The sequence below is a fragment of the Primulina tabacum genome, chromosome 18 (assembly GCF_025594145.1).
Source record: "Primulina tabacum isolate GXHZ01 chromosome 18, ASM2559414v2, whole genome shotgun sequence".
Lineage (NCBI taxonomy): Eukaryota > Viridiplantae > Streptophyta > Magnoliopsida > Lamiales > Gesneriaceae > Primulina > Primulina tabacum.
In genome coordinates, this window is record NC_134567.1 from 4742196 (window position 1) to 4814284 (window position 72089).

Consider the following 72089-nt stretch of genomic DNA (forward strand, 5'->3'; position numbering starts at 1 on the left):
AGAAATAGGGAGCTTTGTTTTCATTATCATTGGTCTAGCAATCATTTGCAGACGTTTAATCAATGATTCAGCCAATCCATTCTGTGTATGTACATAAGCAACAGGATGCTCAACAATGATTCCCATAGACATACAATAATCATTGAAAGTCTGGGAAGTAAATTCACCAGCATTATCAAGTCTAATTTTCTTGATTGTATAATTGAAAAATTGATTCCTCAATTTTATTTTTTGAGCAAGTAATCTTGCAAATGCAACATTTCGAGTCGAAAATAAACATACATGTGACCATCTGCTGGAGGCATCAATCAATACCATAAAGTATCTGAGTGGTCCACATGGTGGATGGATTGGTTCACAAATATCACCCTGAATACGTTCAAGAAACATTGGTGATTCAGTTTGGATTTTGGTTGGTGATGGTCTTATAATAAGTTTTCCAAGAGAACATGCTTTACATTGAAACTTATTATTCTGAAAGATCTTCTGGTCTTTCAACGGATGACCATGTGTATTTTCTATAATTCTTCGCATCATTGTTGAATCAGGATGTCCTAATCGATCAGACCAATTGATCAGTATTGAAGAATTATCAACTATCTTGTTTGATTCAATTGGACTTATATATGTATAATGCAATCCAGTAGGTAGCATTGTTAGTTTTTCAACTACATATTTCTTTCCTGATTTGTATGTGCTAAGACACATATATTTCTCATTCCCTTCATTCATTGTTTGAGTATCATACCCATGGGAATATATATCATTAAAACTCAACAAATTTCTTTTTGATTGTGGTGAATACAAAGCATCATTGATCAAAAATTTTGTACCATTAGGTAACAAAAATTGTGTTTTACCACATACTTTAATCAAGTCTACAGGACCTGATATTGTATTCACTGTTGTTTTTGTTGGTTTTAGTTCCAAGAAATATCTTTTATCTCGGAGGATAGTGTGCGTTGTACCACTATCGGGTATGCAAACTTCAGCTTTGTTCATAGCATTTTCCATGTTTGAACTTCAAAAAAATATGCAATGAAATAAAATTACTGACAATATATTTATAAAAATAAAATACAATACAATACAAATGTAAAAAATATAGCACGCGATAAAACATTATCATACGGGAACATAAAATATTTTACATATTTATTCCACAAGCAAATTGATCATTGTCTGAGAAATCAATCAGAAAATCTCCAGCATCAAAATGAGTTGAATCACTCAAAGGTTCACTCTGTTCAGTGAAGTTGATCTCCTTTTCTTTCCCCTTTATTGATTCTTTATAAAGTTTACAAAGGTGCTCAGGGGCTCGACAAATACGGGACCAATGTCTTGGAGTACCACATCTGAAACAAGAACTTTCAAATTTTTTTGAGTGATTCTCATTAACACTCATATTTTCATGATGTCTTTTCTGTGGATGGTTTGGGAGACTCTTTTGAGATGAGTTATGAAAGTAACTATCTCGATTATTTTCAAAACCACGGCCACGTCCACGACCACGACCTCGATTTCGTCCTCGACCAAAATCTTGTCTATAACTTTGATTTTGGTTTCCAAATTTAAATTCATTTTTTCTTACGACATTTACTTCAGGAAATGCCGTTGAACCAGTGGGTCGTGTCTGATGAGATTTCTCATTAACAGCTCATTATTCTTTTCCGCCACCAGGAGACAGGCGATAAGTTCAGAATATCTCGAAAATCCACGCACTCTATATTGTTGTTGTAGAGTTATATTCGATGCGTGAAAAGTGGAAAATGTTTTTTCAAGCATTTCCATTTCAGTAATCTCATGCCCACAAAATTTCAATTGCGAGATTATTCTATACATCGCCGAGTTATAATCACTGACTCTTTTAAAATCTTGGAATCTCAACGTATTCCATTCATCCCTGGCGGTCGGAAGTATAACTTCCCTTATATGTTCGAATCTTTCTTTTAATCCCTTCCACAAAGCCATGGTATATTTTTCAATTAGATATTCATATTTCAATCCATCGTCGAGATGTCGACGCAAAAATATCATGGCTTTTGCCTTTTCTTGTGATGTCGATATGCCATTTTCTTTTATGGTCTTACTTAGACCCAATGACTCAAGATGCATTTCTACATCGAGAGTCCATGGCATATAATTTTTCCCCGTAATATCAAGAGCAATGAATTCGAGCTTTGTCAAGTTTGACATGGTGGTACTAAAAAAAAATTACGATGCATTTTATTAGTTAATGAATATTGCAATACAAAGTAATGGATAAACAACAAGTACAAGAATTTGTAAAAATAAAGAAAACACACGAGGAGGATATTCTCCAATAAATACAAGACTCGTGAGTATGATAACCAAAATAATTAAAAATATCTTTGAGAAAGTCATCTTCTTTTTTCTTCGAAAAAAATTGATGAAGAATAATTTTTAGAGAAGAAGAGAAAGTTGGAGTGATTGAATGTGTTTATGAGATCATATTTATAGGGCAAAAACTAGCCGTTTTGTTACCGTTTATGACCGTTGGTGTACAAAAAATAAATGTATGTATTTGTACAATTTTATGGTAATAATATGATGTATATAATATTAGTCATGTTTAAATAATTATGTATATCATATCACATTATTATAATGCGATGTCACAAGTTATTTTGTTTAAAAACCTTATAGGCTTTTATACTTGTCGTATCCCTTACCGGGAGTGTGGGATGTCGTCTTAACATCCTCCCAGGATTTATAACAAGTTTTTGAAAAATTTATTTTTATTACTGCTGAATAACATTATATTATATATTAAATATATACGCAATAAATAAATAACAGTAAAATAAATATTATTACTTTTGTTACCTTTTTCTTCTGTTTGGAGCTTGGAAAAGTATGGAGGACTTTTAGAGCTTCGTGCTGATAACGTGTTGTGAAAAAGTAAAAATTTATGGTAAAAAGTAAAAATCTCAAACTCTCAAAATTATCAAACTACACACTTTATAATATTTTTCTCTCAACTCAATTGTGATTTTCTTCACAAATGAGAGATCTATTTATAGAAAATCTTTACAAATAATCCAAAAATAAATTCATCATTACCTACATCATCACACACTAATTTTCAATATTTACAACTCTTATTTTCAACATTCAAATATTCAACATTCAAATATTCAATACACACATTTTAAATATTATTTTTCAACACTTCTGAGGCTTGTTGTTTTAAAATTATTTGATTATAAGACAACGCCGATGTCATATGTCCCAGTCTCTAGGTGTGACATTTAAGTGGTATCAGAATCGTCATGGTTTAGAATCCGGTTGAAAGAATTTTTGGTGCTTTAGCGCCTAGTTTATGTGAAAATGCTTACATCAAGTTCCTCAATGCTAGAAATTCGAGCTATAGGAATCTCATCACCAAACATTCGAGCAACAGGCATATCAATGCCACCAGAAAGCACCTCAGCACAGGAAATTCGAGGCATTGGTACCTTGGTTCCACTTACCGAGCGCCTCAGCGCCTATGTTGCGCTCCAATTTTTGAAAATCTTGTAAAACTCATAACTTTTTGTAAGAAACTCGGAATTCGATTTCGTAAAATGTTTCGGAAACCTTAAAACGTAGGCTATCCATCAATCAAGTCTTCAATTTTTTTAGTTTTGTAATTTCTCTAAAACCTTGTTCGGCCTTTGTTTTGCATCCAAATACTTGAAATTGCTTGATTTAGTCAATTTAACTTATCTTAATCATTTTGAGCTATCTAAACCATTTTTTTGTTCACCGAATCTGACGAATATTTACAATCTAATTTTTTTATCTTTTGATTTGTATGCATTCATATCTAAATCAAAATCAATAAAACTTTAAATTTATTTATTGATTGATTTCATGTTCGAGCCACCTTTATTTCATATATCCCTAACTATTTTTGGAAATAACTAGAAAGGTTCATGTGTGTAGGAAATGACATAAAGATATCATCATAACAACCCCAACCCTCAATATTCTAATCGTAATAAAAATCGCATTGACAATATCAACAACAAAGTGTATACACCAACACATCCACCAACATTAACTTGAATCAAGCGAATCTAATGGTTATAGCCATCATTGTGGAAACAATGCTCCAAGGATTGATGCCCCAAACATCAACCATCTACCACCTCCACCCCTACCTCAAAATGCAATCAAATATCAATACAAATCTCTAAGGAAGAACTGAGTTCCAACATTCAACGACACCCTGGAACTAGAATTCGCCCACAACTGGCTCAAACAGATTGAGATCCAACTTTAATTACTCAAATTCCCTGAAGGACTTATGGTGAATTTTAACATCATTCTTGGAAGATAAACCAAGAAAATGGTTTTTCTTCGTGGGAGACGATTTCACAGCCATGACAGCAACTGAGCCAATCACTTGGCCACAATTTCGTAAAGATTTTCTGGAGTAGTACTATCCTGCAGAGGTTAGACTACAAAAGCTAAGTTAGTTTGAAAACATAACTCGAACTCCAGATATGATTGTAATGGATTACACTTCCAAGTTCAGCGACCTCGGAACGTATGCCCCGACCATCATGGTGGATGAGACCATGAAGATGCATCATTTCAAGAGAGGTTTTTGAGCAGCAGAATTCAATCAGCTCTGACAGTTTACAAACTCACGAGCTTTGCAGATTTGATGGGAGCAACCATTAGATCTGAGATATACATTAAATGCCGAGAAGAAGAAGACAAGAACAAGCATCCTCATCTTGGCCAGTACTCACAAAAAGCCATCAATTCAAAAGGTCCAAATTTGTAGGAAATCAGTCCACTAGTAACCCAACCAAGGGACCTATAGAAACTAAATGTCAAACTTGTGGGTTCGCTCACACCGTAGAATGTCGAAGGAACATAGGAGCTTGTTTTCGTTGTGGAAGGACAAACCACCACCTTGCTCAGTGCCAATACCTAGCCTTGAGAAATAATCCAAATGATGGCACAACTCTTTACCAACCAAAGGAGTACAAATTTATTGCTCGAATATACACTTTAATGCAAGATGAAGCTGACAACCCAAACAAAATGCTGGCAATTACCAATCTAAATCAAAACCATGACCCTTTATGTTTTATTTGGTTTTGGAGCTACACATCCGTTTATAACTTTGAATTTTATATAAATTGGGAGTTAAGTCTAACAACTTATAAGAACCTTCCTTATAAAATGACACCAGCATAACTCGATTAAGAGTTCTTTGTCTTCTTCCTACGCAATGGATGCAAGGGAAAAAACCTTCGAATGACACTTCAGATCTCAAGGGAGAAATATTTTGACGTCAAATTTCATTAGGAATCTGATAACATGTTAAGATTAATGAACTCAATTCATGTAAGGAATACAAAATCAAATTTGTTCAATGGATAATTCTGATTCATGTTTATTTTTTAAAAATAAAAATATTTTTGTATATATGTGTTATTATTGTTTTGTTGAAAAATTATTTTAAAGACTGAGAGGAATTCTCTTGATTACTGAGTGACGATCATAACATTCATCCACTCACCCTCTCTCAGATAAGAATGAAAATCAGTTAGAAGATGAAGAAAAAACCCAGTTCCGATGATGGAAAAGAAAGGGAACATTGTTGCCAATGTTTAAGTTTCATTTTTGTTATCAGTTTATTTCAAGTTGGATGCTTCTATACCATAGTTAATTGTTAGAGTAGGTGTCCGTCGAGCCAAGTGTTGGCCGAGTGTTCACAATGAAACTCTATGTATAAACAATCTTTATTTTAATAATATTTGAAAATATTGTTTTGGCACATCTTTATCTGTATACACATGCTAGTTGCATAGATAAAGTCATTGAATATACAAATAGTAGAAAGAATATGATATGCTCATACGATGAGTATCATAAAACTCATATTTGCAATACTGTATATTCTAAACAGTTCCTAGTCGATTCAAACGCCGCTAAGAAGGATATAGGCCGCTCGAGTTTGAGACTAGTATCTGCGATGTGAGTACCATGTTTCAATGGTAGGGGACATTGTGATGTCCGAGCATTGAGATAGGTGCTCCTGGTAGAGTGCACTGAACAACCCTCCATAAAGGACTTTCCAAGTGGTTCTCACTTATCGAGTGGAAACGTCCTAGTTTATGGTTGTACACCATTAGTCCTTATGACCCGAGACAATATTGTGACTCTATATGCTAGCATTGCACTTTGACTTGTTTACCGACTCATATGGGGTCATCAGGTGGCAAGGTTGGGTGTTTTGTCGAAACATATAGGAGTCGACGCATTGTAGTCGGGGATTCACCGCTTACCTTCGGGTATGGATATCATATGTGTATGCAGTTTGAAATCTCTGATCAGAGTATGGTGGTAATTAAGAAAAGGGTTTCTTAGATTACACCATCGATGCAACTACGACATGACACATAGTATCGATTCTTTGACAGCTCTCATGTTGGGATCCGGGCCCTAACTCAATTTTTTTTGGGATTAATTGGATATTTGCTAGAAAATGTGGGTTAAAATTTTGCTTTTAACATTAAATCAAATGTATATAAATCAAGCACAATAACTTTCTCTCTTTTATTTCAACAAATATAAATACATGTCTTGTTTCATTTCAAAGGTATACAAACTGGTGTTCAATACTAACTACACACCACACGTAGTACATGTCTAGTAAGAAACCACTAGTAGCTTTTTTCTATGCCCGTAATCTCCACGCTATCTTGATCTCTCATCTCTGTCGCGACCCAGATCCTGTCCCACCTGTCGTTATGCACACATACAGACACAACAACAGCCGGAAACTACGGTGAGAACAAATCCCAGTATAAAATATGTATACATGCATATACACAATATAAATCATGAACATACTATCATGAATGTAATCAACAACAATACATCTTCTAGACTATAAAACATAATCAGAATAAGTCAAGCACTGTAATTCAACTCATATCTTTGACGCAATTCATATCTAATTCTAGGGATCCCGGTGTGAATAAGATGTAACAGGTCTCCCACCTACTCTCCCAATCGGGGTGGCGTTACATCTTATTCCTTAACTTCGGTCCTGTCTGTATCGAATTCTACAATCGGAGTGAATCTTCCCCTATGCTTCGATATCACCGAACGTTTAGAAAATTGGCGTATCTTCCAATGACTCTCCTATCTCAGTACATATATATAAATCAATATAAAGTACAAACATAACAAGTATGTGATTTTGGGAAACTCAAATCGAATCTCATTTGAGTTGTATCTTCCCGAATTCACATGAATTATACCTTTCGTTGTCGTACAATCTTTGTCGTAGTCGAAGTCTCGATCTCGAAATTACCAATACAAATCTGAAATGGAAAAATTAATGTGCATTCTATTAATCTTCCACTCAATGCAACCCATATATGAATCAATAATCAATCTCGATACAATTCGACGGCATAACGGCGGATTCTCGATACCGGTCATATTAACACAACATAATCAATATCAACAACTCACAATTCTCATCATCACACATGCTAAGCTCTGAAATCTGTATATGCTCAATCAATTATATGCTGAAATTTCACACGAATCACATACGGTCTCATTTCTTCGTTCCGGTTTCAATTACCCTATGTCCAACATATCAAGAACACATACTAACCATCATATCATAATTCTTTCGACACATGGAATCTAAATCATGTTGAAACGTAACCAAACTTATATCCTCTTGTAGCCTTGGGTGAGAGGAGCACAAATCTAGTCTCGGATTGCAATTTGGTTACACGGATTTGTCACAACCAAGTGTTGAAGAGGAAGAGGAAAAGCTTGAAGCTTGAAGGAGGTTCTTTCGTTGCTGATCTGCTGAATGAGGAAGGAATGAATCATGCACTAAGTATATATATATCATGCCATGTGTCAAGATAAGAATCAAAGGTGGATTTCTCGCACAGAGCACCGCGGGTGCGCTCCTTCTTGACCGCGGGTGCGGTCAGCTCACGGCATCCCCTTCCAATTTTTCAAAATCGACGACCGCGGGTGCGGTCCTGTTTTCACCGCGGGTGCGTTCACCCTACTGTAAGTCTTCCACATTTCATGAGCCACAACCGCGGGTGCGGTAGAAGACTAAGTGCGGGTGCGGTCTCTCTTTATCAATATATTCAAGTTTTGCAACGTCGTTTCTCCCCGTCTGTTCTTGCATTCCTTATTCATACTATATATCAATTCAAACGTATCAACAAGAATCTCGGGCATTACATCTCGATATAACAATAGTTGTCGAATCGGTCGGGATAAATGAGATGAAGGGACCGTACTGTACGCTGACCATAATTGAATGGTTCTTGCAAGCACTATCATTTGATACCTAGGGAATCATGTAAGTGATGCTGCTAGGCGTTTAACATGATTGGTTGGGTACTATCAGACTTGAGTTCTGACGTTCTTATTATCAAAGAGTTGATAAGTAAAAATGGAGCAACTGGGGTATGCTCATACAAGGACATGTTTAGTCCCGAATCACATTGAGATGTGAACCAACGGCTAGTTGTATTATTGAACCATTGAGGGTCAAACAAGTGCTAACTTTCTAGATCCCGTTGATAAGTAAAATAGTTCAATGTGTTGAACGGCTTATAAAAGAATTATAAGCGCAAATAAAAATAGAAGTATGACTTTTATAAGGAGAATGTAACTTTTAATTTGAGGAAGTGTTCCTAAATTAAAAGTTGACCAAACAAATAATGTATTTGAAAATTGTGATTTTCATAAACATTAATATGGACTAAATTAAATTAATTCAAGTTTTGAATTAATTAAATACTAATGGGCCTAGTAGAGTTCAAATAATTAAATTAATTCAAATTTTGAATTAATTAAACAATATTGGGTCTTGTAGAGCCCAATAGAATATAATTATTTAACTAGTGGGCTTGAGTAAAATCAAGTAAGGTTTAATTAGTCTCAAATATGTTTGAGACACTTAAATAAAAGTCCATGTGCCTTGTAATTTTTACAAGCCCAAGTAAAATGCATGCTTGGAAGGTGAAGGGTTGGAGACAACTTTTGAGTTAATAGCATGGCATGCTCATGCACCTTTTGACTTTAACTTTTTACACAACCAAGAAAAAATGTTTTCCCTTCACTCCTTGCATGATGGCCGAAATTTTTGAGTGACATTCTCCTTCAATTTTCTTTCTTTAATTGTTGAGGAAACACTCTCTTCTCAAATGAAAAATGCTCTAATTTTTCTAGTGCAAAATTAGAGTGGATTTAGCTTGTTGGTTGTGGACCTAATTTGAAGGAAGGAGTCCAAGAGCAAGGAAAGCTTGTAGAGGGTCAACCATTCAAGAGCCAAGTTGTTTACAACTTGGTTGGAGCCAATAATCAATCTTTGAGATTGATAGGTAATTTTCTAAACACACTATGAATGTCATTTTGTGTTTTATTGTATTTTCTACACATCTTAGTGTTTAGGGTGCTCGATTTCTTATTGTAAAATAATTTTTGAAACTTCCGTTGCGCATTCGGGCACTTTAATCGACCCCTTTCAAGTGGTATCATGAGCTATGGTCACTATTTTGTGTAGCATATACATGATATTATATTGAGGTCAATTTCTAACCGCATGAGACAATCAAAACAAGTAAAATCAAGGACGGTTTGGGGCCGTTTTTGGGCAGCAAGGGCAGCCCAAGTGGCTACCCGAACGGCCCCCTTCGAAAATTAAAAAAAAGTTGTAAGTTGGCCGGAATTCGGCGACGGAGCTCAGGCGACGGCGATGACGACTAGGATTTTCAAAAGTGCCTTGGAATATCAAAGTGTCATGGGCCTTGAAGTTGTTGGGCCATTAGATGGCTAATACAATTTGTGAATTTAAATGGGCCAAAATGTTTTTGGTGAAAAATGATTTTTTGGACCCTTAAGTTTAGATTTACAAAAGTTGTACATATTTTCTCATGAAATAAATAATTGAAGTTGGACTTAATTATTTATAGTAAATGGTGATTTACAAGAAATTCGGTTATAAATAAATTAATTAGAAAGTTGACAAAGAAGTTTGTATACTTTGTTAATTTAGTTTATAATCGTGGCGGTTAGTGATTGGATCAAGATATATAATATTGGATCAATTGATTATTGTGATAATTAATTGATGGTGTATGATATGTGATATTATGCATGAAGGATGATCAAAAGCCCAAGCCCAATTTGTTAGGTGTATGCTAGGATATTTTGTGTTGAATGATTGTAATAATTATCAATTTATAAAGTGGGCTTGGTTTATGGCCCGTTCCCACCCCATGAGATGTATCCCTATTTGCCATGGATATTTAATTGAAAATATTAGTATAGTGGAAGATCAAGATTGGAAAATGGTGGCCTTGATGATTATGAAGATCGAAGACATGTAAATATTGGAGGCTTATGTAAAAGTTGCATTTGCATCCCATGCATTTTCCTAGGATTGGACCTAAGCATGTGCTTAGCTCACACGGGCCATTAGTTTTGGGGCGATTGATCATCCTTATTTTGTTTACTGTTTATAATATATGCATGATATGTTATATATAATGATTATGTGCGTTATTATTATGTAATAACAAAGTTTCATGAATCCGGCAAACATACGATCAAACATTGCGAGCTTTTAAATAAAATTAATGATGAGACCTTTCAAAATTAAAAACCCTCATTTTGAATAAGATTCAAAATTAATATCAAGTCCGAAAAGAGGAATTATAAAGGTGTTTATAATTTTCATGTCTTTCGTCGATAATGGGTGCATGATGAACGCTACCCGTGTTTGGGGCTCGGCTCATATTATTGGGGGGGCCCTGGACACCGAAAAGCTATGACATCCATTGATATGGTGATGTGAACTACGTGGAACTCCCATGATTTCGTCTCATATTATTGAGGGAACTCATCGCGACCGTCCATTAAGGTTCAACATCAATTGGTAAGGCTTGACACGTAAAGATGAACGACGTCATATTATTGGGTCCTGATCAAACGTGAGACAAAAGTTTACGTAGATGGTTGCATGATGATGCAATTGAAAACTTCCTCTTAGGAATTGTGATTGACTGATATTATTCGGGATCATGATTTGCTAATTGGACCTTACGTACCTACTGAGGAAAGGAGTTTCTCTTTTCACTAGAGGGTAGTGAAAAATGTCAAAACAGTGGGAGCGAAAATTTATGAAGTAAAAGTCCATACTTTATATCTTACTAAATATTTTAAAATAGTCATTAACATTTATCTGTTTTACTTTTCAGTAAAATTTGACAATGTCTTCGATTCGCAATCCGCTATCTGTAATACTCGACAAATACGTATTAACCGGAACTAATTACCTCAATTGGCTAAGAAATCTGAAAATCGTCTTGAATTCGGAAAGGATAGCGTATACACTTACTGAATCGCCCCCTGTTGAGGCTCCGACTGACTGCACTCCTGAGAAATTGCAGACTTATAAGGAATGGTGTGACCATAACTTGAAAGCCAAGTGTTATATGCAGGCTTCTATGAATGATGAGAAGTCGGTTCTTTATGTGGGTTCTTCATCTGGTACGAAGTTTGGTCCACATGGGAAGGGAAAGAAGCGTTTTTTCCAATGTCCCAAGAAGAACGTGACCTTGAAGAGGCAATCTCCGAGTCCCGCTGTGGCAGCCATATCAGTGAAGGCTGACAAGACTGTTGACATATGTCATCACTGCAAGAAGCCTGGACATTGGAGGCGTAACTGCAGAGAATATCTTGCCAGAAGGGTTCTAGAAATGGTATGTTCTATATTGAAGTAAACATTTCAATTAACTCTACTTCTTGGATATTGGATACTGGCTGTGGCTCACATCTCTGTAATGATTTACAGATGATGGGAAGAATTAGGAGACTTAGGGAATGTGAGACCTTCTTAAGGATGGGCAATGGAGCAGAAGTTGCCTGCCAAGGCCGTGGGAGATGTTTACTTATTGTTGAACAATAATTTTAAGTTGATTTTAAGAGATGTTTTGTTTGTACTTGATTTGGTGAAAAACATTGTTTTCATTTCTATGCTTGATAAAGATGGATATTCTTGTTTATTTAGTAAATGTGTTTGCAACATTTACAAGAATGAATGTGTGATTGGTACTGAAGAAATTGAAAACGATCTCTTTAACTTAAAATTGAAAGATATTCCACTAAACAATGTCCAATCAATAACAACAACAAACAAGCAAAAGCAAGATACTCTTAATCCGGCACAATTATGTCATGCTCGATTACGACATATTTCCCTAAGAAGGATGAACAAGCCAGTGGGAGTGGGCATGTTTGATATGTCTGATATTAATTCTCTCACAACTTGTGAATCCTGTCTAAAAGGAAAGATGACCAAAATTCCCTTTAAGGGCCATGTGGAGGGAGCCAAAGGGTTATTGGATTCGATCCATGCCGATGTGTGCGGTCCACTTAGCATCACCACTAAGCATGGAAATGCCTACTTCATCACCTTTACCGATGACTTTTCGAGGTATGGGTATGTGTATTTGATGAAATACAAGTCTGAAGTCTTTGAAAGGTTCAAAGAATTCAGAAGTAAAGTAGAGAAACAGTTGGGACGAAGCATCAAGTCACTTCGATCGGATCGAGGTGGTGAGTACTTGAGTGCCGAGTTCCAAGAGTGTCTTAGGGAGAACGGGATTCTCTCGTAGTGGACTCCGCCTGCTACACCACAGTTGAATGGTGTTTCGGAGCGTCGTAATCGGACTTTGATGGACATGGTTCGTTCTATGATGGGGTTCACGGAGTTGCCGCCATCCTTTTGGAGATATGCGCTTGAGACAACGGCACTGTTGTTGAACAATGTCCATTCAAAGGCAGTTGATAAGACACCATATGAGATATGAATGGGTAAGCCTCCCAAATATTCTTATCTTAAAATATGGGGATGCCCTGCTTATGTGAAGCAGACAGTGGGAGATAAATTGGATAGTCGATCCATTTTATGTTACTTTGTGAGATATCCAAGGAATTTAGTTGGATACTATTTCTATCATCCCCAAGAAACAAAAGTGTTTGTTTTTAGGAATTCAACCTTTTTGGAAAAAGAATTTCTATTAGATAGAAAAAGAGAGATGATAGAACTCAAAGAGGTTCGAGAGATACCCACAATTGTAGAACCCACACCAGAAGAGCCAAGAGATGAGATACAAGCTCGTAGAAGATCCGAGAGAGTCTCGAGACCACCTATGAGGTATGGTTTGCTTCTTGAAGAGGGCCATGATGAGCCTAACCATGGATGTGATCCAAGGACCTTCAAGGAAGCGTAATGTGATGCCGATTCATCCAAATGGCTTGAAGCTATGGAATCTGAGATGAATTCCATGCATTCGAACCAAGTGTGGAATCTTGTGGATCCACCTAAGAGAACTGTTCCCATTGGGTGTAAATGGATTTACAAGAGGAAACTTGGGGCGGATGGGAAGGTATTGACCTTCAAGGCGCGATTGTTGGCAAAATGATATACTCAAAGACAAGGAGTTGACTTTGAGAAAATCTTTTCTCCAGTTGCAATGCTCAAATCTATAAAAATATTATTAGCTATAGCTTCATGGTATGACTATGAGATATGGCAGATGGATGTCAAGACAACCTTTCTTAATGGGGATATTAAGGAATAGATTTACATGTCTCAACCTGAAGGGTTTACATCCATCGGAAGCGAGCATATGGTATGTAAACTTCAGAGATCTATTTATGGTCTAAAGCAGGCATCTAGGAGTTGGAACCTTAGATTCGATAGTACAATCAAAGAGTTTTGTTTTACTAAGAATCATGAGGAACCCTGTGTATATAAACCATCGTGAAGCGGTTCTCGATGGATGAGTCCAAGAGAGGACATCAACCAATGTGTCATGGCGTGTCCCTATCCAAGTCTATGTCTCCCAAGACTGATGCAGAGATAGCGGCGATGACACGCATTCTGTATGCATCTGCGATTGGTAGCATCATGTATGGGATGATATCTACACGTCCTGACGTGGCTTTTGCACTAAGTGTAGTGAGTAGATATCAATCGAACACTGGTCTTCCACACTGGAAAGCTGTGAAAGACATCCTCAAGTATTTGAGAAGGACCAATAAGTTGTTCTTGGTCTATGGGGGTGGAGAACTGAAATTGGAAGGCTATATCGACTCTAGCTTCCAAAGCGATATCGATGACTCGAAGTCAACCTCTGGGTTCATATTAATGCTCAATGGTGTTGCTGTCTCTTGGAAGAGTTCCAAGAAAGACAGTACTGCGGATTCCACCATTGAGGCGGAATATATTGCTGCATCAGCTGCAGCAAAGGAGGCTGTTTGGATAAGGAATTTTGTCCAAGAGTTGGGCGTCATTCCTAATAGAGTTGCTCTAGTCCCGGTATTTTGTGACAACATCGGAGCCATTGCTCAGGCGAATGAGCCAAGGTCTCATCAGAAATCCAAACACGTATTGAGAAAGTACCACATCCTCCGAGAGATTGTGGAAAGAGGAGAAGTGTCGATTGACAAAGTCGGCTCCGCAGATAATGTTGCTGATCTACTAACTAAGCCTTTACCTGGACCATCATTCGAGAAGTATCGTGAATCGATGGGTTTGAAGCATATGGGTAGTTAGCTCTAGTGCAAGTGGGAGATTGTTAGAGTAGGTGCCCGTCGAGCGAAGTGTTGGCCGAGTGTTCACAATGAAACTCTATGTATAAACAATCTTTATTTTAATAATATTTGAAAATATTGTTTTGGCACATCTTTATCTGTATACACATGCTAGTTGCTTAGATAAAGTCATTGAATATACAAATAGTAGAAAGAATATGATATGCTCATACGATGAGTATCATAAAACTCATATTTGCAATACTGTATATTCTAAACAGTTCCTAGTCGATTCAAACGCCGCTAAGAAGGATATAGGCCGCTCGAGTTTGAGACTAGTATCTGCGATGTGAGTACCATGTTTCAATGGTAGGGGACATTGTGATGTCCGAGCATTGAGATAGGTGCTCCTGGTAGAGTGCACTGAACAACCCTCCATAAAGGACTTTCCAAGTGGTTCTCACTTATCGAGTGGAAACGTCCTAGTTTATGGTTGTACACCATTAGTCCTTATGACCCAGGACAACATTAAGACTCTATATGCTAGCATTGCACTTTGACTTGTTTACCGACTCATATGGGGTCATCAGGTGGCAAGGTTGAGTATTTTTTCGAAACATATAGGAGTCGACGCATTGTAGTCGGGGATTCACCGCTTACCTTCGGGTATGGATATCCTATGTGTATGTAGTTTGAAATCTCTGATCATAATATGGTGGTAATTAAGAAAAGGGTTTCTTAGATTACACCATCGATGCAACTACGACATGACACATAGTATCGATTCTTTGATAGCTCTCGATATACCAATAGCTTGTCGAATCGGTCGGGATATATGAGATCAAAGGACCGTACTGTACGCTAACCATAATTGAATGGTTCTTGCAGGCAGTATCATTTGATACCTCGGGAATCATGTAAGCGATGTTGCTAGGCGTTTAACATGATTGGTTGGGTACTATCATACTTGAGTTCTGACATTCTTATTATCAAGGAGTTGATAAGTAAGAATGGAGCAACTGCTGTATGCTCATACAAGGACATGTTTAGTCCCAAATCACATTGAGATGTGAACCCACGACTAGTTGTATCATTGAACCATTGAGAGTCACACAAGTACTAACTTTCTAGATCCCGTTGAGAGGTAAAATATTTCAATGTGTTGAACGGTTTATAAAAGAGTTTATAAACGCAAATAAAAATAGAAGTATGACTTCTATAAGGAGAATGTAATTTTTAATTTGATGAAGTGTTCCCAAATTAAAAGTTGGCCAAACAAATAATGTATTTGAAAATTGTGATTTTCATAAATATTATTACGGACTAAATTAAACTAACTCAAGTGTTGAATTAATTAAACACTAGTGGACCTATTAGAGTCCAAATAATTAAATTAATTCAAGTTTTGAATTAATTAAACAATATTGGGTCTTGTAGAGCCCTATAGGATATAATTATTTAACTAGTGGGCTTGAGTAAAATCAAGTAAGGTTTAATTAGTCTCAAATATGTTTGAGATATTTAAATAAAAGTCCATGAGCCTTGTAATTGTTACAAGCCCAAGTAAAATTCATGCTTGGAAGGTGAAGGGTTGGAGACAACTTTTGAGTTAATGGCAGGGCATGCTCATGCACCATTTGACTTTAACTTTTTACACAACCAGAAAAAATGTTTTCCCTTCTCTCCTTGCATGATGGCCGAAATTTTTGAGTGACATTCTCCTTCAATTTTCTTTCTTAAATTGTTGAGGAAACACTCTCTTCTCAAATGAAAAATGCTCTAATTTTTACTGTACAAAATTAGAGTGGATTTAGCTTGTTAGTGGTGGACCTAATTTGAAGGAAGGAGTCCAAGAGCAAGGAAAGCTTGTAGGGTGTAGGGAGTCAACCATTCGAGAGCCAAGTTGTTTACAACTTGGTTGGAGCAAATAATCAATCTTTGAGATTGATATGTAATTTTCTAAACACACTACGAATATCATTTTGTGTTTTATTGTATTTGCTACAAATCTTAGTGTTTAGGGTGCTCGATCTCTTGTTGTAAAATAATTTTTGAAACTTTCGTTGCGCATTCGGGTACCTTAATCGACCCCTTTCATTAATGATTTACACTCCATCGCTGTGAAAATTTCTGTGATTATTTCGGAGTTATAAAACAATATTTCTATTTATAGATAAATATACTGATTTGAAAATTCTGTACTTCTAAAACTTGTTGTTTTACAATTATGTAATTGTGAGACAACGCCTATGTCATATGTCTTGATCTCAAGGCGTGACTTTATTCGATTCATGTGTATAAAAAATTACAAAGCTCGAGCTCGTATTAATTTGAATGACTCGTTAATATTCCAATTTTTAAATGAAACTAATTTCAAATTAGTTTTTAAAGTTTATAAATTCTAGCACATAAATGATCTCTAAGCGAGTTTGGATATAAAAATTATAACTTAAAAAACAATTAAATAAGTAACATAAGTGATTTTGAAGTTTGAATAAATTTTGAAATTTCTTTTGTATTTCTTTTAAATAGAAATAAAAGCAAAATCTCAAAAGACAAAAATTTTAGCTTCTAAAAACTGTTTTTTTTTTAAAAAAAAAAAAAAACCAGTTTTTGTAACTAAACACCATATTTTTTAACAAAAGAATTTTTTTTTAAAACAATGTCTTTTTATCAATTGGCTTCTCTAATCAAACCGCATGTGTTTGTAAGTAAATTGTCCCTACATATATTTTATTATGCTAACGAATATTTAAAATTACTAGAATTTTAGAAACATGCGGACGAAAACTTGAATAAAATTTTCTTGTAGGCAATTCTAAAATTTTTCTTACAAAAAAAAAATTATATGTAAAAACTATATTGTTATATAAAAAAAATAATAGTTGCCAGAATATACCAACCTTTGCCATATTAAATGTAAGCCCCTTGCCAAATAAATAGATATTTTTTCACCCTAGCTAGATTTATATAATATAGTTTCATAAAAAATACCAATCGACGATGTCTGAGTCAGTGGTAAGTGAATACCTTTGACTAATAATCACGTATACGATTCATTGTCAACATCGAGTTTGCCGAATTAAGTTTTTTAAAAAATAAAAATACTTGATAGTCACAGTTGTCACCAACTTACACAAAAATGAAATGATATATATATATATATATATATATTTTTTTTTTTTAATTTTTTTTTAAATAGTTTTTTTAGCATCGTAAAGGGCACTCATGCAGTTTTTTTCTGTTGGTTCGAAGTGGGAAATCACATTAAATTGAAAGGGCAATCAATTCACGCACGCTCTCCCAGCTCACGCGTGACCCCTCTTGTTTTGTTATTTCAAAACCCAACGTATTCAAAATCATTCAAAGCCTACAAGTTTGAGATTTTTTTAAAAAAAAAAATTATTTATTTCTTAAAAGAAGCTCTTTTAATGTGATATCTATTTATTTTGGAATTTTATATTTATCAAAATTTGATGTTTGTAAAATTATTTTTTTTATAGATAATAGTGCTATGCTAATGATATTCTATGTTTTTTGACTAGAAAATGACTAAAAGTTCAAAAAAAAAAAAAATGACTACTAATTAGAATAAGCACAATAAACCAACTTTACATGGCTTTGCCCAATTTGATACTAGCTTAGCTTTTTTGTAAAATAATAAACTACTAGTATATATATTTAATTTTTGAAATTAATTGTTTGTCCCATAAATTAATGAAATAATCATTTCAATTCACGCTTCACAAACAACTTTCGAAACATGCAATCATTTAATTTTCCTCAATTTTTAAGGAAATATAATTTTATGTTTTAAGAAATCCTAAAGATATCACACCAAATAAACTAATGAGAAGTCCATTATTAAAAATGTTACTCGTCCTCGTCCCACCTTAATACCTAAAGGGAAAACTCTTTTATATAAAGTAGAGCAAGGGTTTCTTCCACACTTTCTATTAAACCTCTGCCGACCCCTTTCCATCCATTTTCAGAGAGGAATTTATCTCCTTTATCATATTTCTTGGTGCTGCGGTAGTACTGTTAGCATATACCAAGATGTCTGTAAGTTTTTACTTAATGCTGTTGTTTTACATCTTTATTATTATCATTATATTCTTGCAAAGTTGACAAATGGGGAGTTTTGTTTTTGTTTTTGGAAGATGGTGGAGGTGAGAGTTCCTAACTTGGACTGTGAAGGGTGTGCTTCAAAGCTTAGAAAATCCCTATTCAAGCTTAAAGGTAAGTGAGACACATTAGGGAGTGTTTGCAAACACTTGAAAAAATTGATTCTCCAATTTGCCTTCACAAAATCACCAAAGAAAATTGGAGAATCACTTTTTTTTTTTTTTTACTTTTTTCAAACTCTCCCGAATCATCTTCTTGAAATGATCCATTGATTTTAAAAGATAAAAGTGTCATTTATAAGTTCTTGTCTGCATTTTTTTTCTCTATTTTTCCCGCGTTTAGATATTTTTATAATGAATGTAGCTATTTTGGGTTGGTGTAAATAGTTGGTGTTTTGAGATTTGAATTTCAAAATAAGAATGATGTTACTCCTGCTTTTTAACCGAGGCTGTCCACTCTATTTAAGATGTGTTTTTATTAAGCATATTAAAAAAGCATAAAATAAAGATGAAATAGTTTTTAAAAATAATTAGAAAGACGGAAAGTATTAAACTTAATTAATTAAATAAAATCATTAAATCAAAAAAATTATTTTACGTCAAATAATTACTATTCAGGAAAATATATTTTTAATTCATTTAACTACCTGCAAAGTATAGGGGGATCTTGCATAAAATATTTCTATGTTATATCCTAAATGGCATAGTCGATAAAGATAATTTAAAATTCTTGCTAGCTATTTATAAGGAATATTCTGAATTTGGAAGGGGGAGTGAGGTGTTTTCACATATAACATTTAAAATTTAATTCTAAATAAAGTTGGTTTTTTTATTTTTTTTTGGGGTTTAAAAGGCACTGAAATTGTGATCCAATGGGTTTCTTTTCAACCCTTTCCGATAATGGGCTTTCGTTCACGGCCCATTACGGGAATGAGATTCTTTTTCCCCATTTTGCACTTCCATGTAAATAAATAAAATATATATATTTGTGCCCTGAAAGATCGACCAATCAATCCACAATTTATCAGGTGTGGATGCGGTAGATGTAGAAATGGAATTGCAAAAGATCACCGTTAGTGGCTATGGATTAGAGGAGAAGAAGGTCCTCAAGGCCATCAAACGTGCCGGAAAAGCGGCGGAGCCGTGGCCATATCCGGGATACTCATATTTTTCCTCATTTTACAAATACCCATCTCACATTGTTAACCATTACTATGAAACATCACGAAATGTTGTCTCACCAAACGTGCACACGTTCTTCCACACGCCGGCGGTGTACTCGGTAGCTGTGGCTTCGGATGAGGCGGTTGCGTCGATTTTCAGTGATGATAATCCACATGCTTGTTCTATCATGTGAAAATATGCTTTTAGATTTTTATTTTAAAAAAAATTAATTTCTTGAGGTTATTGGGGTTTAGAATGTGTGTTTATGTTTCTTGATGAAATCAATTGTGATGTACTTCACCTGGTGTATTGTCTTTGCTGTTTGAATTCTTTGGATGTGCAAATTTTTTCTATTTTTTTAGTTACTTTGCTATAATTATGACCAATATGGTTCTGCACATGGAAATTTGAAGGAGACAGTATTGTTGCAAAGTGGTAAAATTAGGGGAATAGGCTCTATTTTAAGCATAAATCCGGCAGAATGGGCTAATTTAGATGTTGCCGAACCCTGACCAAGTTATATTTTTAAGTTAATGATGGATTATTTATTTTGTGTGGTTCCTGGTTCCTACTCGATTTGTCACCTTTAAATGGTTGAGGCGTGTCAGGGACGTAACCAGATATTTTTAATTAAGTTTACAAAAAAATTCTTTTGAAATATATATATATATATACACAAATAAACATATTATTCCAACTAGATAGATTCTGAGGAAGACTTGGATGGTAGAGTCTGGATGAGAAGTTTTTTGTTGAGATTTAATAAAATAAATATATAAATCATTTGATTAAATCCATATATCACAGCACGCCAAGAATTCATGTCTAATTATCAGAAAATATAAATAACAGTAAACGCGTACCACAATCTATTGATTGATTCAGCGTAGTAGTTATGGATCTTTCAAGACAATAGATAATCGATCACCTTATTTTTATCTTAGATGGGAGAATGAGAGACATATAGAATTTGAGTGACGTATATATTCTATGTTATTCTTTGTGTTTCGGGGACCATAATCTTATATAACATTAGCAGTATTCGACTCATCATAGAGAACTTACTTGGGCTATGTTTTTACACATAAAGTAGACCATATCAATTTATTTAATACTTTAGAAACCCATAAAAAATTAGATCACCTTATTGGTTCTTTTATTAGATAGCTTGTCAATGTACAAATAATTAAATTATGTGAGCCCAAAAATAGTTCTAACAATCTCTCACTTGGCCCACATAAGTTATCCGGATATTGTACATGCAAAAACTGGATTGAGCTTTTGCTATTAAATCAAAATATTCCTTAACAATCTGGTCAATCAATTATACAAATATTGAACCAAAGCAGTCATCGCTACATTTAAAATCACCAGACCTATCAATTATCACAATATCAGCATTATCAATAACATAGATCAAATATGGATGTGTAGCATGAAAATACGTAAATGTGATCCAAGAATAAAATATGCATTTCCAACTAGTCCCCCTAATGAATCAGAGAGTTCAATAATAAACTTTCAACCACATACTAAACCGAAAGAAATTCATCATTTTATTTCAGAGTAATTAATTAAAAAACCTTAGCCTGTACAGAAACTTAAATCATGTCAAATTAGTCAATGTTCAAACCGAATACAAACTCTCACTGTACATGCATATCATCTATATGGACAACTTCAATGTGTGTCACATGCCTATAAACATCTTGGATGACCACATGACAAATGCATCCACAATTATAAAGTTTGCAATAACATGCTCAAATGACACAGCCACTCTAAATTATTTTATCTTCCAACTAAAAACTCCATGTCAATATATTTTGATTTTATCAAGCTTCAGTTGTTCTTTGATTATAATATAACAGCTTTATTATCACAATTGGTCCTGAGTGGTTTCTTATATCAATGATCATTGCCGATATAAAATTCCGCAACTTTATTTGGAGTCCAAATATCAAACTATTTCCAAATGTTAGATCTTATATGTGAGCATAAAATCCTTAATTCACTTAATGTACCGCATAACCTGATTAATGATCCAATTTCAGGTTTCTTAAATATATGCCCAACATTTCAATGATGTACACAATATCCAAACGGTGTTATCTATAAATCCGAATGAGATTATCATTTGATAAAATTTATACTATCACATATGTGGACATAAACATAATATATTCATCTTAATATTGATTTTCTATTTTACCCATTCCATTAAAGTCAACGTACGAAATTAATTTGCATTTAATTTCATGATTACATGCATACATACTATCGATGTCATTTAAAATATTGATGTTCAATTTATCAAGCTTAACAATCAAGGGACCAATACCAATCTGTTGGAATATTTCATGTTCGCGATCCTGATTTTGATGTTAACAAAACTTGTTATTTTGTTTCTAATAGTTTACTTTAGTGCACAGGAAGCTGGAACTGATCAGGTTTCGAACTGATCAGTTAAACAAGCCAAAACTGAAGCTATTGAGATGCAAAATGAAAATATCAACTGATCGACCAAATTGAATCAGCTCAACGGATAACTTAAAAGACGGTTCAACTGATTGTCCAGCTGATAAGCGATTTAGCAGAAAATCTTCAGAAGCCCGGCCAGCTCATGAAGAGTTCAACTGATAAATAACTCAGCTGATTAGTTCAACTGAAAGAGTAAAATCAGTTCAACTGACGAGTCAACTGATCTCATCAGCCCAACTGAAGATCAGTTCAGATGACCAGTTAGGAACACCAGTTAGAAATCAATCAGTTGCAGATCAAGACAAGCTTATCTAAGTAGATTCCAGCTACGCACAAAGATACGAAAGCATATGTACGATTAAATGTACAATAATGGACGTTGCAACAAAGATTAAAGCCGATAGATTCCTGAATGCATGTCAGAAAATTCAAGACACATATATCAAGAAACGCATTCAAGCTGCAACGATCACATGTGATGAGTCTTGGTGTACGGTCATCGTGATGATATTTATATACAAACCAAGACCATCAGCAAAAGTGTGAGTGAATGAGAAAAACAACAAGTGTGTGAAGATACACAAAAGGGCACACTATATTGCATATCAGCTTACAAAAAAACAATCAGCCCAGAGAGAACACATTTTAGTGTTATCATCTTATATTAGAAGCAATTTTCCCGCAGTGTGTGAGAACACTTTCGGGTAGTTTTCATTTATCAGTTCACACACATACACACCACCACTCAGATACAGTCTTGCACAAAGACATTAATAAAATATTTTTATTAAATTATTACTTTTAATTATTTAAATTATGGTTTATGTTTAATGGTATTTTTGAAAAAGGAAGTGTTTTGAGATGTTTTTAACGCCGAGTCGTATTTTTAAACGGTATTCGATTTTCGACAAAAATATGAATTTTTCGAGAACTCGGCTAATAATTTCACAAATTTTATTTAAAAAAATATTTTAAATATTACCTAATGAGCTTAATGGACCTATTATACCATGTTAATGGGCCTAAGCTTACCCCACTTGTTTTTTATCAAAATAAAAGCACAAACCCTACCCCAAAACCCCATAAACACATGCCACCCCTCCCCTAATCAACTAGAACTCATCCTAGTAGCATCAACACACGTACACACGAGAATTGTAGAAGGGAGGGTAACGGTTTCGGGGATAAATCAGCCAAATGTTTTCTACGTCGCCATTCTTCGCATCTCAACTTGTTTTTCACGTGTAAAATACGCAAAGGCACGCCTTAATCTCCTCTTTCTCATCTATCACACCATATTACATGATTGAAGTATGGTTGCATGGAAAAATATGTTAGTCTTGTATATATTTCTGATTTTGTGCCATAGCATGTCAATAACTCAAGTTTTGTGATCCAAAACTTATGATATCATTGCACAAAGGGGCTGCCATGGTAGGGGCTTCATAAAGGACGTTTTCCACTAGTTTTAGAGTCTTTAAGGGCATGATAAGAGGCTAGACACAACCTAGTGACATGAGGAACAAAAATAAGAGTCCTAGTGGGTTGGGACTCCTTGGCTAGGGCTTTACCTGAGAGACACAACTATATCTGCTCTTAGGGCATGGCTAGGAGTCTTACGATTGCTGTATGATGGTCCTAGGGTTGCTGCACAAGGAGCGGTTCAAGGGCTTTAGGGATCGCGTGAGAGGAGGGCCGCGCATGCTTGAGTGATTGGGTTTGAGGGGCTGGGCTTCTATGTCCTTTAAGCTCGGTCCAGTAGGGTCCATAGGGGTTCAGTCATGGTCCGAGGAAAGGCCCTTAGGTGCTGGTCGAGTTGCTTGAAGGATAGGATCGAAACTTGCATGAAATGGACTAGGGGTTTTCGAAAATAGGAACACCAGAAATTTCAGTAGGAAGCTAGGCTGGTTCGAAGGTTGTAATTGGCTTAGTTTAGGTTGAAAAGGGTTTATTTATGTGTTAATAACCTTTGGTTATAGTTTGGTTAGTTTTGGATAAATTTCAAGTCAATATAAGTCAATACCGGAATGTACGTCTAAGTTTAAAAACGAATCGATAAATTATAGAAAAACTAAATTTTAAGCCTAAAGAAATTTTAAGGGAGTGTTTTAAGGTAATATGTTAAGTTTGGAATGATTTGGGACGTTGTTTCGATGTCTACGGTTCATTATGGAAAATTATAAGTCTAGGGGTAAAACGGTCATTTTACACCTAAAAAATGTTAGACGTCATGACAGTGCTCTGAATACTGTAAATAATGTTAAAGTGTTTATTTCAAATTTTTATGGAATTTTATGATGTAACAATGCTAAAAAAATATGTTGCATTCTTGGTTTAAAAGAAAAATGATGTAGTTGTGCATGAATTTTTATAAGTGATGGAAATATGAAAAGTTGAAGAAGGTGAATTGATCGTGACTAATACGATGATATGATGATATGCAAGGCCAATGCTTAGTTGACGGGTGAGAGTGTCGCAGATGTCCCTACCGCCCGGTACCGTGGTAATATGTAGATAATCCATCGACATTCGGCTAATACGAAAGTCACAGTTGAGGATTTGAATTCAATAAAAAGATAAACGTATACGCATATGATGAAAGGAAATATGATATGATATGTTGACAGGAAAATGTTAAAGTTTATGTTAATGAAAGTTATTTTAAGTAAAAGTATTTTCACTGTTGCTTGTGAATGTATATGTATTAGTTGTTATCATGGTTAAGGTTTGCAGCATCAATAGACTCACTAGGTGTGATCGATGCAGGTGAACATGTGATTGATGTTAATGGAGGCCTTGATTGTTGATCTTGCTGGACTGAAAGTGCACACAATCCGAAGATCAGCGCTAGTTTTCGACAAATAAATTAAGTTTATGATTATGATTACTTAAAGATTTTTATGACTTATGATAATTTTGAGAGGATGTTGGAGTTAAGTTTATTTTCGAAATAATTAGGCTTGATTGACGTTTTACGATTTCATGTTTTCAACGCTTAGTTTTTGGATTTCAAATTATTAGTGGTGAGTTTATTTTAAAGAGGTGCAATGATATTTATATATATATGTACATGGCCGAATGCATGACACAGAGAAAAAAAATTTCTGGTACATTTTAAACAAGTAGTTGACGTTTCAATTAATCAATTAAGGCATAAAATCAAAATACATTATTCGTGTTTATGATATTTCTCTATCATATGAAGTTTATTTAACTGTGACAAAATAAATTTGTAAAATCTTCCATTGCAACTCCAACTTAATAATGGCTCAAGATCAAATGTTTACCCTAATTAATTAAGAGCTTACCAAGCCTTCCTTTCACCCTCAAATACTTGCAACACCCCATTTGAGTCGCCGGCCACCAGGGTACACCGCTCCTCCCCCATCTGCCGCCAGCAAATGCCGCTAACGAAACTCCGGTCGGTCGGAGCCACCAAATCGAACCCGCGGACCCAAATCGGGTTGCCCCACCTTTTATCATACACAAAAATATGATTATTCTCTGATCCACAGCTTAACAATCCTCCGTTTCTCCAAACAGATAAACCCACGAATCTTTTGTAGTTTACGTGGCCTCTGTAAGTTCGGATCAGCCTTAGGTTTTTTGTGTTCCACATCATCAAACATCCATCGATGGACGAGGAAACGATTGTTTGCGAATCAAAAAATCTGGTATATGTCACGGGTTTCTGGTGCCCGTCTAGGACAAAGACCGGGTCGACCGTTTTCCGGATATCGTAGCCATATATTTTCCGATCGGTGCATCCGGCGGTGACGAGAGGTTCACCGAATGGGTTGAACTCGACTGAGCAAACCGGGTTACGGGCGGCCCGATTTGGCTGCACAGACGCGAGGCAGCTTCCCGTGTCACACCGCGGGTCCCACATTTGCATGGTTCCGTCGTCCGAAACGGATGCTCCGATAATCGGTTCGGATATCGAATAGTCAATGCCCCAAACCCGCCTCCCCCCGTGCTCGTCGCGCTCGAAAATGGGCACCCGTCTCTCAAGATCGTACTCCATCACCACCCCATCGTAGTCTCCGGACCCGAGAACCCGAGACCCCGATCCGGGCTTCCATTTGAGGCTGCTGAGCTTCGCCGGTGTGCACATATAGTACTCGCATGCTGCGGCGTGGTCGAGGAACCTGACTCCACCCTCGCGAGACTCGGGCGATAAAATTGAATTGTGGACGTTGTAAATTCTGATTTTTCTGGCGATGCCGCCTGTGGCCAAGAGGGTGTCGCTTTGGTCGAACTCCACCACCCCAATGGCGTCGGAGACGGTGGAGGAGAAGGAGGATATGACGGTGGAGAGGCTGAAATCCCATTCGCACCTTGCTTCCTCTTCTCGATCATCATCTTGTAGTGATTGTTGGCTTCTTTCTTCGTTTTCTTCTCCTTGTCTGGTGTTTGAAACTGAGCAGCTTGGAGGATTTTGGGTGGGGAAATGGGATGAAAAGTTTTTCATTTCCCATTCACATGAAATTGGTTCTTAGTTTTAATCTGAGTTGTCGTGGAGGGGGGCTGAGAGGGTTGCCTTTTTTCTTCTCTTTTTTCAAGTTTCTCTTTATTAATTATTATTATTATTATTATTATTATTATTATTATTATGTGAGGGGTATAGGGTGGGGGCTTTTCAACCAATCAAGAATTGCTGTGTGGAAGCTTAAGCTTTAAACTTTTCAGATAAACATACGGATAAGGATATTAGAAAACAGAAAATCAAAAATAGTTTTATAAAGTAAAAAAATATATATATTTAATCTTCATTCAATAAAAAAATATCGTCGAAACTCATATGAGTCTGTCTTACATATCAATTTTGTTAAATAGATCTCTTATCCGATTGACTTTTAAAAAATATTTATTTTTTGTGTAAAAATTATTCATTTTCAGTGCATATATGTCGACTGATTTCACATGAGACCTACTCTTTTAGGAAAATGTAATTTCAATTTCTTATTTTTGAGTTTTTATTTTATTTTATATTTTCTCATAATCATGTATTAGTCATATATTTTTTTAATATTTGATAATTAGTCATGTAGGAAGTGTTGAAATGACATTGTATACGTAAGAGTTGTATTGGAAAAATGATCAAAATTGTAAAAAAAATTAATAGCCTATTATTGAAATTTGACAACAAAAAACACTAAAATCGCAACAAAAAGGTGAAAATAAAATACCAAAATTTTAATTTTTCATTTTCTATTAGATGCGTATATATATTTTTTAATAATTGGGGGTAATGAATAGGTGTGATTTGTAACATAATTCACATTTAATACATTAAAGAAAATAAAAATAAATAAAAAATCTTCAGGATGATTAATTTTGTGGAGAAAATTTTTAGATGTGATGTGAGCCAGTGAGATTTTGGTATATATTATGAAATCTAGATTTCACTAAAAATAATCTTTTCTTTTAACAATATTTACCACAATAAATTGCATTTAATAAAAAATAATATTCTAATAGAGGTGGTTTCGGAAGACTTATTAACCCTATGCAAGATTGGAAAATAAATTGGTTTTAGAAAAATGAGTCACCCTAACTTATTTTAAACATTGATTATAGTATTTTCAAAGGTTTAATTATCAACACAACTTATAATAAATCTCAATTATATATTGTATAATATATTATAGAAATTGATGTCATAGGTATAATATTAATACTGTTACCGAGTAATATCAACAAATTATTTAAAACAAAAAAATAATAATATGTACGCATATCATTTTCCCTTCTCTCTTTTTATTTATTTTTTCTTTCTTTTGACCACTGACCAAATTTTCGAAATTTGTCAACTAAGTTTTTGAACAAATAATTTGATTTATTAATAAATAATTTAGTTTTGGATCTGAAACAATCCTCGTGTTAGAAAGAACTGGAATTAACCATAATTATCAACACGTTCATTGTTCTTTAGATTTAATAGAGAATGAACGTGAAATCCACAAAATCAATACAAAATTAGATTCGAAACACATGGTGTCAAATAGTTAAATCGAAAACTTGGCATGCGAAAAAGAAGAAGAAGAAGATTGGGAAATTTTTTTAGGGAAATCGTGAGACAATGCTTTTGGGGGAATTAAAATTGAAGGGGTAGACCAATTGAATGTAATATTTAATAAAAATTGAAGTGTGGGTTTTGTATATGTAGTTTTTAAGTGGAGGGGACAAGAGGAACGGTGTATTCTTGTGTACCTCAAATGTTTGCACAAAAAGCTTGTGGTCGTAGGTTGTTGACATCGGGCTTTCTTACGTGGTCTAATCCAAGCCTTTTGTCCCTCCCTCCCCTATATTCTATCTCGTGTACAATTGTATTCCCCACTTTCTACTTGATCGAGACACTTGAATCATCAATTATAGTTATTCTATTAATAATTCAGAGTTTTTTTTTTTTATATAAAAAAAGAGAAATTTTAATATTACTTTGGATAAAGGGAAAACAGTCAATTTAAACATATGAATTATCATATTTTATGTTTTCATCGTTCAACTTGTCGAAGTTTGTTGGCAGAGTTATTTAAACTTCTTCATTATTTTTTTTTTTTATCATAAAAAAAGTTGGATTGGAAATTGCATTCGCAATCATGGGAAGAAATTATCAAAAAGGCGTGAAATCTATGATATAAATTAATTTTTTTATACTCCAAAAATCTAACCCATCAATATCATATCAACCCGATCAGGGGACTCGAAAAATAATTTGGTCAAGCCCAAAACGTCGAATACCATGCTCATAAGTTGAACTACGATCTGATCGATAAAAGCATCTTTGAACGATTTGACTGAGCAGCGGAACTGTGATCACCTACCTGAACACAAATAAAAACTCTTCAAAGATTTTATATGGATAAAGAAAGAATCTAAAAAAACTCGGGATATAACATTAAAATTTTTAAATCATCAAAGATAAGATAAGATAAGATGATCAGAGGTGTTGTATTTAGGGAACTTAACTTCCTAGAGTCCTTTCCAATATGGAAGACTAGTTTTGCTAGAGTTTTTACCATACAAGATATCTCACCTTATTTCTATAAATATCAGTTATTATCTACTATTTTATTGATTCACTCATTGTTTATACAAGCACTACTTATACCTCACACAGTTAAGTTTGCTCTCACGACTGAATTAAACATCGAAGGGCTATGTCGGAAAAATTTCTAGCATCTCTAACGTTTGTTCGTCTGCATAGGATTCAACTCGTACATTTCCCGATCACGAAGTTCTGTTTGAATTGGCTTGCATCCACCAACAACTAGGAGTTATTTTTGTTCACCAGAACGAAATTTAGATACGTGAAATTTTTAGTAGTATCAATCGGTACTGTCTGTATAAAATTGAAAAAAAAAAAAAGAATGAGAAAAGATGATAAGAGAAAGAGGGAAACGTGGTCGCGGAAGAGATCGTGGTTCAAACCAAGAGAATGAAGCAAGTATCAATCAAGATCCAAACCAGGAGAATAATTAACCTCCACCACCTTTTCATTTCGACACTGCATGTCTTACCCAACTAATCACCACCACTGTGGAGCAAGTGCTGGCCCCGAGGCCAGGAAATAACCCTCCTCCAAATCAGAACGGGTTCACTAAAAATATGAGGAGATTGCGTGAGGAGATGCAACGTCTATGCGAGACTCGAGAAAGCCCTTCTCCACCTCAACCCCAAGCTGACCCTTTAACATTACAAGTCCTAGCAACAGAGCTCCCGATCACTTTAGATTTCCCAATATAAAGGAATATAATGGTAAAGGAGATTCAGATGAGCATCTATCTCGATTTTAGAATGCCACTTTATTCAATCAGTACTCCAACCCTATCAAGTGTTATGTCTTTCTAAAACGTCCATTACTAGTTTTTCTTAAAATGTACTAGAAATTTTTCTTTTCTTTTCTTAACTCTCGGCCGAACATAAGCTTATATATATATATATATATATATATTTGAAAAATTTAAAATAAACCAACCAACTATTATTTGAAAATCCAAAATAAAGTAATTCAAAGTATAAAGTCGTAAAATATCAACCAACCTAAACTATCATTGTTTCAAAAATAAACTTAACTCTAACATCCTCTCAAAATCCTCTCAAAAGTATTCATGAAAATCTTTAAAGTAACGTAAATAATAAACTTAATTTAAGTGCAGAAAACTATCACTGGTCCTCGGGTTGTGTGCACTTTCAGTTCAACAAGATCAACCATCAAGGCCTCCAATAACACCAATCTCAAGCTCACCTGCATCGATCACACATAGTGAGTCTACTGACTCAACAGATCTTAATCATGATAACAAGTATTACATATACATCCACATGCAACAGTGAAAATATTTTTACTTAAAATAGCTTTTCATGAACATGTATAAACTTAAATATTTTTCCTTTCATTACATCATATCATATTTCCTTTCGACATATATGTATACGTTTTCCTTTTATTTAATTCAGATCGTTAATTGTGACATTCGTATTAGTTGAAGGTCGATGGATCCATCTACGTGTAACCACAGTACTGTGCGGCGGGGACATCAGCAACACTCTTACCCGTCAACTGAGCCTTGGCTTTACATATCATCGTATCATCATAATCATCGTTTTAGTCACAATCACTTCACCTCCTTCAAATTTTCAAATTTTCATCACTTATAAAATTCAAACATATATAAATCATTTTTCTTTTAAACCAAGGATGCAACATATCTTTTAGCATTAAATTTTCATCATATAATTTCATAAACATTTAAAATAAACATATTAACATTATTTACAGTATTCAGGGTACTGTCAGGACGTCTAACATTTTTCAGGTTTAAAATGATCGTTTTGCCCTTGAAACCCTAACTTTCTATATTTATCTTTAGACCTCGAAAAGACGTCCCAAATCATTCAAAACTTAACCTATTACCTTAAACCCTATTTTAATTATTCCTTAGGTTTAAAATTTAGCTTTTCGTTAAATTCCTCGATTCTTTTTTAAACTTGTACGTACACCCCGATTTTGACTCGTATGGACTCGAAACTTAACCAAAACTTGGACCAAAGCTTAATAACACCTAATTAAACTATTTTCAACCCAATTCAAGCCCTTTAAGACCTTCGAACACCCTAGTATACCTACTGAAGCTTTCTGCACAAAGAGTCTTATTTCTAAGTGGTTTGAATCCTAGTATACCTCGATTCCAGCCCTAACCAGCGAGTCTAGCCCCTAACCATCGACCCCAGGACCTTAACCGAACCCCCAACAAGCTACTAGACAGAAGCTAACTCGCATAGAATCCAAAACCCTTCACCCGTGCCCTAGGACTCCTCGTACGGCATTCCCAGCCCTCGATCCAGCCACCGTGCAGCCTCCCTAGGATCCTCACGCAACCCCCTGGTGCCCCCTGGTCATGCCGTATCAGCATCAAGGAGCCGTAGGCCCCTACAAGCCATAGCCGAAACCCTAGTACACCAAGGCATGAGATTTTCATTCAAGTCATCTCCCCCACTTGTGAAAATAATAGCCGAGTTCTCAAAAAATTCATATTTTTCATCACAAATCGAATAGTGGTTTAAAATACGACTTGACGTATAAAAACACCTCAAAACACCTCATTTTTGAAAGTTTCATTTAAAATACACACCACATTAAACAATTAAAAATAATTAATTAATAAAAATATTTTCCCTCATATGGTTCCCGGTCTCCGTTTCTCGATCGCATCATGAATAGCTTTTAAAACACAGTTTTATGCATTCTAATAGTAAACCCTATTTTAAACATGTAATCATGCATATCATAATTAATTCATGCCATTAAAACTATTTAATTAGTCATTTTCTATTTTCCCTAATTTTGCATTCATTTGGAACTTACAATTCCTTCTTCCCTTAAATAAAATTTCGTGCTCGAAATTAGAACTTACTGAATAACTTCGGGTAGCGACTCATCATTTTTCTCTCGGTTTCCCAAGTAGCTTATTCCTCCGAGTGGTTTAGACACTTGAGTTTGACAATTTGAATAACTTTTTTTAAAGTCTTCTTTCTTGCCTATCCAGAACTTGTATAGGTCTTTCCTCGTATGACATGTTTGGAGTCAACTGCAGTGGTTCATGATTTAGTACATGTGAAGGGTTCGACATGTATTTTTGCAGCATCGAGATATGAAACATATTATGTACTCCAGCTAGCACCGGTGGCAAAGACACTCTATAGGCTAATGTTCCAATCTTCTCCAAAATCTCAAATGGTCCTATGAACCTCGAACTAAGTTTGGTTTTCTTGCAAAATCTCATAATGCCCTTCATAGGTGTTATTTTCACAAATACGTGGTCGCCTACTGCAAACTCTATATCTCTTCTTCGCTTGTCGGTGTAGCACTTTTGTCGGCTTTGTGCAGTTTTCATCCTATCTCGGATTTTGACTACTAGCTCCGCTGTTTGTTTGATCAAGTCCGGACCAAATTCCCCTCTTTCACCAACCTCGTCCCAATGTATAGGTGATCTACACTTCCTTCCATAAAGTGCCTCGTATGGAGCCATTCCTATAGATGATTGATAGCTATTGTTATAGGTGAACTCCACTAAAGGTAACTAAGGTTCTCAACTTCCTTGGAAATCAATCACAGAAGCTCGGAGTAAATACTCCAAAATTTGAATCACCCTTTCTTATTGACTATTGGTTTGAGGATGGAATGTTGTACTGAATAACAACTTAGTCCCCATTGCTGCATGCAGACTCTTCCAAAAAGACGATGTAAACCTTGGATCTCTGTCAGAAACAATAGATACTGGAATCCCATCTAGTCGAACTATCTCTCAAATATACATATTGGCATACTGTGTCATGGTGAAGGTCGTCTTGATAGGTAGAAAATCCACTGATTTTGTAAGACGATCAACTATCATTCATATAGCTTTAAAACCCTTGATAGTATCACGTATATGATTTATATGAAATTATGAAAATATGTTGCATGCTTGGTTTTAAGGAAAATTTCATATATGCATGATTTTTGTTAAGTGATGAAAATGATGATGTTTTTGAAGGATGAGAATTTGTTTTAACTGATGATATATGTATACGATGATGATAAGACCTATGCCCAGTGGATGGATAATACTGTCGCTGGGGTCCGACAGCCATCGGGTACCACGGTTATATGCAGATAGATCAATCAAATAAAGCTGATACGATAGAGCTGATATGAAAGTCTAATGAACTGAATTCATTTAAAGTAAATGTATAAATATATGATGATATGATGAGCTGTTTTAACACGATATGATTTCCATGACATGTTATGTTTATGCTTTTAAATTCATGAAACGCATTTTGTTACAGTATTTTTCACTGTTGCATGTTATGTATATGTATTTGCTGTTGTCGGTATAGGTGTGTTGAGTCTTTAGACTCACTAGGCGTGTGTGTTGTAGGTGAGCACTTTGAGGAGGAGATTGGAGGTGTCGAATTCTGAGTAAGCAGGGCTGGAGGTGCTCACACTCCCGAGGACCACACTTTTCCGCACATCACGTTTTGATGAGCTTTGAGTAGACACGATCAGTTTTTATCTGTTATTATGATATGATGTTGATTTTCAGTATTTTACTCGTTTTATTTTGTTCATGCATGGTTGAGATCCGAGTCGACAAATTTTAAACTACAATATTTTATCAGTTATTTGATCATGATTATTTCTACAAGGGTATTTTCAGTAGTAGCGCATGCATCCAGAAAATTTTAATTTTCGAATTTAAGTTTTTTCAAAAAAAATTAGCATTATTTTTAAGTAGTAGATGTTTCATAAATGGTGCAAAATTATATATTTATTTATATTTATATATTTCGGCCGAAAGCTTAAGGGAAGAAAAAAATTTCTAGTATATTTTAAAGACAAACGAGTAGTAGAAGTTTCAGTTGGTATCAGAGCAATGTTCTTCTAAAAGGTTGTGACACCGTCAGTTTAGGAAAGCTCAGTTGTCAAGCCTCAAATCTGTAAGTTTAATTGTTTAAATGATTTTAATGACAGTACCTGCTTGTTTACATGGTTCATATGTTTAAGTTACATGTTTAAAAGCTTTTTGAAGTTAATCGATGTTTATGCTTAAGTTGCTCAAAAAAAGATTTTTATATGTTCTATGGTTAGAAGCTTAGATTAAAATGCATGTCGGTTAGTTTAGAATTTGGAAAATATTCAGATATAATGTGTGAGGTCTAGAAATTCGAACGACGTAATCTAACTGCATGCAAATCTAGAGTTTTATTAAAATGTTTATTTAATTATTTTAATATGCATTTAATGCATGGTTATGACATGATTTCATGATGTTGTAGCATGGTTAAGATTGCATGTTATGGGGCTTCTAGTAGTATTTCACGCTCGAACGAGGAATAGAGACCGGGGACAGTTGAGGAAAAATATTTTTATGAAATATATATTTTTAATTATTTAATATATGATATGATTGATATGTAAATTTCAAAAATGGGCCCTTTGTAGTATTTTTACACGCTGGACCATATTTTAAACAGGTAGTCGATTTTTAGCAAATCAGATGGCTTTTTGAAGGTTCAGGTAATATTTTTGAAAAAGTATCAAAAGGAAATATTTTACGTGAGTGTTATTAGGCCTTATGGGCTTGTTTTTATTAGATTTTGGAGCCAAGCCCACCACATCTCACCATTTTAAACCTAGTCCCAATATCCATGTATTTTAATATCAAAACCTAGTCTCAAACCCTACTCCCTCACCTCACTTATTCGGCCGTCCCTTCCCTCTCGAAACCTATCAGCAACCTTGGCTCATTCTTGCAAGAAAATTCAGTAGAAGCTTATCTCGTCCCTCCGGTATTCGTCCCTCGCTCCGTTGTTCGTCTTTTTGCGTGCAAAACTTCATTAAGACACGCCCTATACTCCATTTTTCTCATCAAGCACATCATAATATGTATGTTGAATGTTTGTGCATGATACTTCATAGATCTATAATTATGCATCGACTTTATATGGCTTTTACATGAAAAATATGGGATTTCTTCACTTGCATCTCACTATTTCTTTGACATGGTTGAAGGGCTGCCACGTCCAAGGGTTAGGGATCATGTTACAGTAGGTTTTGAAGGTCCTTAGATGCCAAGATCAGATCTGGAACACGTCGAGGTAGGGGGCCAATCGGTTTGTTCGTATAGTGCACGTCTTGGCTAGATCGGGTGATAGCTTGTGAGTAGTGGTGCAAGGATCGTTCATGACTGTGGATTAGACTCTGGTGGGTCTGAGACGTAGCCTAGGGTGGCTCAAGCGTAGCTGGCTGCTGGCTCGGAGTGGATCAATGGATCTTTGCACGACTAGGGCTCGAAATTTGGGTGTTTGGGTGAAACGTGCTCAACTGCGTGCATGGGTCTAGGGTCCATGGCTAGGTCCACAGGTGGGCTAGGAAGGGTTTGTTCGAGGCTGGTCCAAGCTGGTTAGGCTTAGAGTCGAGTGTATGGTTCGGTAATGCAACTAGGGTTTGGGTGTTGGTTCAGAAAAGTTACAGCAGGGTTCAGCCAAGTTTAGAGGGTCCTAAATGGCTGGAATTATGTTTTTAGGGTCTGGTAGGGTGTGAATAAGTTATGGATTTAATTTGGGAGAATTTGATTAAGTGTTGGATATATTCGGGTTAAAACTTGGGCTCCTTTTCAAGTTTTAAAACGTTTAATAAAAGTTAATGCATGGGCTCGAGTTTGCATCTAATAAGGATGTTTTGAGGTGTTTTTATAAGTTTGGTTGGCTTCGGGTCTAAATTTTAAGGTCTATGGATAAAATGGTCAATTAGGGTTTTCAGGGCAAAATGATCATTTTACACTCGGCTCGAGTTATTAGTCCTAGCAGTACCCTGATTAAAAAAATGCACAATTAAAATGTATATGTTAATTACGAATATGAATTTTTATGAATACTGGAAAATACGTTGCATGCTTGGTTTTAAGAAAATGTATGTATATGCACGAATTTTACAAGTGATGAATAAGATGATATGTTTTTGAATGAGGTGAGTTGGTTGTGACTAATACAAGCAAGAACACGAACATGAACATGTAAGGCCAAGGCTCAATGGATTGGTAACAATGTCGCTGATGTCCCCGCTGCCGGGTACCGCGATTATACGTAGATGGATCCATCGACCTAGAGCTGATACGAAAGTCATAACTAATTATCTGAATTCAATAAGAAAAAATGAACACGTATATGATGATATGATATGACTTGGCATGTTTACGTTCATGTTTACATTTTTAAGGATCATGAAACTTATTTTAATTACAGTACTTTTCACTGTTGCTTGATATGTATATGTTAAAACGGTACAAGGTGTATTGAGTCTTTAGACTCACTGGGTGTGATTGATGCATGTGAACATGATTTTGAGGAGACTAGAGGTGCTGAGGACTGATCTGGCTGGGCTGGTAGAGCACGTTAACCCAAGGACCTCACGTTTCTTCTGCATTTATGATATTATGATTTTGGTTTCATGGGTTAAAACATTATTTTTATGTGTTTACGAATTTTAACACGCTGGGGATTTGATGGATTTTGGTAGGTGTTGAGTTTTCTTTTAAAATAGTAGACTTTAGGGTTTGATTAACTACAATTACTTTAGTGTTTTGATGGACTTACACTATGATGGTTTGACTTGCATATATATATATATGTATGTGTGTACACCTATTTCGGTCAAGGATCTAAAAAAAATTCAGTAAAATTTTATCACTATACGTTTCTGTTAACAGAGCAAAGTTTCTTGTAGAGGGTTGTGCAATCGCCAGCTTCAGAAACTCAGTCGTCAAGTCTCAAGAATTGCATGTTGGTTATGTTAGAATTTGGACTGTATTCAGATTTGCCTCCCAGAAGAGCTCCCAGTACAGACAGACATGATGTTAATCCTAAGGTGACAGAGCTTTTTCACCACCAACACCAGGAGACCCTGCTACCCGACTTCTGGAGGGTATTGCACGTTTGATGGAGCAAGCTCATAGACCGAGGTGGATATATATATATGAGCAGTTCATGAGGCTCAATCCAAAGGAGTTTGACGGCACTACTGATCCGTTTGTGGTAGAGTGTTGGATCCAATCACTGGAGTTACACTTTCAGTACCTGGACATGAGTGATATGGACTGGGTAAGATGTGTACCATATATGCTGAGATATGATGCATTTCTATGGTGGGATGGAGCAGTGCATGGGGTGAATCTGGCTACTCTCACTTGGAAACACTTCAAGGATATCTTCTATAACAAGTATTTTACTGCGGACGCCAGGAGGCGCCTGACCCAAGAGTTCATGAGTCTCCGACATGAGAACTTGACTGTTCCTGAGTTTATCAGGAGGTTTGATCGGGGCTGTCACTTTGTGCCCATTATTGCGAGAGGTGAAGCAGAGAAGCTGAGGCATTTCATGGATGGCCTCAGAACTACCATTCGTCGGGTTGTCATGCTGATGAGGCTGGCTACTTATGATGCTGCCACTGCTTGTGCTTTTCAGGCAGAGCAGGCCTTGAGAGATATAGATGTGGAGATGCAGAGTAAGAGCCACCTGGCCCAGCAGAGTTCACAGCCCCATAATAAGCATTTTACAGGGCCTCAAGAAATCAGGGGCAACAGAATCCCCAAGGACAGTTCAAGAAACCAGGGCAGTAGAAACCACCGCAGGCTCCAGGTGCTTCCAATCCATAAGAGAGGCAACCCTACAAGCAATGCAATAGGTTCCATTACGGTAAATGCATGTGGGGGACATTTAAATGCTTTATATGCAACGATGAGTGCCATAAAGCCGCAGACTGCCCGAGGAATAAGGGGCCTAATACAGGCATGGCCTATGCCATGCATGCAGAGGAGGCAAGCAGAGCCAGACTCGACCTTGATCACTAGAAGAATATTTATTTCAGGTTTAGCCACTTATGCACTACTAGATTCAGGAGCTACACGCTCATTTATATCAGAGAATTTTGTCAAGTGGATGGAGTTATACCAGAGACGATGGATTTGGGTTTTAGAGTTTCGTTTCCTTCCGATGATCAGATGTTTACTTCGAGAATAGTGAAGAAATTGGAGCTTCATTTGCAGAAGAATGATGTTCAGGCAGATATTATTGTGCTACCGATGCTTGAGTTTGACATCATTCTATGCATGGACTGGCTTTCGTCAAATGGAGCTTCGATAGATTTCGACAGAGGTCAGTATCTGTTCAACCGCCCAACGGGAAGTTTTTCGTTTTCGAGGCAGCAAGGAACCTGCAGATGTTGCACATCATTTCTTGTATCTGTGCGAGAAAACTTATGAAGAGAGGCTGCCAAGAATTTTTTGCGAGTATTGTGTCAGTATCTGAGCCAGTCAATCCGAGGCTAGATGATGTAGATGTTAGAGTAGGTGCCCGTCGAGCCAAGTGTTGGCCGAGGGTTCACATTTAAACTCCATGTATCAATAATTTTTATTTTAATAATATTTGAAATTAATTTTTTGGCACATCTTTATCTGTATACACATGCTAGTTGAATAGATAAAGTCTTTGAATATACAAATAGTATAAAAATTATGAGATGCTTGATAAAGATAAAAAATTGTATATTAATTAAATGTTTTATAATATAAATTTATAGTTTTTGTTTTATTAAATGTTTAAATATTATATGTTTTATAATAAATTGTATAAAATATAAGTTGTTGTGTAATTATAAGTTTTTACTATTTTTACAGGTTTGATAAAACAAGAATAACATTGGCGTTGCAAATAAGATTAAGATGATTCTTGGACCTGTAGAAAGATGATGTTAATATCTATAATATTGGTGGCAAGCATTAGATAAAAATCTTCTCACAAGTGGGATCAAATTAAGCAACAAATAAAGTTACCAAAGAAGTGACAGTTTTACCATGCTCTAGCATTTTGACCATATCTCTCAAATTACTTGGTCAAATGGTTAAAACAAATACCACAATTCAAACAACTCAATTATCTACATGTTTTGTTTTATGTGGAGAAGAAAATTCGGATGAGAAGATTTTTAAAAGTGATGTGTATTAAAATATTAATTTCTTGGAACACCAATGAAGACTTATGTGTAAAATATAATATTTTTTTGTGGTTGTCTCCCAAAATTTGGCTATAAATAAGGGTGCATTGTAATGTATTGAGATATCCATCATTTTATGAACAAACCTTTGAGTTCATAATATTTCTCTCTTTGTTTTTCATTTATTTCTTCATTTAAATATAATTAGCATGTTAAATTCATATTCAAAGTTTTACACTTTGAATAATGAGTAGTTAACTTCCCAAAGTTAAGATGAAAAGGTGAAACTCTTGGCATGATAATAAGGTTATTAAAAGGTAAGAATCTATGTTTTATATTATTTAATCATTATTTATTGTTTATGTTATATTTATTTTTTTAAGTATTATTAAACCCTACTTATAAGTGGGAGTTTTGATTTATTGTTGCTATATGTTAAACTAAATTCTTGGAACCATTTAAATGTTAGTTTGGTATTACCAACCATTTAAAGTGGAAGTCTTGATTTATTATATATGATTATATTATAATATTAATTTCTTGGAACCATTTAAATGTTAGTTTGGTATTACCAACCATTTAAAGTGGATGCCTTGATTTATTATATATGAATATATCATAATATTAATTTATTTGTACCATTTAAATGTTTGTTTTGTTTTACCAACCATTTAAAGTGGATGCCTTGATTTATTATATATTAATATCATAATATTAATTTCTTGGTACCATTTAAATGTTTGTTTGGTTTTGCCAACCATTTAAAGTGGGAACCTTGATTTAGTGTTTACAAATATATATATAGCACAATAAATACTTGACACCATTTACAAGTTTTGATATATATTATATACTTATAAGATAATAATATATAACAAAATATAAATATGATTATTTAATATATATTGGAACCATTTTATTAAGTGAATTTCAATAATATTCATTAATGTTAACTTTATTGAAATACCAAGAGTGGATCCTTTAATCTCAACTACTTAAATTAAAATTTGAACAATTAAAAATTACCAATTAAAGATTCAAACCATTAAAAGGAAAAAAAAGACAAAAACAAAAACAAAAAGACATTGTATTGGACTTGTAATTACTTTAGCTTCCATGTGGATACGATATTCGGACTCACCGAGTTATACTACTTGTGGACAATCAGCTCTTGGAAGTGGAACAATCAAAGTTGCAACTATGCTCATATGATGAGTCTAATGAAACTCATATTTAGAATAATGTATTATTATAAACAGTTTCTAGTCGATTCAGCCGCCGTTAAGAAAGGTAAAGACCGTTCGAGTTTGAGACTAGTATCTGCGATGTAAATACCATGTTTTATATGTAGGGGACATTGTGATATCCGAGCATCCAGATAGGTGCTCCTTGTATAGTGCACTGAACAACCCTCCGTAAACGACTTTCCAAGTAGTTCTCACTTATCGAGTAGAAACATCCTAGTTTATGGTTGTACATCATTAGTCCTTATTATCCGAGACAACATTGAGACTCTATATGCTAGCATTGCACTTTGATTTGTTTACCGACTCTTATGGTGTCATTAGGTGGCAAGGTTGAGTGTTTTTTCGAAACATATAGAAGTCGATGCATCGTAGTCGGGGATTCACCACTTACCTTCGGGTATGGATATCCTATGTGATCTCATGTTTATGTAGTTTGAAATCTCTGATCAGAGTGGTGGTGGTAATTAAGATAGAGGTTTCTTAGATTACACCATCGATGCAACTACGACATGACACATAATATCAATTCTTTGACAACTCTCGATATACCAATAGTTGTTGAATAGGTCGGGATATATGAGATGAAAGGACCATATTGTACGGTAACCATAATGGAATGGTTTTTGCAGGCACTATCATTTGATATCTAGGGAATCATGTAAGCGATGCTGCTAGGCATTTAACATGATTGGTTGGGCACTATCAGACTTGAGTTCTGACGTTCTTATTATCAAGGAGTTGATAATTAAGAATGGAGCAACTGGTATGCTCGTATAAGGACATGTATAGTCCTGAATCACATTGATATATGAACTCACTGCTATTTGTATCATTAAACCATTGAGGGTCACACAAGTGCTAACTTTCTAGATCCTGTTGAGAAGAAAAATAGTTCAATGTGTTGAACGGCTTATAAAAGAGTTTATAAGCGCAAATAAAAAAAATAGAAATATAACTTCTATAAGAGGATTAAGGGGAATATAACTTTTATTTTATGAAAGTGTTCCTAAATTAAAAGTTGTCTCAAATAAGTAATGTATTTGAAAATTGTGATTTTCATAAAAATTGTTATGGAGTAAATTAAATTAATTCACGTGTTGAATTAAATAAACACTAGTGAACCTAGTAGAGTTCAAATAATTAAATTAATTCAAGTGTTGAATTATTTAAATAACATTGGGTCTTGTAGAGCCCAATTGAAAAAAATTATTCAACTAGTGAGCTTGAGTAAATTCAAGTAAAGATTTAATTGATCTCAAATGTGTTTGGGATATTTAAATAATAGTCAATAGTATTTATACATGTTTCAAACCCAAATTGCATGCAAGGGAGGTGAAGAGTTGGGAGACAATTTTTTCAATAAACAAGGCATGTCTTGCACATGCATTTTAACTTTTTAAAGCACCAAGAAAAACTCTCCCGTTCTCTCATCCAAGCTGGCATGGCCGAAACTTTGCTTCCCTTTTTCTAAAATATTTTGCTTCTTCATTTTGATGATGAGAGAATAAACTTCTCAAAGAAAAATACTCTACCTTTTCTAGTGCAAGTGTAGAGTGGATTTTTGAAGTTAGTTGCGGACCTAATTTGAAGTAAAGAATCCATTTGGGAAAGGAGTGCTCTAGGAAGCTCGTAGGTTGGGTCAACCTTCAAGAGCCTTTTTTTTAACAATTTGGTTGGAGCCAATAATGGATCTTTGTGATTGATAGGTAAAATCCTTAAACACACTATGTATGGTTTTGTTTTGTTTGTTATTGTACCGTACTTTTAAACTACTTAAAAATTTGCGAAAAAAACATTTTCTTACATACAAAATGAACTTTCAATTCTCGGTCAACAATCAAATATATGATTATATCATAATATTAATTTCTTGGAACCATTTAAATGTTAGTTTGGTATTACTAACCATTTAAAATGGATGCCTTGATTTATTATATATGAATATATCAAAATATTAATTTCTTGGTACCATTTAAATGTTTGTTTGGTTTTACCAACCTTTTAAAGTGGATGCCTTGATTTATTATATATTAATATCATAATATTAATTTTTTGGTATCATTTAAATGTTTGTTTGGTTTTACCAACCATTTAAAGTGAGAACCTTGATTTAGTGTTTACAAATATATATATAGCACAATAAATACTTGACAACATTTACAAGTTTTGGTAAATATTATATACTTATAAGATAATAATATATAATATAATATAAATATGATTATTTAATATATATTGGAATCATTTTATTAAGTGGATTTCAATAATATTCATTAATGTTAACTTTATTAAAATACCAAGAGTGGATCCTTTAATCTCAACTACTTAAATTAAAATTTGAACAATAAAAAATTACCAATTAAAGATTCAAACCATTAAAAGAAAAAAAAAACAAAAACAAAAACAAAAACAAAAACAAAAAGACATTGTAGTGGACTTGTAATTAACTTAGCTTACCTGTGGATACGATATTCGGACTCACCGAGTTATACTACTTGTGGACAACCTGCTCTTGGAAGTGCAACAATCAAAGTCGCAACAAGTTTTTGGCACCGTTGCCGGGGAAGTATAATTTAATTTCAAGTCTATTTAATTTTGTTTATAGTTTATTTTTCTTTATTTGAATTTTTATTGCTTTTGTGTGTTTTTATTCTTTTTCATTTACATGAGCATTTGGTCACGTACACTTAGTGGTAGACTCATAACATGGCGGAATAACTCATCCAAGAAAATGAAGATGAAATTCAATCTGAACATGATTATGATAGACGAAGAACACTTAGAGATAACTTGAATCCTACACGTACTAGTTTACCTTCATGTCTAGTTTTTCTCCCTGATGCATCTCATTTCAATTTTAAGCCTGGTATTATCCAACTTTTACCCAAATTTCATGGCTTAGATTATGAAAATCTATACATGCATTTACGAGAGTTTGAAAAAGTGTGCAACACATATAATGATCTAAATTGTAGCATGAACACCATTCGACTTAAGCTTTTTCCTTTTTCTTTAAAAGATAAAGCTAAAACTTGGATACAAAATCTTAGATCGGGATCTATTCGAACGTGGGATGAATTGCAACAACAATTTTTGAAAAAGTTTTTTCCATCTCATAGAATAAATTCTTTCAAAAGTCAAATAATCACTTTCACTCAAAAACAAGGAGAAAATTTTTATTAGTGTTAGGGATAGATATAAAGAATTGCTTAATCTTTGTCCACATCATGGTTTTGAAATTTGGAGAGTTGTTTCTCAATTTTATGAAGGCTTAACACTTAAAGATAGGCAAATGGTTGAATTTATATGTAATGGAACATTTGAAGATAAAGATCCAAACGAGGCAATTGAGTATCTCGATTCATTAGCTGAAAATGCTCAAAATTGGGACACTATAAGTACAATCGAACCATCAAACAAGATTCAATCTCTCACATCTGGTGGAGGTATGTACACCCTCAAAGATGAACATGATTTTCAAGCTAGATTTACCTCTTTGGCAAGAAAAGTTGAGGCACTTGAATTGAAAAAAAATGGTCAATTAAAATCTATTCAAGAAATTGCGTGTCACATCTGTGATACAAGTGATCATTCTACAAAAGATTGTCCCACTTTGCCCTCTTTTAAAGAATGTCTCCATGAACAAGTCAATATTTTGAACAATTTCAAAAGGCCAAATTTTGAACCATTTTCTCAAAGTTACTATCCAGGTTGGCGAAATCATCCAAATTTTAGTTGGAGGAATAATAATGCTTGTAATGCCCGAGAATTTTGTTATTGTAATCTGAAATGATTTATTGATGATTGATGTGATTATAGAGGGAACGGATCAGACCGGAAAAGCCGGAAAGAAGATTGGAAATATGTGCGAGGATGAGCCCTCGCGCATATGCGCGACCCAGCCGGGCGCATATGCGCGAAGTAGGCAGAGAACCTCGCGCATATGCGCGACAGGACCCGCGCATATGCGCGAGTATGGCAGAGAACCTCACGCATATGCGCCGGGTGAGGACGCACATATGCGCGAGCTGCCGTGAGATTACGCGCCGAGACAGAATGTCTCGCGCATATGCGCCGAGGAGGGTCGCGCATATGCGCGAGACGTGCTGAACCAAGAATGAGCCACACGTCCCTTACATGCATGATATATATATCATAAACGAATTATTTTCCTCAAAATCAGGTGGAACGAGACAAATTCTAGAGAAAGCTTCAGAGAAAGTGCTGAAAATCCTTACGCCTTTTATTTTAGGAATTTGAAGTTTGCGAATAATTCGCCCGTCCAAATTCCAATCCGACTTCAGTACTGTACTTCTCTTGTCAAGAGCTTCAACTGGACGTAAGTTTTATTATGTTCTGATATGATTTGAAAATATGATATTGAAGGAATCAGATATGATTCATATATGGTGTTCTTGACATAGTAAACATCGTATAATCAAAACCGGATTGAGGAACAGATACCATATGAAATTGTTATGATTTTCAGAATGGATTTGATTGAGGTTTGGTAGCAGATTTGTATTGTTATTGGTTATGAGTTGTGGGAATTGATAACTGTTGAGTTGTATTGCTGGGTATATTGAGATTGTGCAGTTATGCCGTTGAAACAGAATTAGATTGAGTTCTGATTATATCCAGTATTGATTTAAATTGTGTATTGATATTGTACTCCTCGATATTGTCATTGCCAGATTGAGTATTGACAAGCTTCGAATTCAAGACTTTGACTTCGTCAGATTGATAGGAAGAAAGGTATAAATCAATGTTAACCGGGAGATCGAATCGAGTCAGATTGGACTGGAGTTTCCCAAAAACCACATACTTTATTTATTGCATTGATATTTGCAATTTATGAGATTGATATGCTTAGTCTATTGAGTTATAGCAAAGCGTGTATTGAGTCAGGGGCGGAGATGCCTAGTTAATGGCAGACATGCCAAGTCTTTGGCGGATATGCCAAGACACTGGATGTTTGATTTATATCGATGTTGCGTAGGAGCGGATCGGCTTCTATTGCGGAGATTCGGTATATGGTAATATCCAGGAACCGGGATCCCTAGATTAGAGATGAGTCGAGTCTGAGATGTCGAGTCCAGAATTTATCTACAGCTTTATATCGATTCATGTCTTTCAGATTTGATACATGTTATTGATATCTGTTTCATGCTTTTATATCTGTTATATGATTGCATGTACACATTGTTTATACTGGGAATGTATTTCTCACAGGAGTTATCCGGCTGTTGTTGTGTTTGTATGTGTGCATGACAACAGGTGGGATAGGATCAGGGTCAAGAAGAGGATGAGAGATTACGATTAGCGTGGAGATCCGGCCCAGAAGTAGATTAGGATTCAGCACTTGATATATAGTAGTTGAACCCTAGTTTGACAGGAATGTATTTAGTACAAGACATGTACTTTTACTTTTGATATGTATATCAGATCGATTCCATTAATTTCCGCACTTGTATTTAAAAAAAAAATTAGACCCTGTTTATCTTAATTGATTCAATTATTCCCAAAGATGATTAAGAGATGAATTAGCGTCCGGGTCCCCACAATGCTGCACAATTTCCGCAACCACATTTTCAAAATCAACCAAAATTTCAAAATTATGCACCTTATGTTCCTCCACCTAAAATGAATTTGGAAGATTTATTGAATTCTTTCATTGCAAAGCAAGAGTCTATCAATACTCAAACTGCTCAAACCATGAAAGATTTGAAAGATACTCTTGCTAAATATGCATCTTTACTTAGTGTTCATGAAAAAGGTAAATTTCCTTCACAACCACAGCCTAATCCCAAGGATCATCATTCACAAACTGGAACTTCTGGAACGCAACCGATGGATCAGGTAAAATATGTTATTACCCTTTGAAGTGGTAAGGTTGTGGAAAAATCCATTCTTGAACCTTGTGAAGATGATGATAAATCAACTCCAAAGGATAAGGAAGTGGAACCCATAACTTGCAAAGAGGAGGTTCAACAGACAGTGTCACTACCATTCCCTCATGCATTGAAAAATAAAAAAAATCAAATTTGAATTCTGATATATATGATATTTTTAAACAAATAAAAGTTAATATTCCTTTATTAGATGCAATAAAACAGGTACCATCATATGCCAAATTTTTGAAAGACTTGTGCACTGTGAAAAGAAAATTGAATGTGAAAAAGAAAGCATTTTTAGCTGAACAAGTAAGTGCAATCATTCAAAATAATAATACTTTGAAATACAAAGACCCTGGTTGTCCTACTATTTCATGTATTATTGGAGAACGAAAGATTAAGAAAGCTTTGCTTGATCTTGGAGCTAGTGTGAATTTACTTCCATATTCAGTTTATCAAGAACTCAATCTAGGCGAGTTAAAATCTACTTCGGTAACACTTTTACTTGCCGATAGATCTGTTAAAGTGCCAAGAGGTATGGTAGAAGACGTGTTGGTCCAAGTTGATAACTTTGTATATCATGTCGATTTCATAGTTTTAGATACCCAACCTATCGAAGCTTGTAATGCAATTCATGTAATTCTGGGTCGTCCATTTTTAGCAACTTCTAATTCTCTTATAAATTGCAGGAATGGAATAATGAAATTGTCATTTGGTAACATGACCTTGGAGCTTAATGTTTTTAATCTTTGTAAGCAACCACATAACAAAGGAGATGAAAGTGAAGATGAAAATCTTATTGAAACTCTTGTGGAAGAAAACATTCAAGAAGGGAGTACTCGTGATCAATTAGATATTTGTTCAATTGAAACTGTTAAAGAAAATATTGAAATTGATCTTGATGATTTTATCAGGTATCACTCGTTACCAGGATCATAGAAAGAATTTGAGGCAAAATATGATAACAAAGACGAACCACCCATATTGGAGTTAAAACCCTTGTCAGAAGAATTGAAGTATGCATTTCTTGGAGAAGATGAAACATATCCGGTGGTAATTTCTTCCAAACTAGCAAGTGATCAAGAAGGTAAATTAGTTGATATGCTTAAAAGACATAAAAATGCAATTGGTCGGACACTAAAATCCACTAATTTGCACTCACAATATTCACTTAGAAGAAAATGCAAAAACATCTCAACAACCACAAAGGAGATTAAATCCACACATGAAAGATGTTGTGAAAACTGAAGTTCTCAAACTACTTGATGTTGGGATTATCTACCCTATTTCTGATAGTAAGTGGGTAAGCCCAACACAAGTAGTTCCAAAAAAATCTGGCATCACAGTGATAAAAAATGAAAAAGGTAAATTGTTAACAAGTCGAGTCCCATCTAGTTGGCGGATGTGTATTGATTATAGAAAATTAAATGACGCCACTAGAAAAGATCATTTTCCATTACCATTTTTGGATCAAATTTTAGAAAGAGTAGCAGGTCATCCATATTACTGTTTTCTTGATGGATATTCAGGTTATTATCAAATTCCCATTGCACTCGAAGATCAAGATAAAACTACATTCACATGTCCTTTTGGAACATTTGCATTTAGAAGGATGCCATTTGGATTATGCAATGCCCCAGCAACATTTCAAAGATGTATGCTAAGCATTTTTAGCGACATGGTTGAAAATTGTTTGGAGATTTTCATGGATAATTTAACTGTTTTTGGGAATTAATTTGACAATTGTCTTGAAAATTTGGAAAAAGTTTTAAAAAGATGCGAGGAAAAAGCTCTTATTTTAAATTGGGAAAAATGTCATTACATGATTACTTCTGGGATTGTTTTGGGACATGTCTTGTCATCTCATGGAATTGAAATTGATAAAGTCAAAGTTGATGTCATTGCCAATTTACCCCCTCCAAAAATCATTAAAGAAATTCGCTCATTTTTGGGACATGCTGGATTTTATAGGAGGTTTATAAAGGACTTTAGTTCAATCTCTAAACCCATTTGTAACCTCTTAACAAAAGACACTGCATTTGAGTGGACTCAAGAATGTCAAAATGCTTTTGATAAAATCGTTCGACATTTAACATCAGCTCCTATCATGCAACCTCCTGATTGGTCTTTATCATTTGAAATCATGTGCGACACGACTGATTATGCAGTCGATGCAGTACTGGGTCAAAGAAAAAACGGTAAGCCTTACGTGATATATTATGCAAGTAGAACTTTAAACAATGCTCAAATGAATTACTCCACAACTGAAAAAGAACTACTTGCTGTAATATTTGCATTAGATAAATTTCGTTCTTATTTGATTGGATCAACGACTATTGTGTTTACTGATCATTCTGCTATTAGATATTTGTTGACCAAACAGGATGCAAAACCACGATTGATACGATGGATTTTGTTGCTCCAAGAATTTTAAGTTGTGATCAAAGATAAAAAAGGAACCGAGAATGTCGTAGCCGATCATTTATCGAGACTAGTAACAGGATCATCTTGTGAAATGACACCAATTAACGATAATTTTCCTGATGAACATCTATTTTCAGTTATTACTACACCTTGGTTTGCTAACATAGTAAATTTTCTTGTGACAGGAAAAATTCCACCGCAATGGAGTTCCCAAGCTAAAAGAAAATTTTTGAATGAGGTAAAAAACTTTTATTGGGATGATCCGTATCTGTTCAAGTATTGTCCAGATCAAATTTTTCGACGTTGCATACCAGACAATGAGGTAAGTAGTGTCATTAAATTTTGTCATTCAGAAGCATGCAGAAGACATTTTTCTTCAAAGAAAACGGCTGCAAAAATCTTGCAGTGTGGATTTTATTGGCCCACTTTGTTTAAAGACACCCACGAAATCTGCAAGATCTGTGAAAATTGTCAAAAATTGGGTGCGATTTCAAAAAGAAACATGACGCCTTTGAATCCTATCATTGAAATTAAAATCTTTGACTGTTGGGGAATTGATTTTATGGGACCTTTTCCACCGTCGTTTGGATACTTGTATATTTTAGTTGCAGTTGATTTTGTTTTCAAATGGATAGAGGCAATTCCATGTCGAACAAATGATCATAAAATCGTCATCAAATTTTTGAAAGAAAATATTTTTAGTAGATTTGGAATTCCTCGAGCCATGATAAGTGATGGGGGAACTCACTTTGTTAATAAACCGTTTGCTTCATTAATGAAAAATATGGTATTACTCACAAAGTAACTACTCCTTATCATCCTCAAACAAATGGACAAATTGAATTAGCTAATAGGGAGATAAAGAAAATTTTGGAAAAAACTGTTAACTCAAATAGAAAAGATTGTTCTCTGCGACTTAATGATGCACTTTGGGCATATCGAACAACTTTTAAAACATCATTGAATATGTCTCCCTATAGGTTGGTTTACGGAAAACATTGCCATTTGCCTGTGGAATTGGAACATAAAGCTTATTGGGCGATCAAAACTTTTAATTCAAGCATGGATGATTGCAACAAATTGCGCAAATTGCAACTTAATGAACTTGATGAACTCAAAAATGATGCGTATGAGAATTCAAGGATTTATAAAGCAAAAATCAAATCATTTCATGATAAAACAATTATTAGAAAATCTTTTGAGATTGGTAAAAAAGTTTTGCTTTATAATTCTCAACTTCACATATTCCCAGGAAAATTACGATCAAGATGGACAGACCCATATGTTGTAAAGCATGTGTATCCTTATGGATCTGTGGATATTGAAAATCCTAAAAATGGTGATGCTTTTAAAGTAAATGGACAAAGGCTTAAACCATTTTTAGAAAATGAAATCTTTCAGGAAGAGTTTATTTCACTTTCTGATTCTTAAATTTTTATGTTGCATTTAATTTTGTTTGTTTTTATTTCAGGTTTTCTTAATCTTTTTATTTTTCCGGTTAAATCAGTTTCCCATAATTGCTGGTACAAAAATAAAAAAAAAATCATTTTTTTTCTTTTCAAAATGGATGAAAATCTCTCAAAAATTTGTAAATATTTTCCCTCTGTTTCTGAAAATGTTCTAAGAAAAATTTATGCAGGTAGGTGTGAAAGATTGATATTGCCAATGCAAAAAGGAATTCCAGAAGATATTCGTCTTGTAATAGAAGCTAAGGTCCGATTAGGAGGAGAAGTTCCACAATCATTGCTCATTCGGTATTTGCCTAGATTAGAAAAAAGCACTTTTGCGAAAAAACGAATGGCCAAAAGGTTAGAGGTTTGTCATAAGTGTGCAAGATGGACTTGTGACAAACGATGCAGATCTTTGGTATGTGTTTCCAATAACAGAGAAGATAAAATTGGTTTCATTAAGAATGAGCTGAGTAAGGAGTCTTTAGATAACATCTTATTGACTCTTGAGACGCATTCTAGTGGACATGTGCATATTGAACTTCTCCGTTTATGGAAACAATTTCAAGATGAGCGTCATAGTCTTGAGAATCCGACTAAAAAAGACTGTTTGCCAATTTATAAGAAAATTGGATGGGAAGCATATCCTCGACTCATAGAAGGCGTTGAAGCCGTTTCTGGACGTAAAACCAGAGGAAAATTGTGAGCCACAATCACAATACTGTTTATATGCATGTGTGTCATTATTGTTTTTACTGTTTATTCTGCTTATAGCTATGACCCATAGTTTTGTCATGATAACATATTACCCCGATAAAATCTCTCATCTTTCTCTCTATTTTCGCAGACCAAAAAGAAAGTAAAAACATGGTTGGATCCTCTGCACAAACATTGAAAAATATTTGTGTATTTTGTGGGTCGAGTCCTGGAAAAAATGAAGTATTTGTAGAAGCAGCGAATAATTTTGGAAAGATATTGGCTGAGAGAAAAATTCACTTGGTATATGGGGGAGGTAATATTGGGTTAATGAGATCTGTTTCAACATCTGCTCATCTCGGAGATAGTTAGGTTTTGGGTATTATTCCTACAGCTTTAGCTAAAGGAAATATTACAGGTGTTACGATTGGGGAGGAATTAAAAGTTTCATCTATGTATGAAAGAATCACCAAAATGATTGAAAATTCTGATGCTTTTATCGCACTACCAGGTGGTTTTGGTACATTAGAAGAAATTTTTCACACTGTTTCTGGGGCACAACTTAATATCCATAATAAACCTGTGGGCTTGTTGAATATCAATAATTATTATGACAGTTTGTTGACATTTCTCGATAAAGTTGTGGAACAGAATTTCATTTCAGAAAATTCACGACGGATGCTCATCTGTGCTTCGACAGCCGACCAATTAATTGACGATTTGGAAGCTTTTGTTCATAAGCCTGATCCGATGATAACAAATATCAATTAGTAGCAATCAAGCAGTAAGAAAAGAAAGTTGGATTATTGATTCAAAAATCGTGGATTTGTTTGCGTTTGTTTCAGCTTGTTATCTTCAATAAAATTCCAGGTGATATCTCTTTCATTATGTACTCTTTATTAATAATTATTTTGATATTAGGGACAATGTCATATTCTGATTGGGGGGAGAACAAACTTAAAAAAAAAATTTTAAAAAATTATTTTAAAATAAAAACATGTTTATTGTTTGTATCTTAGTATTTTTTGCAAAAATATCATACATTACATATTTGAAAGGTTTAGATTAGAAATTGTAATAATCTATCTAAGGATGTTTAAATTTTTATTTGAAAAAAAAATCAATTTTAATATTTTGATCACTATAAAAATATGATTTATGAAATCTTTTTGAATGATTAACCATTGTGATAAAATCAGTTATTAAAGTATATGGCCCAAGATATACCTGATAAGAGTGCCTAAAATTTTTAAACTCACACATATTTTGTGAGTGAGTGGAGAAGATTGAGAAAACAGCTTGCGAGCCTTTATTGATCATCAGAGAGGCTATCTATTGTTTAGATCTTGAGTTCTTATTTTGAAAAAAAAATGATATTTCCTGAAAAAAAAAAGAAAAAAGAAAAAAAAAGATGTTGAAGATCTATATAATTTTTAAGTTATATGCTGTGACCCATTTATCTCTCATAAAAATAAAAATAAAAAAAGAAAAAAAAAGAAAGAAAGAGAGAAATATATTGTACAAATTAAATAAATATGTGGTCAAGAAGTATAAACTTAGTCTGATTCCATGATGTAAAAAAAAAAATCAGGAAAAATTATATAATAAGAACAACTGGATTTTGAATCAATGGATTTCCTATCTTTTGATTAGCTTGGCTCGTTTGTCTCTCTGCATTTTGTAAACCATTTTCCTGAGCATTTATCTGTATTCCAACTCCATGAGAGAAATCATTCCCATAAATTGAAACATTTATTAACCTGTGAGAATATGGAGTTGAGACTCTTACTAGGAATTTCTGAAGGCCATGTTCATTTAACTACCTGAAAAAAAGCTTTGAATTGATCAGTTCAGATTATTTCATAAATTATAATTATAATAATCTTGATATAACTTTGACAGTTTTCAAATTTAATTTAAACACTCGGATAGTTCTGATTACATTTTTATTTAAATTAATCAATATGTTTTGTGTTGCTATTAACGCTTAAATTGCTAGGGACTAGCAATAAGCTGGTTGGGGAGTGTGATAAAGATAAAAAATTGTATATTAATTAAATGTTTTATAATATATATTTATAGTTTTTGTTTTATTAAATTTTTAAATATTATATGTTTTATAATAAATTGTATAAAATATAAGTTGTTGTGTTATTATAAGTTTTTACTATTTTTACAGGTTTGATAAAACAATAATAACCTTGGCGTTGCAAATGGGATTAAGATGATTCTTGGACCTGTAGAAAATTGATGTTAATATCTACAATATTGGTGCCAAGCATGAGATAAAAATCTTCTCACAAGTGGGATCAAATTAAGCAACAAATAAAGTTACCAAAGAAGTGGCAGTTTTACCATGCTCTAGCATTTTGACCATATCTCTGAAATTACTTGGTCAAATGGTTAAAAAAAATACCACAATTCAAACAACTCAATTATCTACATGTTTTGTTTTATGTGGAGAAGAAAATTCGGATGGGAAGATTTTCAAAAGTGATGTGTATTAAAATATTAATTTCTTGGAACACCAATGAAGACTTATGTGTAAAAAATAATATTTTATTTGTGGTTGTCTCCCCAAATTTGGCTATAAATAGGGGTGCATCGTAATGTATTGAGATATCCCTCATTTTATGAACAAACATTTGAGTTCATAATATTTCTCTCTTTGTTTTTTCTTTATTTCTTCATTTAAATATAATTAGCATGTTAAATTCATATTCAAAGTTTTACACTTTGAATAATGAGTAGTTAACTTCCCAAAGTTGAGATGAAAAGGTGAAACTCTTGACATGATAATAAGTTTATTAAAAGGTAAGAATATATGTTTCATATTATTTAATCATTATTTATTGTTTATGTTATATTTATTTCTTTAAGTATTATTATACCCTACTTATAAGTGGGAGTTTTGATTTATTGTTGCTATATGTTACACTAAATTCTTGGAACAATTTAAATGTTAGTTTGGTATTACCAACCATTTAAAGTGGATGTCTTGATTTATTATATATGATTATATCATAATATTAATTTATTGGAACCATTTAAATGTTAGTTTGGTATTACCAACCATTTAAAGTGGATGCCTTGATTTATTATATATGAATATATCATAATATTAATTTCTTAGTACCATTTAAATGTTTATTTGGTTTTACCAACCATTTAAAGTGGATGCCTTGATTTATTATATATTAATATCATAATATTAATTTCTTGGTACCATTTAAATGTTTGTTTGGTTTTGCCAACCATCATAAGTGGGAACCTTGATTTAGTATTTACAAGTATATATATAGCACAATAAATACTTGACAACATTTACAAGTTTTGATATATATTATATACTTATAAGATAATAATATATAACATAATACAAATATGATTATTTAATATATATTGGAATCATTTTATTAAGTGGATTTCAATAATGTTCATTAATGTTAACTTTATTAAAATACCAAGAGTGGATCCTTTAATCTCAACTACTTAAATTAAAATTTGAACAATAAAAAATTACCAATTAAAGATTCAAACCAGTAAAAGAAAAAAAAAACAAAAACAAAAACAAAAAGACATTGTAGTGGACTTGTAATTACCTTAGCTTCCATGTGGATACGATATTCGGACTCACCGAGTTATACTACTTGTGGACAACCTGCTCTTGGGAGTGCAACAATCAAAGTCGCAACAATGCTCATATGATGAGTCTAATGAAACTCAAATTTAGAATAATGTATATTATAAACAGTTCCTAGTCGATTCAGCCGCCGTTAAGAAAGGTAAAGAACGCTTGAGTTTGAGACTAGTATCTGCGATGTAAATACCATGTTTTATATGTAGGGGACATTGTGATATTCGAGCATGCAGATAGATGCTCCTTGTATAGTGCACTGAACAACCCTCCATAAACGACTTTCCAAGTAGTTATCACTTATCGTGTAGAAACGTCTTAGTTTATGGTTGTACATCATTAGTCCTTATTACCCGAGACAACATTGAGACTCTATATGCTAGCATTGCACTTTGATTTTTTTACCGACTCTTATGGTGTCATTAGGTGGCAAGGTTGAGTGTTTTTTCGAAACATATAGAAGTCGATGCATCGTAGTCGGGGATTTACCACTTACCTTCGGGTATGGATATCCTATGTGATATCATATATATTTAGTTTGAAATATCTGATCAAAGTGGTGGTGGTAATTAAGAAAGAGGTTTCTTAGATTACACCATCGATGCAACTACGACTTGACACATAATATCAATTCTTTGACAACTCTCGATATACCAATAGTTGTTGAATAGGTCGGGATATATGAGATGAAAGGACCATATTGTACGCTAACCATAATGGAATGGTTCTTGCAGACACTATCATTTGATACCTAGGGAATCATGTAAGCGATGCTGCTAGGCATTTAACATGATTGGTTGGGCACTATTAGACTTGAGTTCTGACGTTCTTATTATCAAGGAGTTGATAATTAAGAATGGAGCAACTTGGTATGCTCGTATAAGGACATGTATAGTCCTGAATCACATTGATATATGAACTCACTGCTAGTTGTATCATTGAACCATTGAGGGTCACACAAGTGCTAACTTTCTAGATCCTGTTGAGAAGAAAAATAGTTCAATGTGTTGAACGGCTTATAAAGGAGTTTATAAGCGCAAATAAAAAAAATAGAAATATAACTTCTATAAGAAGATTAAGGGGAATGTAACTTTTATTTTATGAAAATGTTCCTAAATTAAAAGTTGGCTCAAATAAGTAAAGTATTCGAAAATTGTGATTTTCATAAACATTGTTATGGACTAAATTAAATTAATTCACGTGTTGAATTAAATAAACACTAGTGAACCTAGTAGAGTCCAAATAATTAAATTAATTCAAGTGTTGAATTATTTAAATAACATTGGGTCTTGTAGAGCCCAATTGGAAAAAATTATTCAACTAGTGAGCTTGAGTAAATTCAATAAAGATTTAGTTGATCTCAAATGTGTTTGAGATATTTAAATAATAGTCAATAGTATTTATACATGTTTCAAACCCAAATTGCATGCAAGGGAGGTGAAGAGTTAGGAGACAACTTTTTCAATAAACAAGGCATGTCTTGCACCTGCACTTTAACTTTTTAAAGCACCAAGAAAAACTCTCCCCTTCTCTCCTCCAAGCTGGCATGGCCGAAACTTTGCTTCCCTTTTTCTAAAATATTTTGCTTCTTCATTTTGATGATGAAAACATAAACTTCTCAAAGAAAAATACTCTATCTTTTCTAGTGCAAGTGTAGAGTGGATTTTTGAAGTTAGTTGCGGACCTAATTTGAAGTAAAGAATCCATTTGGGAAAGGAGTGCTCTAGGAAGCTCGTAGATTGGGTCAACCTTCAAGAGCCTTTTTTTTTAACAATTTGGTTGGAGCCAATAATGGATCCTTGTGATTGATAGGTAAAATCCTTAAACACACTATGTATGGTTTTGTGTTGTTTGTTATTGTAACGTACCGTACTTTTAAACTACTTAAAAATTTGCGAAAAAAAAAATTTTCTTAAATACAAAAGGAATTTTCAATTCTCGGTCAACAATTAAATATTCATCCACAGTATTTGTAATGAAAGAGATCACCAATAAAGTTTACTAAAGAATAAGACTTGTTTAAACATTGTAATCAAAACGTGAAATCAGAGTAGTTGAAGCATTGCATAAGAACTTAAAAACATGGGCAGTCCTCGGGTTTAGCCTCCCGCTCAGTCTAAGCCAGCTCACTGGTCCTCACCTCTCGTCTCCTCAAATTCATCCTCACTTGCATCGATCAAGTCTAGTGAGTCTAACGACTCAACATTTATAAACTGGACATAACAAGTACTACATAGTAAAACCACATACATCTTTAAAATAGGACGTACATACATGAAACTTGAACATGCATATAAAAGCTTGAACATACATACATAACATAAATGTGCCATCAACGTAAAACGTTTCTTAAACATGCTTGCATCATACATACATGAACATACATAAACTTCATCATTTTTGGTAGAGATATGTTTCAAAGCAAGTGACCCATACATAAATACTCTTGATCAGACTAAAACACAGTACTGGGCTGGCAGGGAAAGTCCACTACCATATACATGAGATCCCCGGTCATTCTTTACCGGGGTGGAGAGTTCCTCGGCCACGTTCACCGACTTTCAAACCCGTTCATAATTTGGTCACAAGACATTTAGCATACCTCAAAAAAGTAAAAATATTTTCTCTTTCATGTCGAACATACTTACTTGACGTTGAGGGATTCGTTGGATCTCGCTTGGGCCACTGGTGCACATACTAACATGATTACATGCACTTAATATTTCATAGCCTGGACGCAATCGTTGTGCTCACCACCCAAATGACAATTTCTTATGACAATCTAAAATCACTCGTGACTTGATCTCGTTTAATCAATGTACTAAACTATGACATCGCCCACCCCCGGAACAAATCCTAATTTGATGTGTGAACATTTTCCAAAACATAGTAGACATGATCCTAAATAATGATTTAAAAAGTCATGTTCAAGCGCTTAGGCGCTTGAACATGCTGCGGCGCTGCCCAGCGCCTAGGTGCCAGGCACTAGCGCCGTGGCGCTGGCAGTGCCGCAGCCTTAGCCCTGCGGCACCCCAAGGGCAGCGCCGCGGCTCCAGGCTTGCGAGAGTCGGGCGCTACGGCACTCTCGATTGAGCGCTGCGGCGCTAACCCTGCGCAAATTCGACCCCAAATGCACAAATTCCTTGCAAACTCTAACCCACGCCTTATCAACTTGAACCAAGACCTCGAGACCCATCCTAGGATGCTATGGTAGTGATTCAAACTCACACAAATGCCCCAAAACAACGATGCAAGCCATACAACGCAAATCAAACTGTGAACACGACAATTCGACACCAAAATGTTTCCTAAGACTTCTAATGCAACCAAGTGTCTATCGACACAAGACGAAGCACCAAAATTCATCCCAATATCATACTCACAATACTTAAACGAAGCAGCGATCAACCAACGGTTCCCAACAAAGCCTGCAAGAAATAAACTTCAAGAATTCATCAAGAACACATTTTCAGAAAGAATACAGTTTGAGCAGTCCCACGAAAACGATCATAACTCACTCATTTCTTATCCAAATATTTCGAATTTACTGTCAAATCAAAGGTATCAAAAAGTACTACGTTTTATATTTTGAAAGTATTTCCAGAAAATTGACCGAAAAGTCGCAGTATTTAAAATGACAGCAAATTTTGAGTTTTCAGATCTAAAATCGTTTTAAAATCGATCCAACCAATTTTTGCTCAAACTTTTTACAACATCCATGAATTGTTACACATAATAAACATAAAAACAAATACTATGACGGGATCGATGCATAAACAGAAGAATATACATGCCTTTTTGATATGAAACGCGCTAAAAGACCGAACACCGAAGCGGGGAGATGCGGGAACCGATCGGATGCGACTTACTACACAATTTTTCTTTGCTTTAAACTGAGTGAAACCACCGAGAAAAGCTAGGGGAAAGGGACGGCTGCTGAGCGTAGGAGGAGAGGGGAGAAAACTAGATTTGATTTAGAAGGAAATAAAAATGAAACGTATTGACAGGGGAGAAAGGGATTAGGCGGTGGTTTGGGTAGATTAGTGGTTTGTTTAGTAGTTGATTGGGGTAATTAAAATATTTAATAAAAGATCTTAACCATTAATTAACATTCTAAATAATACACTAATTCAACAAAAAAATGTTTAAGTTAAAATCCCCCAACTATCTCAAATTAACTTTTGAAAAGTTTACAATCTTAAAATCACTCAATAAATTAAATTAAGCTATAAGATGCATAAAATATCATAAATCATTAAAATGCTAATTTTCTTGCCTTGACATAAAATACCACATTTTCATAAATCGCCTCCGATATTTTATCTTCCCGATCCCACATCGAAAATTCGCTCGAAACGTAAAACTTCCAGGAAACGATTTAAAGTGCATAAAATAAACATTTAAACCTTTAGCAACAAATAAGTCATAAAATACGCACCATTAAATCATTTTAAAATTAAATAAATAACTTAACAAATTAAATAACGCGTGGGTTTACATGTACTGAAATTGGGCTCTACAGTTATTTTCTACACACTAAGTGGGGTGCTCGGTTTTTTCTATTGTAAAATGATTTTTGAAACTTCCGTTGTACATTCAGGCACCAGTAACCGATCCCTTTCAAGTGGTATCATAGCTTAGGTTAATTTTTGTGTAGCAAATACTTGATATTATATTGAGGAAAATTTCTAATTGCATGAGAAAATTCGACACAAGAAATCGAGGCCAATCGAGGGGCTGTTTTGGAGCACATGTTGTTGCCCATTTCGGGCAGCAAGGGCAGCCCCATAACCCCCCAATACTTTTATTTTTTTAAAAAAAGAATTTTGTATTGGCCGAAATCCAGCGACGGAGCTTCGGAAACGATGATGAAACTAGGATTTCCAAAAAAATTTTGGAATATCAAAGTTTCATGGGCCTTGAATTGTAGGGCCATTAGATGGTTGACATATTTTGTGAAATTTAAATGGGCCAAATATTTTTGGGGAAAAATGTCTTTTTGGGGTTCTTAAGTTTAAATCTACAAAATTTATATATATTTTCTCATAAAATAAATAATTGAAGTTGAACTTTAATTATTTATAGTAAATTGTGATTTACAAGAAATTCGGTTATAAAAAATTAATTAGAAAGTGAACAAAAGAGTTTGTTTACTTTGTTGATGTAATTTATAATCGTGGAGGTTAGTGATTGGATCAATATATATAATATTAGATCAATTGATTATCATGATAATTAATTGATGGTGTATGGTTTCTGATATTATGCATGAAGGATGATCAAAAGCCTAAGCCCAATTTTCTAAGTGTATGCTATGATATTTTGTGTTGAATGGTTGTAATAATTATAAATTTATAAGTGAGCTTGGTTTATATCATGTTCTCACCCTATAAGATGTATCCCTATTTGTCATGGATATTTATTTGTAAATATTAGTATATTGAAATATCAATATTAGAAGATGGTGGGATTTGAAGATTATGAAGAACCAAGACATATAAATATTGGAAGCATATGTAGTTGCGCATTTGCATCTCATTCATTTCCTAGGATTTGAACTAGGCTCGTGTTTGGCTCACACGGACCATTAGTATTGCGGCGATTGATCATCCTTGTTAAGTTTACTGTTTATAATATATGCATGATATATTATAAATAATGAGTATGCGTGTTATTATTATTATAATAACTAAGTTGCATTAATCCGGCAAACATACAATCAAACATGACGATCTTTTAAATAAAATTAATGATGAGACATTTTTCAAAATTACAAAACCCTCATTTTGAATAAGATTCAAAATTAAAATCAAGCCCGAAAAGGGGAATTATAAATGTGTTTATAATTTCCATGTCTTCTATCGACAATAGATGCATGATGAACGCTACACGTGCTCAGTGCTCGGCTCATGTTATTTAAGGAGCCCAAGACGCCGGAAAGCTATGACATCCATTGACATGGTGATGTGAACTACGTGGAACTCCCATGATTTCAGCTCATATTATTGAGAGAACTCATGGCGACCGTCAATCAAGGTTCAACATCGATGGGTAAGGCTTGACACATAAAGATGAACGATGTCGTATTATTGGGTACTTATTAAATGTGAGACAAAAGTTTACGTAGAGGGTTGCATGGAGATGCAATTGGAAACTAACTTTAAGGAATTATGATTGGTTGATATTATTCGGGATCATAATTTGCTAATTGGACCTTACATATCTACTGATGAAAGGAGTTTCACGTTTACACTAGAGGGTAGTGAAAAATGTCAAAAACAGTTGGAGTAAAAATTTATGAAGTAAAAGTCCATACTTTATATCTTATTAAATATTTTAAAATAGTCATTAACATTTATCTGTTCTTTTTCAGTACAAATTTGAAAATTTCTTCAATACGAAACCCGTTGTTTGCTACACTCGACAAACACATTTTCACCAGACCTAATTACCTCAATTGGCTAAGAAACTTGAAAATCATCTTGAATTCGGAAAGAATAGCATATATGCTCACTGAGTCGCCCTCTGTTGAGGCTCCGACTTGCTGCACTCCTGAGGAATTGCAGACTTACAAGGATTGGTGTGACCATGACTTGCGAGTCAAGTGTTATATGCAAGATTTTAGGAATGATGAGCTACAGAGGCGTTTTGAGGATGCCAAGAATTCTACTGACACTCATATGCATCTCAAAGAGCACTTTGGTGAGCAAACACGATGTCTTAGGTATGCTACCGTCAAAGAGCTAATCACTTTATGCATGCAAGATGGGATTTCGGTCCATCAACATGGCCTAAAGATGATTGAGCTTGTGGACAAGCTCATTGGTATGGATCTTGTGTTTCCATCGGAGCTTACCACTGACGTGTTGCTCTTGTCACTGCCTAGCTCATTTGATCCTTTTGTGGTGAATTTCAACATGAACAAGCTAGAGCCTACTCTTGAGGAGTTGGTGAATATGCTTGTTACGTTTGAGTCCACCATCAAGAAAGAGAATTCGGTTCTTTATGTGGGTTCTTCATCTGGTACAAAGACTGGTCCACATGGGAAGGGAAAGAAGCGTTCTTTCCAACGTCCCAAGAAGAACGTGCCCTTGGAAAGGTAATATCCGAGTCCCGCTGTGGCATCCATACCAGTTAAGGCTGACAAGACTGTTGGTATATGTCATCACTGCAAGAAGCCTGGACATTGGAGGCGTTACTGCAGAGAATATCTTGCCAATAAAAGTTTTTGAAATGGCATGTTCTACATTGAAGTAAACATTTCAATTAACTCTGCCTCTTGGGTATTAGATACCGGCTGTGGCTCACATCTCTGTAATAATTTGTAGGTGATGGGAAGAAGTAGAAGACTTAGGGAATGTGAGATATTCTTGAGGATGGGCAATGGAGTCAGAGTTGCTATCAAGGCTGTATGAGCTGTTTACTCATTGTTGAACAATGATTTTAAGTTAATTTTAAGAGATGTTTTGTTTGTACTTGATTTGATGAAAAACATTGTTTCCATTTCTATGCTTGATAAAGATGGATATTCTTGTTTATTTAGCAAAGGTATTTGCAATATTTACAAGAATGAATGTTTGATTGGTATGGGTGAACTTGAAAACAATCTCTATAACTTAAAATTGAAATATATTCCACTAAACAATGTCCAAGCAATAACAACAACAAACAAGAAAAAAAAAGATACTCTAAATTCGGCACAATTATGGCATGCTCGATTATGACATATTTCCCTAAGAAGGATGAACAAGCTAGTGGGAGTAGGCATGTTTGATATGTCTGATATTAATTCTCTCACAACTTGTGAATCCTGTCGAACATGAAAGGTCACCAAAATTCTCTTTTAAGGGCCACGTGGAGCGAGCCAAAGTATTATTGGATTTGATCTATACCGATGTGTGCGGTCCACTTAGCATCACAACTAAGCATGTATATGCCTACTTCATCACCTTTATCGATGAATTTTCGAGGTATATGTATGTGTATTTGATGAAATACAAATCTGAAGCCTTTGAAAGGTTCAAAGAATTCAGAAATGAAGTAGAGAAACAATTGGGACGAAGCATCAAGTCACTTTGATCGGATCGAGGTGGTGAGTACTTGAGGACTGAGTTCCAAGAGTATCTTAGGGAGAATGGGATTCTCTCGAAGTGGAATCCGCCTGCTACACCGCAGTTGAATGGTGTTTCAGAGCATTGTAACCGGACTTTGATGGACATGGTTCAGTCTATGATAGAGTTCACGAAGTTTCCGCCATCCTTTTGGGGATATGCGCTTGAGACAGTGGCACTGTTGTTGAACAATGTCCATTCAAAAGAAGTTGATAAGACAACATATGAGATATGGATGGGTAAGCCTCCCAAATATTTTTATCATAGAATATGGGGATGCCCTGCTTATGTGAAACAGGTAAAGGGAGATAAATTGGATAGTCGATCCATTTTATGTTACTTCTTGGTATATCCAAGGAATTCAATTGGATATTATTTCTATTATCCCCAAGAAAAAAAGGTGTTTGTTTCTAGGAATGAAACATTTTTGGAAAATGAATTTCTATTGAATAGAAAATGGGAGATGATAGAACTCGAAGATATTGAAGGTATTGAATTTCAAGGCACGATTGGTAGCAAAAGGCTATACCAATGAAGGTATTGACCTTCAAGGCGCGATTGGTAGCAAAAGGCTATACTCAGAGACAAGGAGTTGACTATGAGAAAATCTTTTCTCCAGTTTCAATGTTCAAGTCTATAAGGATATTGCTAGTCATAGCTGCATGGTATGACTATGAGATATGACAAATATATGTACAGACAGCCTTTCTTAATAGGGATATTAAGGAAGAGATTTACATGTCTCAACCTGAAGGGTTTACATCTATCGGAAATGAGCATATGGTACGAAAACTTCATAGATCTATTTATGGTCTAAAACAGGCATCTAGGAGTTGGAACCTTAGGTTCGATGGTACAATCAAAGAGTTTGATTTTACTAAGATTCCTTAGGAACACTGTGTATAAGAAGGTGAGTTGGAGTGCTTTGACATTCCTGGTACTTTATGTTGATAACATTCTACTCATTGGGAATGATGCAGAGATGTTGCAATCAACTAAAACATGGTTAGCGAGTAAGTTCTTGATGCAGGACTTGGGTGAAGCATCTTTTGTATTGGGGATACATATCTATAGAGATAGATCAAGAAGGTTGCTTGTTCTCACCAGTCCACATACATTGATACCATCGTGAAGCGGTTCTCGATGGATGAGTCCAACAGAGGACATCTACCAATGTGTCATGGCGTGTCCCTATCTCAGTCTATGTCTCCCAAGACTGATGCAGAGATAGCGGCGATGAAAAACATTCCGTATGCATCTGCAATTGGTAGTATCATGTATGGGATGATATCTACACGTCCTGACGTGGATTTTGCACTAAGTGTAGTCAGTAGATATCAATCAAACCCTAGTCTTCCACACTGGAAAGTTGTGAAAGACATCCTCAAGTATTTGAAAAGGACCAATAAGTTGTTCTTGGTCCATGAGGGTGGAGAACTGAAATTGGAAGGCTATAACGACTCTATCTTCCAAAGCAATATCGATGACTCAAATTCAACCTCTAGGTTCGTATTCATGCTCAATGGTGCTACTGTCTCTTGGAAGAGTTCCAAGCAAGACAGTACTTCGGATTCCACCACTGAGGCCGAATATGATGTTGCATCAGCTGCAGCAAAAGAGGATGTTTGGATAAGGATTTCGTCCAAGAGTTGGGCATCATTCCTAATGGAATTGCTCCAGTATCGGTGTTTGGTGACAACACAGGATCCATTGCTCAGGCGAAGGAGCCAAGTTCTCATCAAAAATCCAAACATGTATTGAGAAAGTACCACATCCTCCGAGAGATTATGGAAAGAAGAGAAGTGTCGATTGACAAAGTCGGCTCCGCAAATAATGTTGCTGATCCACTAACTTAGCCTTTACCTGGATCATTATTCGAGAAGCATTACAAATCGATGGGTTTGAAGCATATGGGTAGTTGGCTCTAATGCAAGTGAGAGAATGTTAGAGTAGGTGCCCGTCGAGCCAAATGTTGGCCGAGGGTTCAGATTTAAACTCTATGTATAAACAATTTAAATTTAATAATATTTGAAATTATTGTTTTGGCACATCTTTATCTGTATACCCATGCTAGTTGCATAGATAAAGTCCTTGAATATACAAATAGTAGAGAGAATATGAGATGCTCATATGATGAGTATCATGAAACTCATATTTGGAATATTGTATATTCTAAACAGTTCCTAGTCGATTCAGCCGCCGTTAAGAAGGATGAATGTCAAGTTTGAGAATAGTATTTGTGATGTGAGTACCATGTTTCATTGGTAGGGGACATTGTGATGTCCGAGCATGCAGATAGGTGCTCCTTGTAGTGTGTATTGAACAACCCTTCATAAATAACTTTCCAAGTGGTTCTCAGTTATCGAGTGGAAATGTCCTAGTTTATGGTCGTACACCATTAGTCCTTATGACTCGATACAACATTGAGACTCTATATGCTAGCATTGCACTTTGACTTGTTTATCGACTTTTATGGGGACATCAGGTGGCAAGGTTGGGTGTTTTGTCGAAACATATAGGAGTCAATGCATTGTAGTCAGGGATTCACCACTTACCTTCGGGTATGAATATCCTATGTGATCTCATGTGTATGTAGTTTGAAATCTCTGATCAGAGTGTTGGTGGTAATGAAGAAAGGGGTGTCTTAGATTACACCATCGATGGAACTACGACATGACACATAGTCTCGATTCTTTGAAAACTCTCGATATACCAATAGTTGTCGAATGGGTCGGGATATATGAGATGAAAGGACCGTACTTTACGCTAACCATAATGGAATGGTTCTTGCAGGCACTATCATTTGATACATAGGGATTCATGTAAACGATGCTGCTAGGCATTTAACAATATTGGTTGAGTACTATCAAACTTGAGTTCTGACGTTCTTATTATCTAGGAGTTAATTATTAAGAATGGAGCAACTTGGATATTCTCGTATAAGGACATGTTTAGTCTCGAATCACATTAAGATGTGAACACACTGCTAGTTGTATCATTGAACCATTCAGGATCACACAAGTGCTAACTTTCTAGATCCTGTAGAGAAGAAAAATAGTTCAATGTGTTGAACAGCTTATAAAAGAGTTTATAAGCTCAAAGAAAAAAATAGAAGTATGACTTCTGTAAGACGATTAAGGGGAATGTAACTTTAAATTTTTGAAAGTATTCCTAAATTAAAAGTTGGCTCAAATAAGTAATGTATTTGAAAATTATGATTTTCATAAATATTTTTATGGAAAAAATTAAATTAATTCAAGTGTTGAATTAATTAAATACTAATAGACCTACTAGACTCCAAAAAATTAAATTAATTCAAATGTTGAATTAATTAAATAACATTCAGTCTTGTAGAGCCCAATTGGAAATAATTTTTCAACTAGTGAGCTTGAGTAAATTCAAGTAAAGATTTAATTGATCTCAAATGTATTTGAGATATTTAAATAATAGTCCATGGGCTTTGTACATGTTACAAGCCCAAATTGCATGCAAGGGAGGTGAGGAGTTGGGAGACAACTTTTTGAATAAACAAGGCATGTCTTGCACATGCACTTTAACTTTTTTAAGCACAAAAAAAAACTCTCCCCTTCTCTCCTCCAAGCTAGCATGGCCGAAACTTTACTTCCCTTTTTCTAAAATATTTTGCTTCTTCATTTTAATGATGAGAGCATAAACTTCTCAAAGAAAAATACTCTACCTTTTGTAGTGCAAGTGTATAGTGGATCTTTGAAGTTAGTGGTGGACCTAATTTGAAGGAAAGAATCCATTTGAGCAAAAAGTGGTCTAGGAAGCTCAAAGATTGGGTCAAAGTTGGAGCCAATAATAAACCCTTGTGATTGATAGGTAAAATCCTTAAACACACTATGTATGATTTTGTGTTGTTTGTTATTTGCTATGCACTAATTGGTGTGCTCGGTTTTTGCTATTGTAAAATGATTTTTGAAACTTTCGTTGCGCATCCGGCACCCGTAACCGATCCCCTTTAAGTAGAAGTTGTCAGATATTTTCCCAGTGTCTTCCCAGTTGATGTTTCTGGCAGTCCACCAGACCGAGAGGTAGAATTTTCTATTGAGTTGATGCCGATACAATGTTGATTTCTAAGGCATCTTATTGTCTAGCACCTGCAGAAATGAAAGGATTGAAATATCATATCAAGATTCTGGACAAGGGTTTTATTCGCCCGAGTTTTTCTCCTTGGGGTACACCGGTATTGTTTGTGATGAAAAGATACAGCAGTATGCGACTCTGCATCGATTATAGAGAGCTGAACAGAGTTATAGTCAAGAACAAGTACCCTCTGCCTCGGATCGAAGACTTATTTGATCAGCTTCAAGGAGTATCAGTGTTTTCGAAGATAGATCTTCGATCAGGATGCCACCAGCTGAAGGTGAGGGAGTCTGATGTGCACAAGACGGCTTTCCAGACGCGTTATGCACACTATGAGTTTATGGTAATGTCCTTCGGACTGACTAACGCGCCAGCGATATTCATGGATATCATGAATCACGTATTTTAGCCGTATTTGGATCAGTTTTTCATAGACGATATTCTGATCTACTTGAATAGCATAGAGGAACACAGTCAGCACTTGAGGACCACACTGCAGACTTTGAAGGACAGACAATTATTTGCAAAGTTCAGCAAGTGTGAGTTCTGGCTAGACAGAGTGAAATTCATGGGCCACATTATATTCCGGGATGGAGTCTATGTGAATCTAAGCAAGGTTGAGGCAGTCAGAGATTGGCCAGTGCCTAAGAGTGTGACCGAGATCCACAGTTTTTTGGGATTAGCTGGTACTACATGAAGTTTATTCAGGGCTTTTCTTCTATTGTGGTACCCATCACCGTCTTGACGAATAAAAATGCCAGATTCGTTTGGTGACCAGAGTGCCAGGAAATTTTGAAAAGCTGAAGCAAGCATTGACTTCAGCGTCAGTTATAGCGATTTCATCAGGGTAGAGAGAGTTTGTTCTGTATACAGATTCTTCGAAGCTAGGTTTGGGCGCAGTTCTAATGCAGCATGATAGAGTGATAGCCTATGCGTCCAGACAGCTGAAAGTTCATGAGAAGAATTACCCGACTAATGACCTCGAGCTAGCAGCAGTATTATTCGCTCTGAAGATTTGGAGACACTATATGTATGGGGAGAAGGACAATATTTTCACAGATCACAAGAGTTTGAAGTACTTATTCACACAGAAAGAGTTGAATATGAGATAGAGGGGATGGTTAGAGCTGGTGAAGGTTAATGTGGTCGCAGATGCTTTGAGCATGAAGATTGTAGCATTTGCACAGTCGATATCGTGACCAACTATGGGTTCCTAGTGGTGATTCACTGAGAGAAGACATTATGAAGGAGGCCCACAACATCCCGTAGTCCATTCACCCAGAGAGTACGAAGATTTATAAAGATATGCAGTCTTTGTATTGATGGCTGGGCATGAAACGAGAAATTTTGAGTTTTGTGTCTGAATGTTTGACATATCAACAGGTTAAGGTAGAGCATTAGAGACTTGCAAGAAATCTTAGACTGCTCCCTATTCTCGAGTGAAAATGGGAGAACATCACGATGGATTTTGTGATAGGGTTACCCAGGATAGTTGGAGGATATAATGTCAATTGGGTGATAGTCGATCGGCTTACCAAATCAGCACACTTTCTACCGATCAAGAAAACTTTCACCATGACTCAGTACGCAGAGCTGTACATCAAAGAGGTATTCAGATTACATGGGATTCCGGTGTCTAAAGTTTCAAATAGAGACCGGACATTTACATCTGTGTTCTGGAAGAGTCTGCGTCATGCATTGGGTACCAAGTAGCTAATAAGTACAACTTTTCATCCTCGGACCGACGGTCAGTCTGAGAGAGTGATTCAGGTCTTGGAGGATCTACTCAGAGCTTGCGTGATCGACTTCTAGGGCAGCTGGGAGCCGAAACTACCTCTTGTGTAGTTCACATATAACAACAGTTATCAAGCATTGATTGGTATAGCTCCATACGAGGCACTTTATGGGAGAAAGTGTAGATCATCGATCTATTGGGATGAGGTAGGTGAACGAGCAGAGTTGGGTCCAGACATTGTCAGAAAGACGCAGAGATAGTTCAAGATCCGTGATAAGGTGAAGACTACTCAGAGCCGACAGAAGAGTTATGCTGATAAGCGGCACATAGATCAAGATTTTGCAGTGGGTGACTATGCCTTTGTGAAAGTTTCAGCTATGAAAGGTGTGATGAGGTTTGGCAAGAAGGGAAAACTCAGTTCTAGATTCATAGGACCCATCGAGATCCTCGAGAGAGTTGGGCTACTAGCTTACAAAGTTGAATTTCCACCAAATCTAGCGGGAGTTCATAATGTGTTCTACGTCTCAATGCTACGGAAGTACATGTCGAACCCTTTGCATGTACTGAATTATTAACCTCTGCAGTTGACATCGAACCTCACTTTCGAGGAGAGACCTACCCATTTTGGACAGATTGGAGAAGAGACTCCTGAACAAGGTGATCCAAATGGTCTAAGTCAAGTGACTGAATAATTCCAAGGGGAAGGCTACTTGGGAGACCGAGGCATAGATGAGAAGTCGTTACCCAGAGATATCCGATACGTTTGAATTTCAAGGACGAAATTCTATTTAAAAAGTGAGGAATTGTAAGTTCTAGAAATTCGAACAACGTAATCTAACTGCATAAAAATCTAGGTTATGACATGATTTCATAATGGTGTGGCGTGGTTTATTAAGATTGCATATTATAGGGCTTCTGGCAGTATTTCATGCTCGAACAAGAAACAGAGACCGGGGACTGTTGAGAAAAAAATATTTTTATTAAGTAATTATTTAATATATGATATGATTGATATGTAAATTTTTAAAATGGGCTCTTTGTAGTATTTTTACACGCCGAACCATATTTTAAACTGGTAGCCGATTTTAGTCAAATTAAAGGACTTTTTGAGGGTTCGGATAATATTTTTTGAAACGTACCAAAACGAAATATTTTAGGTGCGCGTTATTGGGCCTAATGGGCTTGTTTTATTAGATTTTGGAGCCAAGCCCACCACACCTCACCATTTTAAACCTAGGCCCAATATCCATGTATTTTATTATCAAACCCTAGTCTCAAACCCTACTCCCTAACCTCACTCATTCGGCCGCCACTCCCCTCTCGAAACCTAGTAGCAACCTTGACTCATTCTTGCAATTTAATTTAGTAGAAGCTTGTCCCGTCCTTTCGGTGTTCGTCTCTCGCTCTGTTGGTCGTTTTTTTGCGTACAAAACTTCATTAAGGCACGCCTTATTGAAACGTCTACTGCTTAAAATTCTACTTAATTTTTTTTAAAAAGCTCTTTTTAAAATTCTCAAAGACATTCGTGAAATAAAAATAGTCAATCATGCATTTTAAAAATTCGTCCAACTACTGAATAAAAATAACTGCAGTTAATTAAATCTTAAAAGGAAATCAATCTCCTAGGCTACTGTTTTAAAAGAACTCAACATCTGTCAAAATCATCAGAGATGCAAAAATATTTAAAATAATGTTTACACCCATGACTCAGGATCATAATATGTGAGAGAATGCAAGGTCTTCAGGTTAACATGTGCACCCCTAGCTCAGCCTACTAAGTCTTCATCGTCTCCAGTCTTCTCATCAATATGCTTACCTACATCATTCACGACTAGTGAGTCTAAAAGCTCAACATACGTGTAACATTATAGCAAGTACATGTACATAACATGCAACAGTGATAAGTATTGTAATTAACATAAATTTCATGATCTTAAAAGCATGAACTTAAACATATCGTGCCAAAGTATAACATGTCCAAAACATGCCTCATCATATCAGCATATACCTGTTCATTTTCTTTATTTGAATTTAGATAATTAGTTGTGACTTTCGTATCAGCTCTAGTCGATAGATCTTATCAGCTCTAGTCAATTGATGCATCTACGGTATAACTGTGGTACCCGATGGCGGGGACATCAGCGATAGTATTACCCAAACACTGAGCCTTGGCCTTACATGTTCGTGTTCATGTTTGTGTTCATATTAGTCACAATCAACTCTCATCCTTCAAAAGATATCATCATATTCATCACTTATGAAAATCATGCATATACGTAAACTTTCTTAAAATCAAGCATGCAACGTATTTTTTTGTGTTTCCAAAAAAGTCATGTTCGTGATAACTTGTACATTTAAAACATGTCAATTAGTGATCAGGGCGCTGCTAACTCGACCAGGGTGTAAAATGAAAATTTTGCCCCTGGAAACCCTAATTGATCATTTTACGGTCATTATACACCCGGAAACCCTAATTGATCATTCTACCCTTGGACCTCAAAATTTCGACCCAAAGCCAACCATAACTTTTACAATTCGTTTTAAAACATGGACCGGGGTATCTGTTTTAACCCGAATCAACCCGAAACTTAACCAAACTTTCCTAAATTTTAAACACAACTTAATCAAACCTTCCCAAATTTTAACCACAACTTAATCAAACCCTACCAGCCCCTAAACATCACAATTGAATCCATTTTGAAGCCCTTAAAACCTACTGCTACCTGCTGGAATTTTCGGCACACATGCACCGAAAACCCTAGTGCACTAAACCTGCCATTTTTCAATCCTAGACCTAACCAACGCGAACCAACCTTGAACCAACGTTACCTAGGACAAAGATTAGACCGTGAAAACCCTACTGGACCAACCCTAACCACGCCTATAGCTCCAAGCACGTGCATTGCATGGATCTTGCCAAGGAGTGACCCGACTGGCCCTTCTCCCTTCCCATCACCTCTACCCTCACCTCCAGCTGCTCACGACCCATTCCCAGCTGTGTCACGAACCCACTAGGGTCTAGTCCATATCTGGAATCAAGCCATGCACGGCTGCACCGCCCCTTTCTCCCGAACTAGCCGTGGAAAACCTAGCCTCCCAAAAACCGATCGGCCCTCACCCAAGCCCGACCAAGTCTCGACTTCAGAACCTTGACACCTTACTCTCGACATGTAAAACCCCCTAGAACCTCAAATCGGCATTACATTACACAAGAACAGAAAGAACATGAGTTACATGCAAAGAACGTGAATATTTCATGACAAAAATCATATAAAGCTTATACCACATGATAGATCGAATGCTTCTCATGCAAAACATACAAACAACATATATTTATGTGAATGATGCAAAGAAATGA

At 35.1% G+C, this 72089-nt stretch overlaps 3 protein-coding genes across 4 annotated transcripts; 2 read left to right on the top strand and 1 right to left on the bottom strand.

Annotated features, from left to right (window-relative positions):
* Positions 1 to 18476: 18476 nt before the first annotated feature.
* LOC142533120 (heavy metal-associated isoprenylated plant protein 31) lies at positions 18477 to 20269 on the top strand. Of its 2 annotated transcripts, none has more exons than XM_075639767.1 (3): positions 18477 to 18662; positions 18762 to 18861; positions 19775 to 20269. In XM_075639767.1, exons 2-3 carry the CDS (start codon positions 18783 to 18785, stop codon positions 20101 to 20103), a joined length of 408 nt encoding a protein of 135 aa, XP_075495882.1. In that variant the 5' UTR covers positions 18477 to 18662; positions 18762 to 18782; the 3' UTR covers positions 20104 to 20269. The 2 variants fall into 2 exon arrangements, with proteins under 2 accessions (XP_075495882.1, XP_075495881.1); XM_075639766.1 differs by having other exon boundaries at positions 18481 to 18684; positions 18783 to 18861.
* Positions 20270 to 25552: 5283 nt separating this feature from the next.
* LOC142533027 (WD repeat-containing protein RUP2-like) lies at positions 25553 to 26932 on the bottom strand. The gene has a single exon (XM_075639613.1). The coding sequence runs from the start codon at positions 26860 to 26862 to the stop codon at positions 25696 to 25698; it is 1167 nt and encodes a 388-aa protein (XP_075495728.1). The 5' UTR covers positions 26863 to 26932; the 3' UTR covers positions 25553 to 25695.
* Positions 26933 to 37523: 10591 nt separating this feature from the next.
* LOC142532262 (uncharacterized) lies at positions 37524 to 38701 on the top strand. Its single transcript, XM_075638581.1, has 2 exons — positions 37524 to 38257; positions 38362 to 38701. Exons 1-2 carry the CDS (start codon positions 37524 to 37526, stop codon positions 38699 to 38701), a joined length of 1074 nt encoding a protein of 357 aa, XP_075494696.1.
* Positions 38702 to 72089: the final 33388 nt, after the last annotated feature.

Coding starts and splice junctions, on each gene's coding strand:
- LOC142533120 (XM_075639766.1), top strand. Junction 18,862..19,774: donor ATCCCTATTCAAGCTTAAAG/GTAAGTGAGACA, acceptor ACAATTTATCAG/GTGTGGATGCGGTAGATGTA.
- LOC142533027 (XM_075639613.1), bottom strand. CDS start 26,862: ATGAAAAACTTTTCATCCCATTTCCCCACCCAAAATCCTCCAAGCTGC.
- LOC142532262 (XM_075638581.1), top strand. CDS start 37,524: ATGAGTGATATGGACTGGGTAAGATGTGTACCATATATGCTGAGATAT. Junction 38,258..38,361: donor ATGCCATGCATGCAGAGGAG/GCAAGCAGAGCC, acceptor CATTTATATCAG/AGAATTTTGTCAAGTGGATG.